The following is a 72,089-nucleotide window of genomic DNA, read 5'->3' on the forward strand; positions in this document are numbered from 1 at the left end:
AAAATAAATGTGGGAGAAAGAGGATACACAGTTAAATGGGAAAGACTGTAATTTGAATTATTAGTTGACAATAGGTGAGAGAGTTTTAATTTTCATAGAGTTTTTCAATAAGTTAACAATTAAAGAAGGGCATTGTTGTCTTTTTATCATATCAAGGAAGGTTTTTATAATTATGCAAACCTTTGGAGAGCCGAGTGAAATTGTAAAAAATCTCAAGGGCAGTTTTTGAAATTATCCCGATTTTAGTATGAAGAGTCATCGATTTAGGGTTTTTGGGAGAGTTTTTAGAATGTTAATATTTCTGACCCCTTTCACTTATTTTCTTGGATCAGGCTCCCTTCTTTTTTTTTGGTTGGGGGGGGGGTAACATTTCGATTAAGTCCAAATAAAAAATTCCAATAAGTTAAGAATTTCTAATTTATTTAATGCCTTAATTTTCTATTCCAAAAAAAAGTGCTCGATAATATTTTTTCATGTTGGAGATTTTTTATTCTAGACGCGAAATACACGTGTTGGACACAAACATTTGTGGGTCCATCCAAAAATTTTGAAGAGTTAGCCCATGATTATCTGTGAAGACTGAGCCCAAGATTTTATTTGCTTGATATGTTGAAGCCCTAGTTTTGACTTGTATTGAAAGAATTTTTATTAGGACAATTTGCATTTATTAACTACTCTTATAAAGCTATAATCCATAAGTCAGTCCAAAGTGGTGGTTCTTGCATTATTCAACTCTAGTGATTTTGTAATACTTAAAAAATTTGCTATTAAAAAAGTCAGCAATATTTTATCCAGAGCATTTTCACGTTTTCGTCAATTTATGAACATAATCCGTACGTCTTGACCAAAAAAAAAAACTAGGAATTAATCGAGAGATGCATTAAAACAAATGAAAAGGAAACGAAAGGTGAATTATGTTCAAAAGAATACAAAATTATTCTCAAGGGTAAACGGGATTGATTACACGTAGAAATAGGAAACTTGATCCTAAATTCATGCATGGCCAGTTCATATTCATGGTGGTGAAGAGTCTTATAAAGCTATGATCCGCAGGTGAGTCCGGAGTAGTTGATCTTGCTTTGCCTTATTCTGTTGAACGGGAAATGGTCTTCTTGTCCAAGTAGTTATTCAGGTTCTGTGATGATTCTGAAATACTTGAAAATTTTATTATCAGATGAGGGTTAATTCCACTTTGTCCCCCCAAACTTTGGATGATTACCCACTTTAGTGCCTAAACTTCAAAATGGGACACTTAAGTCCCTAAAACTTATAAATTGGGACACTTAAGTCCCTAAACTTATAAAATGGGACACTTAAATTCCTAAACCCTTATAAAATGGGACACTTCGACCACCACGGCATTCAGGATTCTGTTCACAATTTTTCTTAATTGGGAGGTATTTACAAGTTTAGGGATTTAAGTGTCCCATTTTGAAGTTTAGGGACTAAAGTGGGTAATCATCCAAAGTTTGGGGGGACAAAGTGGAATTAACCCATCAGATGATGCTGCAACATCTTATCCCGAATTTTTTTTTAAATTGAAACTAATTAATTCAGTGAATTTTGGACGAATCAATATTCAGATGATCCCTCCAATACACCAATTAATATACAACGACAACAACAACATGGCCAGGAAGGCCACAATAATTTGTATCCCTCTACTTAGTCAATATATATACACAAATCATGGATTTTTTTTTTTTTTTTATAAGTGGAAGGAAGGTTTTGAACTCAGAATCTCCTACTTAGTATACACAAATTATGCGTTACATTAATTCGCTTATTATATATCCTGAACTAATTACCCCATCCTGGCCATTTTGCTGCAATAATATCCAAGCATGTAATGTGTTACATTAGTTGTCCCTATAGCTGGTTAGCAGATGGTTAGGAAGGCCTTTCATAAAATTAAGAAGCAGATGTTAGGTGATATATCAAGTGTTGATACATTTAAGGCCAATAAATAATAGCTTTGTTGTGTCTTCTGGTATAATAATATCATTGGATAAAGTTTCTTTGTTGTGCATGTCATAGGAATATTATTAAGAACCTTAATTTGCATGGTGGTCTTAGGTGCTTTTCTCTCCTTTACTCCCATTACCTTAATATAGTGGAGAGAATTGGAGAAAAAAAAATCATTAAATCATGATTGTATTTAAGTGGAGAATGCGTTACATCGGAAATGGGACAAAGAAATTGACAGACAGCTAGCTTTTCCGAAGCTACATTATTTGTTCTTTGAATTATTCGGACGCTTGGGTGGAAGCTTTTATTAGACATGAAAGAGACACCTGAGCTGATGAACAGATGAACAAGATGATATTTTCCTGTTTAGTTATCCACTTTCGGCAATGAATTATACCTCTTTCTTTTTTTTTTTCTTTTCTTTTTATCCTGTTAAAGTTAATTACAAAACCAACAAGGCGATGATTGAGAACCTAAGAGGATATTTGCATTGTCTTTTTTGAAAGAGTTTTTGTAAAAAAAGATTAAAAAAAATTAAAATTATTGTAGTACTTTTTGAAATGTGATGTACGTAACATAAAAATGTAAATGAAAAATGAATTAAGGAAATATTCAAAAAAAAAAACTCAAAAAAATTCCCCCCTTAAAAATTCGTCTCTTAAAAATGAGGTGTTTTTGATGTTGTAATTAAGACGATGGAAGTCCATTATGTCCTCTACTTGCTTGTATAACAGTGGAATTATTGACAGTCTATGCTGTAGAGGCATCATTGGAGTCTGTCAATTGCATTCATTTCAAGACTGATCATCATACACAAGATCATGAACAGAAGACTAGTGTATGAATTCAATTTGTGACTTCATTAGTGTGTACCAGCCCCTAGTTCTTGATCTCTAATTATAGGTCTCAATTACACCACAAAATATGTACAATATAAAAATTAATGTATGTCATTACATGACACATCCATACTAACATACAAAATTCAAATCGGACAATCTCTTTGTCACCAACCCTATTCTGGGCTTGTTCTCGATTAATTGTTTTAACTTTTAACTGATTATAGATTTTGATTTTGTACAATCAGTTTTTTGTGATTTTTTGAATATTTTTGTATTCTGATTATAGATTTTTTTTAATGATAAAAAAAGCTGAATTTTATAATCACCTAAAAATAGCTTTCACTGATTCTGATTATTCTTTAATAATCAGTTTCTGTAATCAAATTTTGTAAAATCTAAAACAACTGAACACAAGGCCTTTGTAACTAGTTCTAATAACTCTAGAGTGCATGGGTTCTAATTTTTGTACAGTGCATTGGTCATGATGTTTGAAGTTTAGAAAAGGCTAAATGAGCACTAGCAAGTTTACAGTAATTCTTACTTACATATTATTACTAATGACAAGAGTGCTCCTAACTCAAGGCTCAAATCTTTACCAGTTGAGCAATAAGACATTGGCCACCAGCAAGATGGCTGATAGGGAATGAATATAATAGCAGAGGATGTATGACACCAGTGGACCAATGCTCAAAATAGAATAAATCAGAAAGCAAGTAGACAGATCAATCATAAGCATATTGTAAAACTGAAAATGTTCCAAGTACCTACTGCCCTGGTTGAAGCCATGCCTTTTGAGCAGATAGCCATAGCCCATATGCCATGTTTAAGGCCAGTCTGTCAAAAGTTCTACATTGCATATTCTTTTCTTGATTAAATCCCATGTTCTATCCCCTGGTGTCTGAACTAGAGTTGGTAAAGCTGTTGGGTCCAGATCATGTACAGTTTATCGCCAGCCTCAAATTTATACAACTCTGATGTGCAATCATTGACCGGGAGCTTGAGGATAATATGCAGTAGAATTATGGAACATGCGCCCCAGCTGTGGGTTTTGAGCATCATTCAACACTTAGGTGATCTGAAACTTGCGTGATGGAGGAGTGCACTGTTGTTGTAGAGAATAGAGAGTAACTTAAAATCATTATTACCTTAAATCAGACAGCTTTTACGAGAAAATATGCTTTAGTAACTTCAACGAATGCAGTCACCATCAAAAGTATTATTCAATCAACGATCCATAATTGTGCTAATTTAGACCTCTTAATAGTGCTCTGGACGTGGTTGTGCGTTGAAATTTGCATGATCACTAGTTCATGCACTGTTACAAGTGGTGTTGATCCAATCTTGAGCTGATATTTCTACCGTATTATATATATATTTTTTAGATGTCCATTTCTCTCCTTCTAACAAGGATTTGTCTTGATTCAAATCCATAGCCAGCTCATTCCAGCCAAACTTCTACATCTTATCCCATAAAACCCCATCTCCTATCAGTCCGTTTCTTGCCCATCACCACAACCACAATGGCTCGAACAGCTCTCTCTCAACTCCTGGCACTCGCTCCACTTCTCTTCCTCCTCCTCCTCCGCATCAATGCTCAATCCTCCACAGCTCCAGCCCCAGCCCCAGAAGGGCCAATCAACACAACCGGCATTCTTGACAAAGCTGGCGGATTCAGCACTTTAATTCGCCTCCTGGATGAGACACAAGCAGGCAATCAAATCGACAACCAACTCAACAATTCCCATGACGGAATGACTCTCTTGGCACCCACAGACAATGCATTCCAAAACCTCCCAGCAGGTGCACTCAACAAGCTTTCAGACCAACAAAAAGTTCAACTTATTCAGTACCACGTTATACCTAAATACTATACCTTAACGAGTCTTCAGACAGTCAGCAACCCTGTCAGAACCGAAGCTTCCGGCCAAGATGGGGGCTTTTTCGGCCTGAATTTCACCGGCCAAACCAACCAAAACCAAGTCAATGTATCATCTGGGACGGTTAATACTCCAATCTATAATGTTGTGAGGGGAAAATTTCCTTTGGCTATTTATCAATTAGATAAGGTTATGTGGCCAATGGAATTCAATGAATCCAAGGCTTCTGCTCCTGTCTCATCTCCACCGACTTTGAACTCAACCAGGAGTGGTTCTGGTGATGGAAATACTACTGCAGAAACGCCTTCTACTAAAAGTGATGCCAAAAGTATGACTGTTGGCCTGAGCCTGATTTCAGGGCTTTGGTTGCTTTGCATGGGGGTGCTCTTTTGAGGAGGAGAAATACGAAAATATATACTTCTGAGGTCTGATTTGCTACAAGGATTCGTGGTATAAGTTGCTTGAGCTGGGCATTTAGACCTTATATATCTCTGCAAATTTTCAATCTGTATTCCATTGTTTCTTTTCTTCGGTAATTACCTCTGTTTTCATTGTTTTGTACATTGTATCCATTTGATTTTGCAAAGATTTTTTTTACTTTATTGGGGTACTTACAATGATCAATATTTGTTTCAGATGCTTGCAATAAATGCAATTCCACAAATTCTTGAAGCAAATTGCGTCGTAGAAATTAGATCCACTTAATCCCAAGATCATACACTACATCTTTAAGTGGCTTTGGAAATGAGTGCACTAGTTTAGCTTTGATTGAAACACCAATTGTATGCGGATCTCTTACTTTTGTTAGCATATTATGACTCAAAACAAGCTTCGTGAAGCACCGAATTATTCAGGGGAAAAAAAAAATGGAATGAAGAAGCATCTAAATTTATTTCCACATTAGCTACTAATTTTTGCCATTAAGCTCGACTTTCACCAAGACATTTTCTCTAAATTAACCTTTGCGTCACTATCAATGATTGTGTCATTAACTTGGTTAATCACCATTATCTAATTTGTCATTGTAGGGGAAGTCTTACTGTAACTGTAGTTTGCTAGAGGCTATGGTGAATGGCTTACTCTTTTTTTTGACAATTAGGAGTGTTTGGATAGCAGATTTCTCCAACATTTTCCAACTCACATTTTCATATTTCCAACCACTTTTTTATCTCACATACATCACATCACAAAAAGTGCTACAATAATTATTCCAAATAATATTTCAAATAACACTCTGTCCAAACAATTCAAATCGGAGATTTTGAACACGTTGAAGTCCAACTTGTAGTCTTTTTGAAAGGAAATTAACTACATTAATCATAATTTTTTAAACCTTTTCACTTATAAAGATGATGATAAAAGTATAATGTACTCAAGAATAATCTACTAAAATTGGTATGCATTAGCATATGAAAGGATTTTTTTTTTTTTTTTTATAAATATTTTGTGAAGGGATTCGTTTGGGATCTTAATTCATAAAGAGGTATCATTTCAGTTATACACTAGGAAAGTTATTTGCACTTTATATTTGATTTTTTTTTTAAATAAAGGAGTGGTGGAATTTAGAAAGTACGACAGCGGGAAAAGGTGATTAGAACCTAATAAAATCTCCCATTATTTGCAGTTATTTTTGTTAAAACGTACAACTTTCTTTGCACACTTAAATAAGATATTGTATACAAGTGACTATCCATCCATGCTTGTAGTATATACTCCAAAATTGTGGCATCTCCACTAATCCACCTTTCCAATGCACCCTTTGCGGAATTATTCCTAATCACACTTCATTCTTTCCTATTTCTTATCTCTTTCAAGAGCTTTAAGAAACACACACTCGAATCTAAGGTTATTCCACCAGTTTACCCAAAAGACAATTGCTGACTTTTGGATAAACTCACGGACCTTAAATCCAAAGACACGCACACCTCTCAGACTGATGTGGGACAAGAATTTTGTAAGGAAAGGAAACGAGGAAGGTTTTCCTATTTCTTATCTCTCTTGTAATTTTTCTAGAAAAAGTAAATATGAGGCACGCAAGAAACTTTTATCCTCTTATAACTATTTATTTCTTGCTAATTTAACCAATTTTTCATTCTACACACGACAGTTCAGATATTCACTTCTACAAATTTTAGATCAGAAATCTAAACCGTGAAAGAAAATTAGCTTTAATTAGTATAAAAGAAACCTCTACCCTTTATAATTATATAAAACCCTAGATGAAATGGACAGATAATAATAGATGGCTCAAATTGCTTAATCTAAAAATTGCTAATTCTCTATACTCTTATTAGGTAAAATGAAACAGACAACCATTTTCTGAATCTTATTGCCATTTATACATGAATGTCCTATTTTTTTTTTTTTTGTAACTAAAAAAAGATGATAAACATGACGTAATTTCAGGGATGCATTTCAATTCCAAATCCTTCTTAGAATGCTTTTTTTGGGCCAAAATATCTTACTAAAATTTGGACATTATATCACTTTTTTGGGCCAAATACCTCCCAAATTTTTGGACAACATAACACAATTAATGCTAGGTTTTGTTAATCATTATGGAATGGAACTTTGCTTAAAAGTGGTTAATTAATTAGATAATCCATTTACGAACAGAACCACTTTTAACTTTAGTTAAATATTAATAATTACTATTTTTCTCAAAACCAGCTGACAATAAAACAGCAACTTACTACACGTTGTCCTAGACCTCTTACGTTACCATTTTTTCTTCTTCATTTTCTCTCCCATTGTATAACTATAACACCTCTGCACCTCCTCCATACACGGTGGCTTTAGGCGGTGGCAACGGCGGAGTTGGTGGATGGCAAGAACCAATAAATATTCCTCTATTAACTTCAATGACATCTATGAGAAAAAAGTAGGCAATAACAACTCTTCTTCATCATCGTTTCCGTCTCCTTCATCTTCTCTTTCATCATCAGCTTCATCTTTGACAAGTCCCAATAAAACCATAATCTCAAATTCAAGAATCCATGGCCATATGCTTGTTTTGAGCAAACCCGCTACACCAAAACCGAAACCCATCGTTGTTCCGCAGAACCCAGCTCCGAAAACTCCAGCTTTGACGAAACCGGATAAAGTTCCAGATCAAACCGGATCTGAACCGGATAACATCTCGCTGCGTCCGCAGGGTCGAACCGGATCCGGTTCACCCGTCACTTTGTCTCCTTTGCCGTCTCCCGGGAAACCCGCTTCTCCTTTGACTGCGCCGTTGTTGAAATCGGACCGGTTTGTGCCGCCACATCTTAGACCGGGTTTTGCGGGCCGGGAGGCGAAGCTACCTGGACCCGAGGCTGTGAAGGGTGGACTAGGCAGTGGAAGAGGAAAAGGGCAGTTTGGAGCTCCGAATCATTACGGTGAGGAAGGGAGACCGAAATCTGGAGGCGGCTATGAGAGGATGAGGAGGATTGGCGCTGAACCTGAGGCAATGAATTTCACGACCCGACCCGGTTCAAGTGGGGCTCGCCCGAGTTCCAGTGGGTGAAGGTATTGTCCAGATCATTTATCAATTTTTTTGTTCCTTTTTCTTTTGGGTGTTTGACAATGGATAAAATGGTTGTTCTTATTTATATGTGTTCCAATGATATGTTAAGAGTTTATTCTTGAATGTGTGAATCATTATATTTATTTATAGCTGCTTTTGTTTATATGTTCGAGCTGTTGGTTAGGAAGTTGGTTGTTTAAGGAAGACAATTCTTTAAAATTTATGTGATTTCTCTTTATGAGCTTTCGCTTGTATTATTTCCTGAACGCATGTAGAAGTAAATGCGAAAAAATACGTCCAGTTCTTGGTGTATATGGTGATTTGTTTTCCACCTGTTAATGTGGTACTTGTGTATAAATTTCTGAGTGGACTTTTCTTGTTTTATAGTGATTGCTACTGAATTAGCCTCTGTCCTCACAAATTTTTGTGAGGAGAGTCATTCACCAGAAAAACATTTGTGCATTCTTCTTTCCTTCAGAGATATTAGAATCGTCGTTGACATGTTTGTGTTTTTGCGGAGTGGTTGTTTGTAAATATGCAGCATTTAATTTTCTTAACAGTATATGTGCATGGATTTTTTTTTTTTTTTTTTTTTATATGTAAGACTTGCCAAAGAAGCCAGAGCACGTGCACATTTGTATTGGTACAGAGATGCCAGGGTCTAAAAAATTTTGAGTGGTTGAACTATAGCCTTGGGTGAAGATTCTTTGCTTTATGACAAGTGGTGTCCATCATATGGGCAACATATCTTTTGTTGCAAATATGGTTGCGTGTTTCATTAGGGAAGTAGGCGGCATGGTTTCATAACCGGTCTTTATATTCATGTGTCTGTCATTTGTAGTTTTCTCTCCAAATTTTGTGTTTAAAGTACAGGTAGACCATGCAAGAAGATTAAGTGTAGGTCAGCTGGGTGAATTTTTTATTGGCTCAAAAGAAAAGGAAATTTTTTGGAGATTTGCTTTTGTTTGGTGATGATTGCTTTTGTCGTTATGCGCAGTGTACGATTCAAATCTTGAAAGAGCAACTAACTCGTTTGTAATTTTTTTTCCAATTAATTAATCTCATAGTGAACAAGTTCTCCGCAATTTTGCATGCTTGAGTTGTCAAGCATTGGTGATCTTCTCTTCTCTATTTTATTCTTTGGCGTAAAAGATCTAGAGAAAATTCGTGAGGGGAGAACGGGAAGTGAACTGATTAAGATCTTTGTGTGGGTCTTTGTGTCTTTCTCTTGTTTCCTTTTAGGGCTTGGCACAAGAAGTCAAGATATTTTGATGTTGATGTTGCTATATCAAGTTGATGGTGTTCAATTGCTTTGAATATTTTCTCTTCAAAAAAGTATAACTGGAGAATTTAATGGAAGAGCAATTTTCTGGTTTAGTTTGACGACAATAATTTCTGCTTAATTGTTTATGTCTTTTGATCTGACTCTGCTTAGCATTTTCTTTCAATGTACTTCTGAGGAATCAAATGCAGACCATAATGTGCTTTTCTGTAGCCTAAGTTGGACATTTCTAAGTGATTGGTTTGTGCAGTTAGCATTCACAAAGCTTTGCATAAGGTTGGCATGAATTCTTGAACTGGCAAATGGCATCTGTAAAACTGAACATCAGTTGTAGAATTGAGAGATTTCAAAAATTTCTTGAGACAGTATTGGCTTTTATTCAACATCTCCTTGTATCTGCACTGGCAACAATTGTTGAAATGGCTGGTGTTCAAGACTATAAATTCTGGAATTTAATACTACTGTTGACTGTAGAAGTTGGAGGTTGAGCCCATAATCGTGAGAGTTTTTTGTTCAAAATAGGGGTGAAGATGCGCTTCCTTTCTTGCAATGTGCCAAGTGAACCTTGCTGTTTGTTGTTGAGCATTTTTTGCTTGAGCAGTGAATGGTTCTAGAAGCCCTTCAATCTGCTGGAGAAGTTGCCAGATGAGTAAAGGCAAAGCATGGACATGGTACCAATGGGGCTAAAAGGTTTCAATATGGGGAGAACATGAATAGAAAAGCCCTACATTTATTGGATAAAGTGAGAAACTAGGTTGACTATTTTGTTTGTAGCTTCTCCCAGAGAAAAAGGTTTTTCAAACTTCTGTACATGCTTGGATGGGCTCTTTGGTTGCCTGGACATACTTGTTTAACCTTTTCCTATACAGGGCTAGTTCTCAACAACTTATTGTACGAGCCACAAGCAGCTTCTTTTCAAAATTAGTAAAAGCTGATTCTGAAAACAGGCCTTGGCTTATGGCTTCTCACAACATTTACTCAATTTTTTAAAAATGTGATGGCAAAAACATTTACTCAATTTCATCATCAAATTTCCAAGATTAAAAGATTCAATTTCAAATAAGCTGCATGTAGCTTATCTAAAGCTGTTGAGAACGAGCCCACAGTTCGTTTGAGGGTTGAATGGCATATATTTTATGAAGCATAGGGAAGGATATAATCTCTCGCTCATCAACTGAGCAAAATTATGGTAAGGCCTTTTGTTACAAAGGGCGGAATTGCAGGATTTGCTATGTTTCTTCCTGCTGCCATGCCTGTCAGGGACAACTAATTGAGCGCTGCTAAAGAAAGATTCCATTGGGGATTGTATAGAATTACATGGTTGCTGTTGAATGCTTGAATAAAATTTTTCTTCCTCAATACCATTTATATCTAATTGTCTAAGGTATTGTGACTTTCTAAAAGCAATCCAAAAAAGTGACTTTCTAAATAAATGTAATATTGGTAAAGGTCAGTCTACGGCTATATTCTCTTTCCCTTAGAAAGCAGAGTATTTTTATAAATTAGTTGGGGTCTCTGATGCTTATGTCAGAGCAGATGGGGAGGATGATATTTTTAGCTCAAGTTATTTACAAGAGATGATAATTTGATTTAATGGTCAAACGAAGATGCAACCTGACTTTTGTGGGTTTACTACTAGATGATCAATTTGTTGCTGATTCAAGCTAGTGCCACTTCAGGCTCTTGAACTGAACTCCTGTACTGTCTTCACATAGGCTAAGGTGCATTGTAGAAGGCTAGTTTTATTATGACTTGCAGTGAGGTGTTTGGCCATAAAATGATTCTTGGTGCAAGGAATGCACCAAGGTTTCGTGAAGACTCACAGAGTTGCCATCTCAACCATTGGAACAGTTTATGTGTCATATCCTCGCAAATTTGTTTTTTCTATATAATTGAGACACAGTTATCAAAATATATGCTGCCTCAGGACGGTCACTGTTTTTACCGATGAATGTTGTGTGGGGATACGTACTCATTACCCCTATCAACCTTCACAATGGTTGATGGTTCAGCTGTAAGGGTTGTTGATAACTTTGTTTGGTCTACTAATAACTGAAGAGACTGCCACTATTATTGGTTGGTAAAAGCATTGAAAATGAGATGATGATGTGCGTGCACATATTTTCCCATCTATCCCTTTTCTTTTTCATAGCTAAGTGATGGCGTGCATCAAAATATTCTCACTCAAACTTGACTTGTACAGAATTCTGTGAAGCTGAGATCGTCTTTCCTGGGGCAAGGATGAATGAAGTCTTGAGAATTGGGTCTTTGCCAATGGATGATCTTTAAAATTGGATCTCACAGTTGTTTTAGATGCTCAGTGGATGCTTGTGTCATGGATGTTGATTTTGACCAGGTAGCTCCTCTCCGCAATAACACCGGGTGACAGGAAGGTTTCTTGAACTGGTGCCATTTCTTAGAGGCTCGAGGATCAAAGCCTTACTTTCTTACTGTTGACCTTGTTGCATTATTTTCCAGTTAAATCAGGAAAGAAAAAAACGAAGATGACAAAGGAATGTAGAATCTGTTTGTATGATTTTCTTCTTTTGTTTACTTTGTGCTCCTCCTGTCTTAGAGGAGCATGTTATGGCGGATTCCTGAATTACTTCAATTTACTTATTATGGCTGTACTGCTCTGTAGCATCTCCCTCTGCTACAATTACAACTCTTACTTTTTTTCTTCTGATATTATCCTTCGTTTTTTTAACTTCTGGGGTTGGGGGATTATCCATATCATATGTTTCTCTTGTGCCACGAGCAGGTTTCTGCAATTTTTTCCCCATCTTCACCCGTTTCCTTCGTTCATTGGCTGATACATACATCTGCTTGTGACAATTATATGAGATATGGACGTGGGGAACATGCGGAGAAACTCCAACATTCCGTTGCCAACATAGAACTGGCAAAAGTTTTGGTTTGTAGTAGTAGTAGACCAGTAGTTGATTTTAGATTTGGAGATGTTTGTCCCAAAACCAGGTGGGAATAGCCGAACAGGAGGACAGTATGACAAAAGCATCATCTATCAAGTGAAAGGTTTCCCTCTCCAACTACGTTACTCACCTGTCTTCTTTAAAGGAAACAAGAGTCAGTCAACTTGCATGTCAATACTCGGTGCCTGGATTATTGGAGGTTAGTTGGTTATTGAATCTCAATCCAATTAATTAAGTTTAACTAATACTTAAAAAAGGTAAATTCACAGTTACAGCTGTTCGAATGACATTTTTTTTCTCCTTTTCTGTCATTGTTTACAAATTTCGCCTGGTTAAACCATTTTTTCAACCAAATTTTATTGCATTGTTCGGTGCCTTCTGGATTCAATTTAGCTTAGGACCGGGAGTTAATTGACCAACCAGCTAGGGAGTTAATAGTTAACACCACGAACTCGAGTTAAAGAGTGTGTAGTTTATTTTCTACTAGTGTTTAAGGCACATTCTATGTATGCAGGGGCGAAACTAATACCCTATAGTAAGTGAGGTCAAATTTTAGTACGGTAAAACTTTTTTTTTTAACTGTACATTATAACTTTACAATGCAAAAAAAAAAAAAAGTAAAAATTACTAACATTCATTCAAATTATAGTTGTATCACCAGTGGCGGAGTTAGGAATTGCAATTACGGGGGGCGAGTCTCTGTTATTTGGACAAAGTCCAAATAACTTTCAAACATTATTATTTGGGTCCTTAGGAGGGGGCAAAGTGAAATTTTTTATCAATATTTTGGGGGGGCAAAACAATATAAGAAAAATTTTTTTTACTTAGAAATTTTTTTATAACAAGTGGAGGGGGGGCAAAGTGAAATTTTTATCAATATTTGGGGGGCAAAACAATATAAATTTTTTTTTTTTACTTAGAAATTTTTTTTTTTAACAATTGGAGGGGGGGCGGTTGCCCCCCCTGGCCCCCCCCTTCCCTCCGCCCCTGTGTATCACTCATCTTCTGAAAATGTTGCAAAATTTATTCATTGTCAATTTGGTTAAATACGTCTTTTCAATATAAGCAACTGAAGCTCTTGAATTTTTTAAAAAAATTTTGCGAATTGCCGTCAACTTGATCTTTTTCGGGTTTCTTTTAAGAAATTTGTCTATGGCTTGTCATAAATAAAAATCATAATAACTTAATTTTATATTATAAATAAAAAAAATTTAGCATCCACTTGAAAAATTCTTGGTTTTGGAAACTTTGAAAAAATTGGTTTGAAGAATTCATTTTTCCACTCCATTCAAGAAAGCTCATCCCCCATTTTTTCTTTTTTGGCAAATTTAGGAAGAATTTATTCTTGAAATAACTTCCATAAATAACTTGAAATAAATTCAAAATTCGTAATGGTATCAATTATGAATTTTCAAAGCACTATACAATTATGAAAAGTGGTTATTATTATAGAAGACTATGCAGGGGTGATCCCAATTTGTACATTGTGCTTCCACTTTAGGTATTGTACAGATGTATAGATACTAGAAATGACTCTTGTTGATTAGTCTAATCCAACTTAATTATAGACATTGATGGGCGAGTTTCTCTGATGCAGGTTTACAGATGTAAATCATCTAGTTGTATTGCATGGTTCCTGATGTTTGGCTTTAAGTTAGTCTCAACTTAGATGTAAATCATCTAGCTACACATGTCAAGCGATGAACAAAAGACAGACACAGAGCCTGAGGATAGAACTTCATCCCTCAGTAATCAATTAATCATGCTGACAATTTTGAACAATGATGATCACACTCCACAAATTGCAAGATGCACAGAAAACAGAATAGTTCTATTGCCAAAGTGGCGATTACTGGCAGAGCAAAGGAAATTCCAACCGAGGGAGACAAAGGTTGAGGGCAAAACTGAAACCTCAATTATTGTAGCAGTACAAATTCTGAACTTTTAGTCTAAGGATAAACCTCAATGAGACAGCACACACCCAACAATGGAAGTGCTTTGTAGTCACTGAAACCAGCATCTTGGAAAAGCTTTGCCCATTCTTTCTCACTCACCGTAACCCATCAACATCTGCATGTTCACACCAACTTGTGTTTCAACTGACTCGTCGTCTTTCATCTGGCTTTCCAAAATCATGTCAATAATAATGACTTTTCCCCCTTTCTCTCTCCCTGGAATAGCCTCTTTGCAGTTCTTGAGAATCTTCACACAATCTTCATCACTCCAGTCATGGAGAATCCACTGTTTTCCAGTGAAATCACAAAATTTAGAATACAGAAATTAGCTGTGTTGGCGTCCTAAATTAAGCTTATCACACTCCATCAGTGCCTCACCTACCGATTAATGGTCGCCAAGAACTCCAGTTTCTTTAGCAAACATTTTAGCCTCTCAAGCAAAAATTTTGCATATGATTATTACTGTTATTCTTCCATACAACCGGCGTCTATGTTAGCGATCTTGCAAATCAACTGTTAAAGCTGGACGTTCAATTGTTTATATTTCAGTTTATTGAAATCGTTGTAGACTTGTCTGTCAACATTGTCGCAATTGTTTCTCAATTATTCGAGTGGCTAAGGAAAAAACGGATTTCATGGAAAATATCCTTAATTACCTTGAGCAAGATTGCATCAGCAGCAGGTACCTTCTCTAGCATATCTCCTGCAACAAAGTCCAAGTTCTCAGTTCCCTCTTGGCCGGCAATCACGTGTGGGAGATCACAGACAACACACTTCAAGTTGGGGAAATTTTGGGCAATGGCCCTAGCAACTGCCCCTGTGCCACCCCCAACATCCGCTAAAGATGTCAAGCCGTCAAACACAAACTTGCATTGGGTCATCATCACCTGAACGATTAAAGTAGAATCATTGGCCATGGCTTCATTGAAGAGGTTTGCAAAATTAGGCTCTTCAACAGCATAAGCCCAGAAGTTTTTCCCATGCGCCGTATCAAATGGAAAGGGATCATCGTTCCTGAACCACTCAGTCAAGGAATTCCAGGGCTTCACTACAACAGGGTCGCTCATATAAAAGATAAATGCCCTTAAATTGAAAGGCTCCTCTTTTAAAAGAAGACGGCCTGCAGCTGTGAGCGCATAGCCTTGATCTTGTAGAACAAAGAAGCCGGCATTTGATAAGAATCGCATCAAGCGATAGATGTGGTTAGCCTTCGAAGGGTTAATTGGAAGGGCAGAAACCAGCTCAGAAAGTGTGATAGGCTCCCCATGTTGATTGATGGCATCCGGGATTCCCAGTTCAATTGCACATTTTAGAGATGCAGACTTTCTCAAGTTGAGCATCTGGTTGCCTACATGATGTTGAGCTGCAAGAAGCTCAGTAAGATTCTCCACTCTTTCCATTCCTGCAACTTTTCGAATCAATGATTTAGGCTGCTTGATTATTGCTTTACAAGTTGGACAAAAATGGTTTCCAGTTTTATAGCAGGTGAGTACAGAGACCAACGGCATTTGCCTGCACTTAATACAAGTCTTTCATTTTTTTTTTTTTTGGCTGATTAGTAACAATTAAAAACATTTGATCAAGTTTCGACTTGTCTGTTTTGGCTTGTAAACATTTGAAAACATTTGAAATCGTTTTCCTTTTAATGTTTATCATATTTTATTCTACAACTGTCTGAAAGGTTTTTGTCCCCATTATAACAGACATATCCTTCCCTTCCCATTTGATACCCATCATGTATGTTTTTATAATCCTCATCCGATATCAATTTTAATTTTCTGCAACTCTTTTTTTTTTTTTTTTTTTTGGTATGCATCTTCAACAACTATTACTTTCTCATGGCTACGATTAAGCCACTTCACATTGCCAAATTTTCTAGTAATCCAAATTAATCAACGTAAATAAGTGTTTTGGAATTCCACACTAAATGGAAAAGGAAAAAAAATCTCAACAAATTTAAAAATGTTAGATTACTAATCATCACGTCCATGTTTTCTAGACTGCGAACATACGTACGTACTATTGCACAATGATTACTACTTATTTATGACTAGGATTAAGCCTTAAAATAATTGATAAAAGTGGACACTAAAAGGGAAAAGATTTCCAAGAATTAAAAAAATGTTAATATTGAATATGTCCTTTTTACACAGTGATCATTATCTAGTCCTGTTGTCAATGATCATACGAAAATGAAATTTGTCGGTTTCGACTGTCGAAGCGAATAAGCATGCTGATCTACGGTTTGGGGCATTCAATAATCAGAGTCAATGAAATGTTATGCCGTCCATTAAGAAACGGAGGAAATAATCAAGTTAATGGTTCTCTTTCCCTCTGTTTTCAGTAAACAAAAGAACCAAAAGGAGGAGTCAATGGTACTCCCTTTCACGAAATCAGAACTCAATGCAAGCTAAATAAAACGAGGGATAATCTCAGAAACCTCCCCTGAGCGTTTTAACAATTGCAAAGAGCTTCCCTCAAGTTTTATAAATTACACCTATCTCCCTTGCTTATATTATTCATGTAATAATATAGACCCAACAAGTTAGATTTTTTTTTTTTCAAAAGTCCTAAACTACCTTTTTTGTACAACAACAAAACAAAAAGTATTTTATAAATCACCTTCATTTACATTTGCACCAAACCAATAATACTATCAAGCCAAGCAATTCCGTCAACATCACCATAAAAATTGTTTCTTGCAACCCGCATGTTAAACTAGATTCGACATTGAAAAAATCATTCACTCCTTTAGTAAAATCCTATAGAATGGTCAAAGCTTATAATTAGTTGCCTATGTTTTCATAATCGTTAGCTTAGGATGTCAAGGCTTGGTTCCACACAAATTCTTGTACATGAGCCATATTGTGGCCATCAAGGGAATCCTTAGGGGAGTTTCTTGGGTTTGGATGGAATTAATTAGGTTTAAAAGAATAAAGTCATGCTTATGACTGTTTAGATCTTCAACAAATTCATTTTGCCAAATCAAAATTTCATTTGCGACCAATCATACCTCAAACTTCAAACCAATGTTGCAGACCATATTTGTTCAAAATAATCTAGTCTACCACCAAATCCCAAAAAATATTAACATCTTAGGGTGCGTTTGATAAAATTAAAGTTTAAAATTTGAAATATAAAAATTTGAAGTTTGAATTTATTATGTTATTGAATTGTTAAATACTAAATCGGATATATTTGAGTGTATATCACATTAAGTGTTAAATAAATAGTTTATCACTTATTTTTTAGAGCAAATTTTGCCAAAAAATTCAGTGTCACTTAATTAATTCAGATATTCTATTTTTTGTTATCAAACGCATTTGAACACGTTAAAATTTGAACCTATTAAATTTAAGTACTGAATTGGGTTATCAAACAGGATTTTAAATATATAAAAAAAACTCTACTTTCACAGGAAAACCAAAACTAAATTGAAAGGGAAGACATGAAGAATTAAAAATACATTCACAATAGAGTTAGAGGGATCAATTGTGGAATGGTTGGCAATAGTGATAGGCATTATTGGAGGGAATCATGGAAGGAAAAAGGGTATATGGAGAGAGATATGAGTTCATGGATAAATGAGAATAGAATGAGATTAAGGAAGAGAGAATGGATGGTCCTTGGTTGTGAGTTGAAGAGATAGGGTTTCTACTTTCTTTTTTTTTTTTTTTTCTTGTGCATATATCTCATTGCATTATATTGTGAATCATTTATTAGGTGAAGGTCATTATAGTCATATTATTGTGCTAGGAGAGGTTAGTGTAATACTCAAAACTTGATGGGAGCTAAGTGAAATTGTCATAAACCTCAGGGGAGGTTTTTGAAATTATCTCATAAAACGAGGAAAAGAATATTCGACTGTGCTTGAAATTGGACAAAACAACTGCAGCAAGATTTTGTAGTTCTTTTACAGCGAAGCCGCGGTATTTGAAAATCCGTGAGATTTTGAACTCGCTTGGCACCCTGCACTTTAGAGTCCACCAAAAATTGCTGTCGTTCTAAAGATCCATTTACTTCAACTTTACCTCTTGTTTTTGGAAATAACAAGACCAATAACATTCAACAATCTTGGATTTTCAATTCTTTTCACTTTGATCGGAATGGTATAATTCTCAGTTTCTGAGAGAAGAATACACCTTAAGAAATCCATATTCGGCCATTGCCAAAGAAACTTAGCACTTCTATCTCCAATCACTGCTTTTCGTTCATATTTTATCCTGCCGGCTGATAGATACCCCTTTTGCGGTTGTCTCCCTCAATCCCTGATTAGTCACTCTTTGCCATAATCTATGGAAACTATCAGGAGATTATAACTTATAAGTTATGCTGTGGTTGTCATTTAAGGCATTGCTTTGACTTTCACTCACAATCAATGGTCCTCTATTTTTCTGCAACAAAGGGCTACCTTAATTCTCAACCATTGTTGTGCCATCTTTTATTCATTCCTGCCCCTTATTCATTGTTGTCTAGTGTGTCATAAGCATAATTTCGCAACTTTCAGAGTTTAGTAAATTCAGATACCCTCAAATTCTCCCTGACCAAATTTGTGATGTAATCCATGGCTAAGCTTCGAAGCAATTTAGTCATAGTTTACTAACAGAAAACACAGTTATTCTTATTTTAAAAATTAATTTTTTCTACACTGATAGCGTAGGAAAGAAGGAACATGTTGACCAATGCTCGCACAATAAGATAGCTAGGAAACCTTTTTGGATGCTCACCAACACATTTCAAGACATAACCAGATGGACATGAATGGGTGTGTTTGGATAAGAGATTGCTTGAAACTACAATGTGAAATAATAATGTAGATTTTTTGTTTAATAATATGATAAAATTGTGATGAAAAAGTAACTGGAAAATTTGTTTGTGATGCAAGTTTTTTTTTTTTTGTGAATAAAACTTGTATCTAGTATCTACCTGATAATATGAAATTTAGGCTCAATCGATGTCACGCCAAAGCGCCAGGTTTGTACCTCTTGAAGGTGCCATAAATTGTCATAGTGCGCCATTTTCCTGACCTTATCATTTGGATTTCTTGATGAAAGATGAACTTCTTTGGCAACTAAACAACCAAATTGCATATCAATACCTGATCTCTGTAAGGCTCAGGAACTCTATAGTTGTGTGGCTATGGATTTGTTTTCCGGGCCATTTCTTGATTCCTGGCAGGTGATAAACAAATGAATGCAGTGAATGATATGCATATGAGCTTTAGCCACTACACCTATGTTTCTTGATTCCTACATCTACCTTATTACTCAATATTCTCTCCAAATAGTAATAATTAATGATAGACATAGATGCTAGATAAACACATTGTATGGCTTAACCCTGACAGTTATATTCTTTCGAGTAGAAAATGCTTCAATTCTATTAATATGCATTGTGTCGGTATGTGAATTTTTAGGACCATGCAAGTCGATAATAAGGTATATTAACTAGGATTAGTGAGTACCTGGAGAATTTGCCAATTTTGGTTGAGTGCAATGACCATTACAAACCACGACAGCATCAAAAAGCTCTTCTTCATTGAGCTGATCATCACTTGTTTTCGATTCAATCATCCACTCGTTATCCTTCTGTTCAACACGAATTACTTCGGCATTCAACTGAATCAACTCATTGAGTCCAAAACCTCTAGCGAATCTGTTCAAGAACTTGAGCACCTCTTCATGATCAGGATACTGAATCCCTTTACCATTCCCTGCTATGAAGAAATAACCAGTAAACCCCATAAGCTGCGTAGGAATGTTGGTGCGAAGTGAATGGTAGATACTACTATGAACAAATTCCCTCTTAGGTTCGAGGCATAGTGGATCAGTCTCGACTTTAGGATCGTACACCCATATTCCACCAATTTGGCCTGATTTTTCATAGACCACCGCCTGCTGACCGTCTTCTTGGTGCTCGCGGGCAGTTACAAGGCAGGAAACACCAGCTCCGATCACCGCCACCTGACAGTGCCATACAGTACGTTATGTTATAAGTAATATTTGATGACTAATCTTGGTGAACTACTATGCATGCCAAGTTACATGACGCTCAAGCAGCTGGCTAGCCATATATAAGTGCCCATCTACTGGGGAATAATGCAGACAAAGATTTGTTTTCTAGAGAAAAAGGATAGCTTTGAGATATCAAAATTCATCGGATCTAGACTGTTGATTTTAAAAAGAAGAATTGAAGATTCAAATGACAAAAAAAGAAGTTCATTTCCCTAGCGCCAGAATAATTGGACTTGCAAGAGATGAATGAAACATATATAGTGCTTTCAATCCAAATAGACCCACTGTGTTTCTTTTGTGTTTGCTAGATGCATGCAATATTGTTGGCCCAGATTCACTAAAATTTAGACTATATGAGCAACAAATGAACTTTTGAGACTGATTAATGTCCTTGTGTTATATGAAATATTATACTCAAGTTAATGTAAGGGTTAATTACCAAAATTTTTTAATACTTACCACTGATGAATAATTTTCTAAAACAATCTCATTATTCTTGATATCACTGAAAATTCCACTTTTGTGCAACTTTTGATTTCTTTCCATATTTGAAGTTTATTTTAATACATATTAGCTTAATGAGTACTATTTTTTGCATACATAGTTGTACGACTGCAAAATGTATTGCAAAAAAAAAAAAAAAAAAAAAAGATTGTTAAGCACATTATACTGTTTATTGTATTAGTTCAAAAGTTCTTGCAATAAGTATAATTATCTAGAGTTCATTTTGGCTTATTTTATTAGTTCAAAAATTCGTCCAAGACTTTCTTGTGAAATTTTATGTAGTATTAGGAGGGTAATTAGTCAATTAAAGAAATTATGTATGTTATACATGATCAATTCGGGGCAGCCCGACCTAATTGGACTAAGTGGAAAAGTTGTATTAACAAAGGAGGGTGGATTGGCTCAATTAAACATTCAGTGTGTTACAAATGTACGTCATCAGTTTAAAGAAAGAAAGAAAAAATAAACCAAATCATTATCATGAACAACCCAAAACAAGGAAATCTTCAACAAGAATCTTAAAGGAAGCATATCAGCTGTTTACAATTACATTTTGGCCATTCGGATTGAGGAATTTGACGAAAATTTTAAAATTCTCTCAAATCTCTATACATTGTTTGGATTATTTGAAAGATATTTAAGTTTACAATCTACCAATTAGTAAGTACGTAATGGACAAAACATTAACTTGATCATTTCCGTTTCTTAATGGACGGCATAACATTTTATTGACTTCTATTATTGAAAGCCGCCCCAGAGTTTCAGACCAGTATATCAGCATGCTTATTCGTTTCGACAGTCGAAACAGACAAAATTTCATTTTCGTATGATCATTGACAATAGGACTAAATAGTAATCAGTGTGCAAAAGGACATATACAACATTAACAACGTCAGTAAATTTAAAATTTTTAATTCTAGACATAAACAAGTACTAATCATTGTTCAATAGTAAATTCGAGAGCCCTTTTTTTTTTGGCTCATTTTGTTCGTTGCTGCCTTAGGTTCCGTTTGATAAAACTGAATCTGAATTCTAAAGTCTGAATTTTGAAATCTGAATACTAAAATAATTAATTTGCTGAATTTTAAGCATTGAAAAAAATATATGAATGTCTGAATTTTAATACTAAACCTATTTATACTGTTTGATAAATATTTATAGTTGAATGCTTAATAAGTTTAATTTGACAATTTTGCCCTTATATCCTTTCATTCAAAAAAGAAATAGAATCTATGATTTAATTAGTTTAAAATTGTTAGGTCTGAAAATGATAATATTTATTTTTAAATCAAATTAATATAAAAGATGAAATATATTATATGAGGAGTATGAAGAAGATGTGAAAGTCATTAAAAAGGGAGAAAAGGGAAACTAAAAATTGTTAGATAGAGAATATTATGTTGTTTAATCAGATAAGAATTTTGAACATAATTAACAAACAAGGATAGATTTGGTAGATAAGATAAGGTAGTTGAAGTAATTCTATTGATTCTTATCAGAATTAAGTATTCAGTTAGGATTCTTGTGCTAAAAAAAATACACATAGATTCAGCATTGCTTAACAAGTTCAGCAAATAGATTTTCATTTATCAAACACTCAAAATATCTGAATGTCTGCAAAAATTCAGATTCAACACTTTTTTATGTTATCAAACAGACCCTTAGTATAACATCAAGGTTATTAAGTTGAAAAAGCTGAACTGGGCATCAAATCCTCAGTTACAGACATTCCGTCACAACCCAATCGCGGACGTAAAAGACCATTCCAGGTTAAATTCACTAATCTCATCATGTGATAGTTTTTTAATTTTATTTGTGAGTTGAGTTAGTGAAATTCACGTTACAGTGTGTCATTTGAGTGATCGAATTGGGATGCGTGACTAAGGGTGTAAACGAGTCGAGTCGAATCGAGTTTTGATCTAGTCAAGTCGAGTCTCAACTTAATTTTACGAAACTCGAATTCGACGAGTTCAAAATGTCGAACTCGAACTCGAGTTTAAAAAAAATAAAAAAAATATTTTATTTTTAAAAATATAAAAAATAATTATTTTATTTTAAAAAAATAAAATATAATAATTTTTCTTAATAAATAATAAAATATTATGGATATATATATATATGTAATGTTACTATTAAAAAAAAAAAAAATATATATATATATATATATATATATATATATATGTAATCGCGAGCTAACGAGTTCAGTATTTTTGAACTCCAATTAAATTCGACTTGATCAACTCGAATTTGATGTTGATCGAGCTCGAGTGACGCTTGAGCTGCTCGAAATCAATTCGTTAGCAGCCCTATACGTGACTAAGGATTTGAAGCCGGCTGAACCTAGGAAACAGTCCAACAGTACTCGTTGAAAAGACCTTTGATTTTTTAAATTTACAAGCCTAAAACAGACAATTCGGAACTTGTTCAAATGTTTTTAATTGTCACTAATCAGCCCAAAAAAAAAAAATGAAAGACTTATATTAAGTGCAGGCAAATACCGTTGGTCTCTGTGCTCACCTGCTATAAAACTGGAAACCATTTTTGCCCAACTTGTAAAGCAATAATCAAGCAGCCTAAATCATTGATTCGAAAAGTTGCAGGAATGGAAAGAGTGGAGAATCTTACTGAGCTTCTCGAAGCTCAACATCATGTAGGCAACCAAATGCTCAACTTCAGAAAGTCTGCATCTCTAAAATGTGCAATTGAACTGGGAATCCCGGATGCCATCAATCAGCATGGGAAGCCTATCACACTTTCTGAGCTGGTTTCTGCCCTTCCAATTAACCCTTCGAAGGCTAACCACATCTATCGCTTGATGCGATTCTTATCAAATGCCGGCTTCTTTGTTCTACAAGATCAAGGCTATGCCCTCACAGCTGCAGGCCGTCTTCTTTTAAAAGAGGAGCCTTTCAATTTAAGGGCATTTATCTTTTATATGAGCGATCCTGTTTTAGTGAAGCCCTGGAATTCCTTGACTGAGTGGTTCAGGAATGATGATCCCTCTCCATTTCATACGGCGCACGGGAAAAACTTCTGGGCTTATGCTGCTGAAGAGCCTAATTTTGCAAACCTCTTCAATGAAGCCATGGCCAATGATTCTACTTTAATCGTTCAGGTGATGATGACCCAATGCAAGTTTGTGTTTGACGGCTTGACATCTTTAGCGGATGTTGGGGGTGGCACAGGGGCAGTTGCTAGGGCCATTGCCCAAAATTTCCCCAACTTGAAGTGTGTTGTCTGTGATCTCCCACACGTGATTGCCGGCCAAGAGGGAACTGAGAACTTGGACTTCGTTGCAGGGGATATGCTAGAGAAGGTACCTGCTGCTGATGCAATCTTGCTCAAGGTAATTAAGGATATTTTCCATGAAGTTCGTTGTTGATAAATAAGTCTACAACGATTTCAATGAACTAAAATATAAACAATTGAACGTCCAGCTTTAATAGTTGATTTGTAAGATCGCTAACATAGACGCCAGTAGCATGAAAGAATAACAGTAATAATCATATGCAAAATTTTTGCTTGAGAGGCTAGAATATTTGCTATAGAAACTGGAGTTCTTGGCGCTCATTAATCGATGCGTGAGGCAGTGATGGAGTGTGATAATCTTAATTTAGGACGCCAACACAGCTAATTTCTGTATTCTAAATTTTGTGATTTTACTGGAAAACAGTGGATTCTCCATGACTGGAGTGACGAAGATTGTGTGAAGATTCTCAAGAACTGCAAAGAGGCTATTCCAGGGAGAGACAAAGGGGGAAAAGTCATTATTATCGACATGATTTTGGAAAGCCAGGTGAAAGACGACGATTCAGTTGAAACACAAGTTGGTGTGGATATGCAGATGTTGATGTGTTACGGTGCTAAAGAAAGATCTGAGAAAGAATGGGCAAAGCTATTCCAAGATGCTGGTTTCAGTGACTACAAAATACTTCCAGCGTTGGGTGTGTGCTGTCTCATTGTGGTTTATCCTTAGACTAAAAGTTCAGTTCAAGATTAGTACTGCTACAATAATTGAGGTTTCAGTTTTACCCTCAGCCTTTGTCTCCCTCTGTTGGAATTTGCTTTGTTCCGCTTGTAATCGCCATTTTAGCAATAGAACTATTCTGTTTTCTGTGTATCTTGCAATTTGTGGAGTGTGATCTAGATCACATCATTTTTCTCCTGTAGGGATATGTAGTGGCAATAGATTCACGCATTGAAAAAACTTTCCTGCTATAGTGCTATTTTCCTAGTAAAGGCAGCAATGATGTTATAGTACTTTCAACTAGGACAAAGAAAGATGTGATAGTAGTTACGCCTACTTTGTACACTAATTATAAAAAAGCAGTTACGCCGTTGTGATAGTACTTTATTTTTGAGGCATTTAATGTGGGATAGCCAGTAAGTACACATTTCTTACAAAAATCAGGTTGGCATGGAAACATGAGGAATTTGTTAATGCCCATTTAATTGAAGTTTGGCTCACCCGTTTAATTGAAGATTGGCTCATGCACTTGTTTGTTTGACAAAAATTATTGGGCCTTAATTTGTTTCCTTTGAGGATTTCATGTTTTTAAGGTTTATTTTATGTAAACTAATTATTCAGCATTCGATGTATGTATGTGCAACTAATAAAATTACAACATTTGTAAAAATATTTTTCTTTAAATTTGGATAATTAAGAGGCAGAAAGTTTGATTGGTTGGGGTGATTTAAAAATTGGAAGAAATGAAGAAGGTAAAGAGAAAAGAAATATGGCTAATATTTTGTTTTACATTTTAGTATCTTTATCATATAAGTTCGGACTGAAATGTTAATACTTTCAATTTAATGTGTAATTTTGAAAAGGATAAATATGGAAAAATTGTGGATAAACATTTCGTTTTATATTTAGCATTTTTCTCCTGCTTTGTGGTAGTGGGATAAGAGGATGGTAACAAAATGTGTTTAGGGAATGTCTCAAATTTTTTTTTTAAAAAAAATCAAATAACTCTTGTCCAAACAATCCTTTAGCTCCTTTGTTCCCTAAGTTACTTGAAATGAACTTGCAGAACTTCACTATCACTGGCTAATTCACCGCCAGCCTGAATGTATGATCTATGAAGAATTCGCTTTGGGCAGGCCTCAAACCTCAATAGGGAGAAAACTGAAATCCACTGTCACCCAAAAAAAAAAAAGTAAAAAAATGAATGAATCTTACTAAACCAAAGTCAAAAAATCCTTTGCCATTAAAATCCTTTGCCATTAAAATCATTTCCTACACTATCAGTGTATATATTGACGAGGTTGGATGAATGCTGCATCATATAAATTTGAATTTAAACTTTAAATTTTATATATGTAGCATGCATTTAAACCCGTTGGTGTATACACTGTTAGTGTATAAAAGATTTACTTTTTTTGATATGGTCTATAAAATTCCTTTGATTGGTTTCTTTTTTTATGATTATTATTATTTTGGTAGACATGTTTTTCATATCAGTATGCAATTCCAACTACTCAAGCAACTTGCAGGTCGAGTATTGCTATGAAAATGGCGAAATAGCTTTCAAGGATGGAGCTCTGATTGCTGCTGATGCCATTCTCCATGCTACCGGGTATCAACCTACACATGGTTTTAATCCGGTGATCACCAGTAAATTAAAGCCCACATTTCATATGCCGAATCCTAATAATAGGTGGAGATCCTTCTAAGTTTTAAGTGGCAATAGCCCAGAGCTGGACAGTGATGTACAATAATATGACAGGAAATACACAATTGTACGTACGTTTCAAGTATAATAAAACGATTTGGTTAACGGGAGCTTGATGGTGACCTAATTAAAAGAGTTTCGAGTGTTAATTTTTTGAAAAAAGTATTATCAACTAGGCAAAGTGTCAAAATACAGTGGATGCATTAATTGTGACTATGAGTATTATTATTATAGTAAGATAGATGTGATTTAGGTATGTTAATAGTACCCGATGAGTATTCGTTAAAAAAATTCATAATAAAATTGACTACAATTAAGATGATATGGTTGATATTGTTATGTGGAAAGAGGACAGGAGTGTTTATAAAGGGGATTAATATGATATGATTGCTAATTTTTTAAGGGAAGAGGATATAACTATTTATAAAAGGGATTAATGCTTACTAACTGAATTGACAGGTTCAAATATGATTTCCCTTTCTTAAACACAAAGGGGATTGATACTATTGATGACAATCGAGTTCATCCGTTTTACGAGCATGTCTCATGATGGAGCTACGAGCCAAGTGGGCAGCTGGCGTTTTATCTGGTAAGGTGACTTTGCCGTCCACAGACAGGATGCTGGCAGATGTTGAAAAGCATTATCAGTTTCTGGATGAAATCGGAATGCACAAGAGCCAAACGCAGAGCCTCCTCCTGCGCCATTGCCATGATATGGTGCGTTTACCCATATAACTTGAAAATAATGGGTTGAGCTCTTTCTGATTGGGTATCATTATTATATAAGAAAAATAGTTTAAAAATAGTTTTGCAACAGCTACGCTTGATTCATCTTGTAAATGCACACTCCACTTGTACTTAGATACTATACTAATAGTTGACATTGCAAAAAAAAAAAAAAAAAAAAAAACACTTGAAATCCCACAAAACTGAGATTCTCCATGTTGTATTATATTCTGAATTAATTTAGATGAAGACATGGTTACTCGTCTATTTTGAATTATTTACAATACTTTTGAGGATATAATAGGATATTATTTTCATTAGCAATAAAATAATTGTTTGATATAAAAGCTTAAAGTACCTTTAGAAATTTATATATCCACACAGATAAAACTTAATAATCAAATCGTACTACTAGAACTACTCGTGTCATTTTTTTGAGCAATAATAAAGATAAATTGAAACTTTGTTTAACTGTGTCTTTTAGAATAGGGGAAGGGGTGTCAAGAGGACAATATTAGGAAACACGTGCATTTAAGAAGGAACCCTCATATGTCTTGAGAACTTTGGTGTGCCCCGGGCCGGGGGTGGAGAACTCTAATATTCACATGGAATATGATCAAGTTTTTAAGGGATGTTGAAGGATCAATAAAATCTTGAAGGCCAAAATCTAATTTCTACTAGGTACCTTTGTATATCTTGAAAACTTTTGGGGGAGGTGTGGGGGGAGAACTCTAATATTCACATGGAATATAATCAAGTTTTTAAGGGATGTTGAAGGATCAATAAAATCTTGAAGGCCAAAATCTAATTTCTACTAGGTACCTTTGTATATCTTGAAAACTTTTGGGGGGGGGGGGGGTTTGAAATCTAGTATTTACATAGAATATTATCAAGTTTTTAAGGGATGTTGAGTGATGAATAAAATCTTGACGGCCAAAATCTAATTTCTACTAGGATATAGTGAGACAAATAATATATTATTTTAAAGAGTTTTAAAAGGGTTTCTGAAATCTTGGGATAATAAAGGACTAAAGTAGTATTTTTCATTATTGATTTTGTACCCCAACTGAATTTAGTAACTATGATCATCAATCATCAATTGCAACTCATGGAAATAGTTATGGTGAAACATGTGGATGGGTTCTTTGTAGTGAAAGATTAATGTTGACATTTTAGATGTGCCTGCAGTTTATATACTTTGGATCCCTTTATGTTAGGAACGGTCAACATTACATTTTAGATGTGCCTGCAGTTTATATACTTTGGACCCCTTGATGGTAGGAACGGTTTTCCTACCATAGGAAGGGAAGCAGAGGACAACACCTGTTGGAGTGGAATGGACGGTAATGGAGACGGTAAGTTTCAACTTTCGCATATTTCACTGTTTCCCACTTCTAGCGAATGGAGTCTGAGGATGGCCATCCCGGCTCGGCCATCCCACGCATCTAAACGACCGAGGTGAATTTAGCCTCTGCTGTCACCTCGAGACAGAATCATAATGCATACAAAACCCGAGGTCCTGCCTAAGGATCTGACAACCGAAAACTAGTGGATGTGACTCCTGACGCACTGTCCACTGTTATGACACACTGCCTAAAGCTGTCAAGTCAAAGGTGATATGCTGTCCTAGTCAGTTTTCTAGGGACCTGGACCCCACGGTCCTTTCCTCCAAATTGCCTCCTATAAATATCAGAACCTTCTGCTAAGAAAATGATGAATCTCTAGTAAAAGTCTAAACTCTAAAAAAACTATCCTTATACTGATATATTGTTCCGAACTAACTTAATCTTTGGAGATAAACCGGGGGACTTAGCCCCGTTTCTGATAAACCAAGCGGGTGATCCTTGATCAAGATAGTTCTTCAACTAGGAGTGTGTTCAAGTTATTCGAGGTAACTTGCCCAGTCAAAAATTACCTCTGCAATTGGCGCCATCTGTGGGAAGGCAAAGACATTGAAAAATGAAGCCTACGTGTTCTAGAAGCAGGAAGGTCCTCACCATTAGGGCTGAACCAAGTACCACGCCCCCACAGGAAAATGTTCCTGAAGGGCAGGAGTCCCACGAGGCTCAGCCACAAATGGAAAAGCCATGACTCGAATGGTTGAGTTTGTGGTTGAGAATCCCAATATTTTTGAAGAATTAGGAAGGTTCTTTAAGGGACAAGGCAAGCAAAAGGCCGAGTCCTCTAAGGAAAGATCAGAAGAGTCTCCCGAGGTCCCATCCGAAGAAGAATTCGATGGGAGACATTCTCTTAGAAGTATCTTGAAGCAAGTCTCATCCAAGACCACTTCTAGAATTGCTTTATTTCAAAAGCATTCTCACAGGGTCTACTGGGGAGACGAGCTAAAGAAGAGCCCCAGCGCTCGGAAAGGCTGGAGGTGGATTACATGAGAACTCCACCTTTCACGGATGACATCAATGAAGAGAGGCTCCCTCCAAATTTCAAACTCCCCACACTACCACCTTATGATGGCCGAGGTGACCCTGAAGATCACTTCCACACTTTCATCTCAGCCTTTCGATTATACAACGTCCCTGACCCAGTTATCTGTCGGGTCTTTTTGGTGTTCTTATAGGAGACCTCTCGAAAATGGTTTTGGGTCTAGAACCTAAGAGCATATCCTCCTTGGGAGAACTGGTGGACAAATTTATCCACTACTTTGTATCTTCTAGGCCGGCGACAAAGACCTCGGCTTATCTACTAAATATGCAGTAGAATTCGGGGGAGTCCCTCCATTCTTTTGTCCAAAGGTTCTAAGATGAGAGTGTACAGATACCTGATTCTAACAAACAAGTAACTATAGCCACCTTTACAAATGGACTCATTTCCGGGGTGTTCAATACCGGGGTGTACAAGAAATATCCCCGAACATTTCAGGAGTTTTGGCAAAAGGTTGAGAAAGGCATACAGACCGAGAACCTGAACCAAATGAAAAAAGATGCCCAAGTAGCTCGCTCAAGAACTGACTCCTGAAAGAAGAAAGAATCAAACCGAGGTGAGGCTAGCATCACTGACAGATTTTAAAGCCCCAACCGAGATCGCCGAAGTGTGTTGGACAGAATTGCCAAGGGAAAGTCGTCCGTCCACGATTCCAATCTCACTCCGTTAAACACCAATCGATCTCATATTCTCGCTGTCATGGAACAAAATCATCTCGAACGTGCTCCTCTAAGGATGGTCGGGAAAAGTGACAGGAGAAATTTTAACCTTTACTGCGCTTATTACCGAGATATCGGACATGAAACTGAGGATTGTAATGATTTGAAGAGAGACATCAATAACTTAATCAAGCGGGGGTGCCTGAAACAGTTCGTCCGTAGAAATGGAGAACGCAATGAGAGTGACACCCGTCGCGACAATCGAGGTGACCCTCGCCGAGAAAACAACCGAGGTGAGTCTCGTCGAAAAGATAAATGGGGATCTAGGAGCAGTTGCTGACCCTTTGAAGATCCTAGGGAGACGAAGAGACCTCCCCGAGATGGATCCCCCGGTTATGGACCAAACATAGCTGGAATCATCAACACTATAGCCGGAGATCCGACGGGAAGAGATAGTCAAAACTCCTGAAAGAGGACCTACAGACAGACTAATGCGGATCAAGCCGGGTCAAGTTCTCGCCTATCCGAAGTAATCACCTACGATCCCAGTGACCCTGTCCCTGCCATTTCTAGCAGTCATGAGATCCTAATAATTGAGGTACTCACCAATAACTATATTGTCAAGAAGGTGTACGTCGACTTGGGAGTTCGGTCGATGTTATGTATTACCGAACTTTCGAGAGTTTAAAGTTGATCAAGGAGCAGCTGATCCCTGTTAGAACCCCTCTTATAGGGTTCGGAGAACATATGGTACACCCTGAAGGGATGGTCATGCTGATGGTAACTGTGGGACGTCACCCCCGCTATCGCACCATCCCTATCAATTTTGTTGTGATTAAAGTCACTCTTCTTATAACTTACTCATAGGTCGACCTACGCTCAATGGTTTACGTGCGATCTATTTCACATACCATTTGAGTTTCAAATTTTCGACTTCGACGGGCATAGCCAAAGTGAGTAGTGATGTCTGTGCAGCATGAAAATGTTATCCACCACTTTGCAAGCCACGTCCACTTCGACATCTGAGCCAAGAAGGGCCGAGGAGAGGAGGTCGAACATCCTTTTAATCGATTGTATCGATCCTCAATAGACCAGAAAGCCGGAGATATTGGAGACTGAGGATGAGATGGAAGATATTTCTTTGAACCCTATAAAACCTGACTAGACAGTCCGTATCGACATCCACTTGCCCGTACCCCTCAAAAGCCAGATGGTCTGTCTCTTTAGGGAGTACGGGGATGTTTTCGCCTGGACTGCCAATGAGGTAAAAGGGGTACCGTACCATCTCATCTTGCACGAGTTGAACGTTAACCCTTAGACACGTCCAGTTAAGCAAAAGAGAAGGCATTTCGACCCAGAACGTAGCAAAACCATTGACGAATAGGTGAATAAACTCTTACTAATAAAAACGATCAAGGAAGTGCAATATCCAACCTGCTTGTCCAATCCCGTCATGGTCAAGAAGGATACGGAGGCATAGAGGATGTGTGTCGATTTCACCGACCTGAATAAGGCCTGCTTCAAAGACTACTACCTATTGCCAAGAGTCGACACCTTAATGGACTTGGCAATGAGATATGAGATCCTCTGCTTCCTTGATACTTTTAAAAACTACCATCAAATCGGGATGAGCGAGAAAGACTAGGAGAGGACGGCCTTCTTCACAGACCAAGGTGTAAATTGTTACACCGCTATGTTTTTAGGTTAAAGAATGCTGGGGCTACATATCATCGATTGATTAACTGATTTTTCCAATCACAAATAGGCCGAAATGTCCCGGCATACGTAGACGACATCTTCCTGAAAAGCAAGAAGACCTTGGCCTTCTTATCCAATGTGAGAGAGGTTCTCGAAATTTTTCGTGACACTCGAATGATGTTGAACCCCAAGAAATGCGTATTCGGGGTTATCTTGAAAAAGTTCTTGGGGTATCCGTGTCACGCCGAGATATAGAAGCGAATCTTGAAAAAGTGAACGCAATTCAAGAGACGTCCTTACAACGGTATACCCGAGATGTGCAAAGATTAATCAGACGATTGGCATCTCTAAACTGATTTTTGTCACAGTCAGTATCCAAGGCACTGTCATTCTTCAAGGTGTTGAAAAAGGCTGACAAGTTCTCCTGGATGGGAGAATGCCAGCAGGCCTTCGAGCAAATGAAGAAGTTCTTGCATCACCTTCCTACTCTCACCTTAATTCGGCCCAAGGACAAGTTGTATCTGTACTTGTCTGCTGCTGATGAAGCGGTGAGTACCGTGTTAATACGAGAGTACAGTGTCCAGATACTTATTTATTATGCTAGTCGAGTTCTTCGAGGGCCTGAGACCAGAAATACCCAGGCGGAGAAACTTGTGCTCGTAAGTTGAAATCTTATTTTCTAACTCACCTTATTTTATGCAAATCTTATCACACCTTGAGGCTTTCGGACGTCTCACTAAATGGGCTATTGAATTGAGAGAATACGATATGTCCTATGAGTCTCGGAAAGCCATTAAAGCTCAGACTCTCACTGATTTTCTGGTCGAGTTCACTTTTAATGAGAACAAGGAATCTCCCTCGGACTCCGCCGAGCCTCATCGATGGATCTTACACGTGGACGGCTCATTTAACAGTGAGGGTAGTGGAACATGTCTACTTCTCGAAGACCCGCAAAGAGAGCTGTGTTCCTACGCCCTTCGCTTTGATTTCATCGCGTCTAATAACGAGACTAAGTATGAGGCCGTCATCACCGGCCTACAGCTGGCTCGCAACCTCGGTGCCCGGCATATTCTGGTCAACAATGACTCCCAACTTGTCGTATGTCAGATACTTGATGAGTACTAAATCAGGGAGGCGGTCATGCAACGTTATCTCTCCAAAATTCATCAACTAATCACACACTTCGAGTCCTTCGAAATTCAAAGAATATCTCGGTCATAAAACAAGCGGGCCGACGCATTGTCCCGACTTGCTTCCACCTCTTTCTCCGTCCTGAACAAAACGGTTCTCGTTGAAGTTTTAGCTAAACCGAATACTTAGAAGAAATCGTGTGCCCCGTCCATCCTGGGGATACCAGGATGGGTCCGCTAGTTCGGTTCCTAGGCTAGGGAGAGCTCCCCGAAGACCTAGCCTAGGCCAGGAAACTTTAACGCAAAGCAGCTAAGTATGCTCTTCGAGGCAATTTTTTTGTACAAAAGATCATACCTCGGCCCTTGATTGCGGTATATCACTGCAGAAGATGAGGAGAGAATTCTTCAAGACATATACGAGAGGTTCTGTGGTGCCCACGTCAGCTATCAAATACTGGTGAAGAAGGTCCTGCTACTTGGGTATTTCTGGCCCACTAGGTGAGATGCCCAACTCTTAGTTCTTAACTGTCCTTTCTGTCAGCACCACGCCCCTGAACACCATCAGCCAACTAACCTCATGGTCCCCATTATTTCGCCGTGGCCATTCGAACGATAAGGATTGATATAATTGGCCCATTCTCTAGAGCCACCGGCAATCAGACCTATTTGGTGGTAGCAGTGGATTATTTCACAAAATGGGTCGAAATCGAACCTCTAAGGAGCATAACCGATTTGCCTGTTCAGAAATTCTTTTGAAAAAATGTGGTTTGCCGCTTCGGATACCCCGAGTTGTCATTTCGTGTAATGAAAAGTAATTTGTAGACAACCCCTTTAAGGAGTGGTGCAAGAATCTCGAAATCAAACAATATTTCACCTCGGTGGAACATCCCTAAACTAATGGACAAGTTGAGAATTTCAATCGTATGCTTCTCCATGGCCTAAAAATCAGACTGTATCAAACCGGGTCATCTTGGGTAGATGAGTTCCCCAGCGTGTTATGGTCCTACCGGACCACCCCGAATTTTGCAACACAGGAGACTCCGTTTTCTTTAACCTATGGGTTTGAGACGGTGATTTTCGCTGAATTCATCACCTCGAACCTGCGCATAGTAGCCCTTGCCACTAAGGCTAATGAAGAAGAGAGAAAAATGGACCTCAACCTGGCCGAGGAGAAAAATGATACTGCAGCAGTTAAAGTGGTACTATACAAAAACATTCTGACTAGTTACTATAACACCTGAATTCGACACCTTTGGTTTAACCCAGGAGACTTAGTTTTGCAGAAAAACTCAGTTAGCCGAATTGAGCTCCAAGGCAAATTGACTCTCAAATGAGGGGGGCTGTACCACGTCATTGAGTCTAACCAGAATGGTTATTATAAATTGCCTTATCGAGATGGCTCTTTAGTGCCTCGAATTTGGCATGCGAAAAATCTCAAATTGTATCATCCATGAAAAATATGTTTTTTATTCAAAATCTACTTGATGCTCGTACTCAGTTATTTATTTTTTTTCTTAGTATCACCTCTATGTGTTGGTTAAGCAAAAAATAAGGGAACAAGTGGGGTAGGAGCATAAGAGAATAAAGTGGTAAAAAAAGAAGTCATTGGCATTAAAATTAAAAGGGATTACAAAAAAGTCGAGGTCAAGGATGCTCCTAAGCACCCACTGCCACGGCGATTAACTACAAAAATACTGAGATCAGAGATGCTCCTAAGCATTCCCTACCCCGGTGCCTTGACCACCCCACTTCTCCTGTGTCGGCACCGTCGCCTTCTGCTTCTACTTCTCCTCCCACCTCGTTTTCCCCGAACTTATTGTCTTCTACATCGAATTCCGACAGCCATTGATTAAATTCCTCACGACTTCGACCAGGTCTTTTCCGGCCTAGATGCCTTCGGCCATGCGGTTGCACAGTTTCTTGGCGTCTTCATTATAGCTGGATTTGTCCTTAAGGGACTCCAGCTGCTCAGCAGAGAGGAAAGGTGCCGCATCATTAACAGTCGAGGTGAATTCAAACATGAAACTTGGCAGTGTTAGCTCGCCGAGATCACGAGTGAAAGTCTCGGATTTGCGGAAGGCCTCCATGTGGCCTCGGCTTGCTCTCGCTCAGCCGCAACCTTGTCGTATTCTTGATCAGTGGCCTTCAGCTTTTTTTTTCAGCTTGGAGACCTTCTTCTGAAGTTCGGAGAATGGCTGGTAATGCTCAATCAGTTTGGTGTAGCGTTACGTCATCTTGGATAGAAAGGTCGTGGTAGAAGCCCATGCTGCCAAGGCGCTTTGCATCAATTCGGGAGGCTTGAGTTTTTTGACATAAGTATGGTCCCTGGGTAGGACGGAGTACACCAGTAGCTCATGGGCGACCTTGGGTTCTTTGCAGCGGTCGTTTACATTAAAATCCTATACCGGAGTATCTTTTGTCCTCCTCGACTTCCTGAGGTCGCACGTACTGGAGGTTCCACAAAGATGATCCGGAGATAGGCACTTCGGGAGGAATCGTCACACCTCGGGTCGAAGGTGAATATGCAATTATCACACCTCGGGTCCCCACCCCCATCGGAATGGCCGAGATCCAGGAAGTCTCGCCTGGAATTATTATTGGAGTGGGGCGGCTACCTGCAATGGTCTTCTTTTTTGGCGGAGCAGACGTCCCGATCGTGGCCTTCCGTTTTGTTTGCCTCTTGCCACCACGGCTGATCCCAAAGTAATAAGGTCGGATACCCTTGTCACTGCAGAATAGAAATGTGAGATTATTTAGAATCAAACAAAAATAAAAACAAGACTATGAATAGAAAAGTACAAGGTTTCCGAAACCTAGTAGAAAAGAAGGAGTGCGATCCGAGCTAATTAAATCTCGGTTGATCCCGCCATCTACGAGGACTGCCTCGAGATACACCCAACTGTTAATTTTGAGACTCGACCCCATCAGCTTCTGAAAGTTTTCTTCTTCTAGGTCCCCTGGAGAGGTGTCCTTTCCCGGGGTAGGAGGCCTCTACCAGAACCCCCTCGAAAAATTCTCAGTCGGGACGAATACAAAATTACGCTTCCACTCATTTACTGAGGAGGGAGCATCCACTACTAATTTCGGGACTCTGTTCCTGAAGTAGAACCACCTGTTCTCATTGCCATTGTTTTTAATGGTATAACAGCGGCGAAAGAGATTGATGGTGGGGATGATCTTCTGACGCCGGCATAGCATCTTGAACTCGACTAGGACCCGAATTGCATTAGGGATGAGTTGAGTGATCCTCACCCCCCAATATTTGAGGCAATTATGGAAGAATCTGGTGGTGGGCGTTCTGAGCCCGGCCTCCAACTGGTTTGCATATATGGCAACTCTACTCTTCGAGGGACGTTCTGCTGATTGGTCCGGCTGGGATGGGCGAATACTGTAATCCCTTCGGAAAGGATACTTGAAGATCAGTATGTTCACCCATAACGCTGTTGAACATAGGGACTTGGCCATAGTCGATGTCAAACAGATCTGGAAGGGTAGCTGGTTCAAGCACGCCCTTGTCCCTTGGCATCTCGGTTTCGAGCTCATCGTTATAAAGCATCTTAGATTCTTCTGAGCTTTGCGCATGTGATGTCTCGGTCTCATTGGACACTTCGGTTGTCCCCTTCCCGGGGTTGGACGAGGTTCCATCCTTTTGAAATGGGTCGGGCCTCTCTGCTTTAGCGAAGTCTGGCCTCACTGTTTCCCTATGAGTATGGGCTATTCGTGACATTATCAAAGGAGAAGAAGTGATGAACTTACTGTTTTTAGAAGGGTTGATGTTTACTGCTCTAGCGTCACCTCGGGAAGTCGCTCTGATGGGCAAATGGTAAGAAGTTAAAAGGCGAAAAAGGGTGAAAAGTGAAGAAGGGACCCCCAATTTATAAGGAGGGGGAAGACCAAAAGACGGTATATTGAACCTTTAAAGAAAGACGCGCCCCTTCATTTATTTGCTGTCATCGTTTTGACCAACCGTCACCCGACCCTCCATCTTCCTAACCTATGTTAGTCCACGTCCAATCAACCGGTCAGACTGTTGTCCCATCGTCTTCCATATCCACTCGTATTCTACACGTTATCATCATAACGTACGAGGGCTTCTGTGTTGTCTCCTCAAAAGCCTCGGGAAACTACAAGCAACTAATACCCTCCCGAGGCTTGGGGGACTTAGTGAGGGTGGCCATCCCGACTCGGCCATCCTGCGCATCTAAACGACCGAGGTGAATTCGGCCTCCACTGTTACCTCAGGATGGAGGCATAATGCATACAAATCCCAAGGTCCTGCCTAAGGATCTGACAACTGAAAAGTAGTGGTTGTGACTCCTGACACACTATCCACTGTTATGACACATTACTCTGACACACTGCCTAGAGCTGTCAAGTCAAAGGTGATATGCTGTCTTAGTCAGCTTTCTAGGGACTTAGACCCTACGGGCCTTCCCTCCAAATTGCCTCCTATAAATATCAGAACATTTCGCTAAGAAAAGGACGAATCTTTGGTAAAAGCCTAAACTCTGAAAAAACTATCCTTACACTGATATATTGTTTTGAGCTAACTTAATCTTCGGAGATAAACCGGGGGACTTAGCCCCGTTTCTGATAAACCAAGCAGGTGATCCTTGATCAAGCTATCTCTTCAACCTGGAGTGTGTTCAAGCTATCCGAGATAACTTGCTCAGTCAAAAATCACCTCTTCATAGTCAGAAGTAAACTTCAACTTTCGCATACGAATATTTCACTCCGGCTTGCACAACGGACCCGATTACGAAATGTGTACAATATTCTCCTTTCGCTACCACCCTATCCAATATTTCCCTTACAATCCTACTTATTTGAAGTGCTTCACTAGTTAACCATGGCCCGTGATGTAACCATTATTTTTTGAAATACAATATTGTTTTTCCAAAAAATTCTGGTAAATAATTTTCATATATACATATGTATATGCATATATAATATCTTAATATAATTTATAATATTCAAGACTTATGAGGGGCCAATTTTATTGTGCAGATATAACCCTTCAAAACTTATGCAATTTCATGGCCCCTATCAACTCCCCGTCTCCGTATTTCGCTAGGACTATCACAAATACTTCGTTACTTATTTAAACGCTGACCATGTTACTAAATTGTAACATGATCATTCAAATGTCACTCAAGCTATGACTTATACTCATGTTCCTTAACAAATTGGATCTTAAAACAGTACTACTTCCATTCCCCATTCATGTACATCGATGCATTGTATTTTTTAGGACTACATTTAACAAAACAAAAATTCCAACACAACTTGAAATGCTAGTGTATAAGATTGGATATAGTATTTGTAAGACGAAGATTCAAATTGAAAACATAAAAGATGGTTAAGTTATGACAACATAATATTAAGTTGCAATCGAATATTATCCCATAGTTGTATTATATTTACTGTGATTACTAGTCGTAACTCAAAATATGAGTGAATGATATGTCGTACACAATAACTGCAATTACATTTATTATTCTTTCATCATTAAAACCAAATTCATGAACTTAATCCATATTCACAGTATTAAATACTGAGATCAATAATTTGGAAAAACATTTAGAATGGCATGATTACATCCATACTACTTCCAACTACATCCATTTCCAATGGACACAACATAACAATTAGTACAAAAGTTATACGACAAAATTTATACGAACGAATGGTAGTTTACAAAATTGAAATGACTACTAACACAATATTAAATGCATGTTTTTAATTTTTTTATACACTAGTCATTTGATACATGCATAAACATTTCTAATCAAAATACTTAAATTATTTTGTGTTGAAACATGATATTTGCAAACGAAAAGCCGAATGTTTAAGATGATGTCAATATTTGTGTTTTTTTTATATCAAAATGTGTTATTTTCAGTAACACACAGAGAAAAAATATTCCCAACTCATTCACTTTAGACAAACTATAACATTGCCCGAGCATCCGAATGCATGCTTTTAATCATAAATTAATTTCTGTGAATAACATTTGTTCACCTTAGAACTTATCCTCCTCATAACATTATTAAATTGCATACATTCTGAAACTATTATTTTCAGCACTTAATATACCAAAAAATTTATTCAAAAGAATAACAAAATACCAACAATATATACCTATGCCAAAAAATACTAACCAATCATAACAATAATTAGGATTGCATAGTTACTTTACAACTTCCACACAAACAACATGCAACTAAACTTTCCATTCAAACTAACAATAGTATAGCGACTTACAAAAAACTAATACGCTAAGATGAGTACCAAACATATTTATTTCACAATCACAATATGTTAATCGTGAAAAATACCAAAAGGCTGACACTATATTTTTTTCCCAAATCATATCATTCACAATGTCCTCATTTTGATGTTAAACCATTAATATGTTCATTTGTAATTGTAATATAATTAACCAATTGCAATGATATTTTCATATATTTGTTTCATAGCAGCTAAAGACGTCAAAATAAAAACTTTGTTAAGTCTAATGCAAACACTAAAGTATTTGGGGACGGTTTCATTATTGTTAGGTTGAACCATTTAATTGTTCATTCTTATTTTGGTAAGCCTACCCACTATCAAACATGATGATATTTAATTTTTCTAAATTATTCAAATTGAAATTATATTGCAAAATCATTCACAATGTTTCTTACTTCTTCCTATACTATGTTTGGAAGACTTTAACTTTACGAACTAAACTTAACTAATACAACCACATTGTTGGATTTCGACAGTTGTTATCGATTTCATTACACAACAATACATACGATTTCATGGACAACGAATATAGAATGCATGCTTAATCCAAATATATGAGGTACGTCATCGGTAAATTTTTGAAAATTAATTATAATTTAAGAAAACGAACTATTTTCTAGTACATTTTTCAAAATTAAGTATAACTGACGAAACATGGATTAGGGAAGCATGTGAAAAGGAGGGATTTTATTTTTAATCAAAAAATATAGACATAATAAAAGATTACAAATTTTAAAAACGCCGACGTGGGAGAGGATGCATATTTTACTTCACACAAGGTTGGTATCATTAAATCATTAAATGGTTCATGGTTATTTTTAGTGAAATCAACCAATAGTAAATACATTTCCTTAGTTCATAGAGTGTCGGGCTTGCTTTTGGTAAGATTAGTACAATAATAAATGAATTGACAGAGGTTTCCTCAACATCGGTTTATCAAATTTAATTGCAGATTTTATTTTCGGTAACATTAGTCACAAGGCTCAACCGGATGCTTAGGCTGAACATTTGGGTACTAAATTTATATATATATTATGCAGGTGTGAATCTTTTTGTATTTCAAGTTGTCGCAGAACTATTACATTTACCTCCACTTTTCCTTCTTCCAATTTCTTCTCCCATACACGCGTCACATTTATAATTATTATCTATTTCAATTTCGGTACTTTCTTTACGCAAAATTACAATTAAAGGGAGTTGTCGCATTTTTCCATTCCTTATGGCAACATTTGCAAATGATACGCACCTCTGGTTCAAACATGCAATTATCCTTCCTTGCCTAACCTATGCGGATACCATCGTATGGTATTCCATATGAATTTGGTTGCATCCGGAGACGTTCTGCTTTGTTTTCCTTCCATGCGCGTTGGCTACAGAATACCGTCTCCGTTACCAGTCCAATCCACTCCAACAGGTGTCATCCCCTGCATGCCTTCCAAACCATTCCCACCATAAAGGGATCCTTATATACTTGGACTGGCCAGCAGTAGGGGTGGGCAAAATTATCAACTAATTCGAAAATTCGTCGTATTCGATCCGATCCGAAAATTAGAATATCCGATTTTTATTACTTAATTGGATCAAAAGAGGGTCGGGTACTTGCTAAGATGCGGGGCGGATTGGGGTCACATAATTAAAAATTCGCGGGTACCCGATCCGCTTCACATATATATATTTTATTTTATTTTTATACACATACTATAAAATAATAATTTAGAATTAAATAAATAATTTTATTGAATAAATTACATTACAAATATGAGAGACTATAGTTCATTTACAAGATTCATTTTGTAGAGGTCATCATCTTATATTTTATAGAAAAGAGTTTAATTAATGTGGAACATATATATTAAAAATTGTGCTATTTATTTCAAACTTTTATTAATTTTGAATTCTTTTAATTTTTTCCCTTTATCTTATATTCTCTTCACATAATCGTTTCTTGGAGGGAAATTTTTTTAGAAAAAAATTATTAAATCTTAGATCAATGTGTAAAATATAAAATTAAATTGGTATAAATTATTTTTTTAAAAAAATTAAATAATAAATGGGGTGGGACGGATACCTGCTGACCCGACCTTGTCTCAGCGGGTATCCTGTAATCGGATACCCACTGATATGCGGGGCGGATAAGAGTCAGAAAATGACTGATTCGCAAGGTGCGGATCGGATTAGCTAAATGATGAATGGTGCGGGTACCCGACCCACACTCACCCTTAGCCAGTAGCTGCCCAAGCAGGGTTACCACCCACGGATGAGCAACTGAAAAAGTTGATGATTGCAAGTTTGGAATTGATGTTCATCACACGGGTTCGATTTAGAGAACGGCTCGTCCAAAGTTGGCATTCTTGAAGAACTTGATTTTGGCAAATTTATTTTGTCAATTTTTCTAAGCATTGAAACTTGCAATGTCTGTGAAAAATCCAGCACAAGGCTGTAAAAAATGGCAGTCTTGATTGAGTAACTTTGTCTGAATTCTTAAAAAAAAAAGGAAAAGAAAACAAACTTTGTTTGATTTTTTGTTCCCTGAATTTCTCGAACTAAGATTATTTTGATGTACGCTGGTCTTTACTCTTTCTGGTCGAGTAATTTCATCATCAAACTTCGGATGTGTAAGAACTTGTATGATTATTTGGTATATTGACATGATCATAGATGATCTACTACCATTCTATGCTTCTTGAGATTATTCAGAATAATCAGCTTTTTTTCCAACTTATGGACAATATTACGGTAGACATATTTTGGCATCTAGTAAAAAAAAAATAATTAAATTTGGAAGACTTTTTGCCCCTAAAGAGTAATTTAGCTATAAATGAACGTTTGCACCTTTAACTGTTGGTCCAATTTAAGAGAATAAATGAAAACTCTCAATGTATTCAATGTTTAGCCACCTATACATACAAAGTACGACTGTGCGAGTGATTTACCTATACAAACTGGTTAGGTGATACTAGTGCGAGTGATGTTTGCTTGAGCTCTAAAAGCTTTCCTTTGAAGAAAATTAAGAGGTTGTTCGAATTGCATTTTGAGGAAGAGATTTTGGAAAAGAAATTACTATTATACTTTTTGGATGTAATTTTCATGATATAAAACGCAATTTTGGGCATCAACGGTGGCAATTTTGAAATTACTCTTATACTTTTTATCACTGTCATACATTTTTAATCAGTACAATCTTGGACATCAACCTATTTGGTTGCACTAAAACTTTGGGTATTTGTCCAGCTACTCTATTGATTTTCCCCCCCTTCCAATTTCGAAATTAATTGGGTTGTGTAAAAAGTTTTGTTTATGTGCTATTTCTTTGCTTATTTGAGAAAAAAAAAGTGTAAGAAAAAGGTCAGACGTACTATAATTTTATTTTTGCTTTGTGTAAAAGCTTTTTCATTTTGGTAATTGAACATACATATAAAATTTATAATACCTTACTCCTGAAATTCTTGCCTCGTCGTGTGAAGGTGAAAAGAAATTACTGCATAGTTATATTTTGATAAGTTGTATAAAACAATCAAAAAAGAAAAAAAATAAGGTTTTGATGAGGAAAATTCAGAAATTGAAACCGCACGATTAGGGTTGAAAGATGAACTAATCTATTCGATCCTTGAACTGAGTTTAAGAGCTCGTTCGAGTTTGATTTGCCAACTGGTCAAATCAAATTTGAATAGCATTTTATATTCGATAGCATTCAAATTTGATAAAACTTGTTCAAGTTCGATTGGACAAATAAACAAATCAAAATAAAATTTTAAACTCGTTAAAATAATCAAACAAGTTTAAATATTAGAATGTTCAACTTGATTAAATTCATTAACGACCCTATGGGCTTAATGTTGGGTCACAATTTTGGGCTAAGTTTTCTGCCCTGTAGTCTGTCGATTGGGGTTAACGAATGATTCCTAAAATTCTTTCCCTGGGACGGGCCATGAAAAGAAATAAATACTCAAGATCGTCCTAGGAGCTGTTGAGAATGTAACTCACATGTCCGCCCGATAGAATTGCCCTGCAGAAAATTCTTGCATAGCTATTTTCACCTCCCAAAAAAAATATTGATTTATTGAAAATGAAAAGAAAATGCCACAAAAGACTTCAATCGTAAAAGAAGAAAAGATAAACATGTTGACTTCATACACATGTCTAACAAAAATGGTCCAAGAAAACTGTCCACTACTCCTGATAATAAACTTCGATAAGGGATCTCAAGCCCAGTACTGGAGTTATCTTATAGTCATTGAATCCTGCCTCAGAAAAGAGTTTTGCCCACTCTCTCTCATTTCTTTGTTTCCCTCTGAGAAGGACCATCATCAACATATCAAAGAAAAGTTGAGTTTCAATTGCCTCGTGATCATCAGCTCCTTTCTGTTGGTCACTCAGTACCATGTCTATGATTATCACCTTCCCTCCATTTTCCTTGCTAGGAATTGCTTCTTTGCATTTCCGAAGTATTTGTACACATTCCTCATCATTCCAATCGTGCAATATCCACTGTTTAAATTAACATTCATATCGCAAAGAATTCAAATCCGTCAGGAACACTGTTAAAGTTATTAAAGAAAATTGAAATTGATATGAGGTACAGAAGCCTCCTGCCCCTCCAAAAGATTTGCTAATGCCCTATTTGTGAATAAACTTCCATGACTGATCCAATGCTTTACTGTAATATAGACATGGTTGTAATGAATCAGAAGCATGCATAGATGTGTTCAGAATCAGTGCTAAGAATGACTTTAACAACAAAAAGGTGAATATGGATCTGTTGCATCATCTTGGAAAGGTGAACTTACCTTCATTATAACAGCATTTGCAGGAAAAATAGTGATCGACGATTTCCTGCGAGCGCACAGAGTCGATCGCAGTACTAATTAACGTAGAGTATTCCAGGGTCAGAACCCACAGGAACAAATCAAATTTCTCCACTTTAATTATTTTCACAAAAGAGTGAACGAGAAGAGGTTTTATATTATCATGAAAGAACTAACAATTAATTTGATTAAATTGATAAGAAGCGAGGGAACAATAGTTAAGCAAGCCTAGGGTTCAGGTTTTAATCCATAGATTGAATTTATTCTCCAATTACTTTTCTTGTCAAGTTATGAACGTCTCACACAATTGTATTTTAGATTATTTTTCGATACATCTAAAATGTGTTTAATGAAATTCTACGCCTCTCATGAGACCGTAAACATTCAATTAAGTCCCTTTGGAACCTTGGTAACATAAGTGCGTCATGCAAATCCTAACCTACTTTCGTGATTAAGCTAAGCGTGTTTATCTATTTAGTACACGGTTGTATATTCCTTCTCAATTCAATACAAACCCTAAGAGCATGTCTATGGTGACCAATCACAAATACGTAATTAAACCAAGATAGATAAATCATAGCAAAACGCAAGAATTTTAATTGAAAAAATTAATTAATTCTCCTTCAAAAGTTTCAAATCATGCAAAGCAATTCCAAACAAGAGAAAAAAAACCGAAAAGTTAATAAGAAAATCAGAAATTCAGTGACAAGATGGCTTTAGTTACCTTCAGCAAGATTGCATTGGCACGGGGTACACTTTGAAACATATCTCCAGCTAAAAATTCCAAGTTCTCAGCTCCTTCTTGATTCGCAACGACGTGTGGGAGATCATACACTGTACATTTTATGTTAGGAAAGTTTTGGGCAATGGCCCTAGCAACTTTACCTGTGCCACCGCCAACATCAGCCAAAGTTGTCAAGCCTTCAAACACAGACATGCATTTGGTCATCAGCACTTCAACAGACAACTGATTATCACTAGCCATGGCCTCATTAAACATTTTTCCAAATCGAACTTCTTGAGCGTTGTAATGCCAGAAATTATTCCGATACGCAGTATCAAATGGAGAGGGATCATCATTCTGGAACCACTCGGTCAAGAAATTCCAGGGCTTCACTAACAATCTGTTAATTGTATTCCTGATCTTCTTCTGTCTTTTTTTTTTTTTAATTCGTGAGTCGTCTTCTATTCTGATTGCATGATACTTAGTTTAGCTGATTGGTGAAGACCGAGCAGAGATTGTGCAAATTTTGCTACTTATCAAATCTTTGGTGCATGTAACACTGTGTTTCATTATCAACAATGAACAGAGCACAAATGCGTTCTCAGTTGCTCGTAATTTCTTGCTTAGAGTACTAAAAAAACATTTGGGAGCCCTTTTTTTGGCTTATTTTGTTCGTTGTTGACTTAGTACAACATCAAGGTTATTAAGTTGAAAAGGCATCAAATCCTCAGTTACAGACATTCGGTCACAATACAATTGCAGATGTAAAATTCATTCCATGTTAAATTCACTAATTCCGCCACGTGACAATTCTTTTAATTTTATATGTGAGTTGAGTTACAAGAATTTTCGTTGTTGCAATGTGTCTTGCAATGTGTCACTTGAGCAACGGAATTGGGATGCGTGACTTAGGATTTCAAGCAGGCTGGACCAATTAAACAGCCCAACACTAAAATTAAAAAGGCCTTTGGTTTTTTAACTTTACAAGCCCAAAGCCGACGAGTCGGAACTTGTTCGAATGTTTTTAATTCTCACTAATCAGCAAAAAAAATAAAAAAATAAAAAAAATGAAAGACTAATATTAAGTGCAGGCAGATGCCGTTGGTCTCTGTGCTCACCTGCTATAAAAACTGGAAACCATTTTTGCCCAACTTGTAAAGCAATAATCAAGCAGCCTAAATCATTGATTCGAGAAGTTGCAGGAATGGAAAGAGTGGAGAATCTTACTGAGCTTCTTGCAGCTCAAAATCATGTAGGCAACCAGATGCCCAACTTCAGAAAGTCTGCATCTCTAAAATGTGCAATTGAACTGGGAATCCCGGATGCCATCAATCAACATGGGAAGCCTATCACACTTTCTGAGCTGGTTTCTGCCCTTCCAATTAACCCTTCGAAGGCTAACCACATCTATCGCTTGATGCGATTCTTATCAAATGCCGGCTTCTTTGTTCTACAAGATCAAGGCTATGCGCTCACAGCTGCAGGCCGTCTTCTTTTAAAAGAGGAGCCTTTCAATTTAAGGGCATTTATCTTTTATACAAGCGATCCTGTTTTAGTGAAGCCCTGGAATTCCTTGACTGAGTGGTTCAGGAATGATGATCCCTCTCCATTTCATACGGCGCACGGGAAAAACTTCTGGGCTTATGCTGCTGAAGAGCCTAATTTTGCAAACCTCTTCAATGAAGCCATGGCCAATGATTCTACTTTAACCGTTCAGGTGATGATGACCCAATGCAAGTTTGTGTTTGACGGCTTGACATCTTTAGTGGATGTTGGGGGTGGCACAGGGGCAGTTGCTAGGGCCATTGCCCAAAATTTCCCCAACTTGGAGTGTGTTGTGTGTGATCTCCCACACGTGATTGCCGGCCAAGAGGGAACTGAGAACTTGGACTTCGTTGCAGGAGATATGCTAGAGAAGGTACCTGCTGCTGATGCAATCTTGCTCAAGGTAATTAAGGATATTTTCCATGAAGTTCGTTGTTGATAAATAAGTCTACAACGATTTCAATGAACTAAAATATAAACAATTGAACGTCCAGCTTTAATAGTTGATTTGTAAGATCGCTAACATAGACGCCAGTAGCATGAAAGAATAACAGTAATAATCATATGCAAAATTTTTGCTTGAGAGGCTAGAATATTTGCTATAGAAACTGGAGTTCTTGGCGCTCATTAATCGATGCGTGAGGCAGTGATGGAGTGTGATAATCTTAATTTAGGACGCCAACACAGCTAATTTCTGTATTCTAAATTTTGTGATTTTACTGGAAAACAGTGGATTCTCCATGACTGGAGTGATGATGATTGTGTGAAGATTCTCAAGAACTGCAAAGAGGCTATTCCAGGGAGAGACAAAGGGGGGAAAGTCATTATTATCGACATGATTTTGGAAAGCCACATGAAAGACGACGAGTCAGTTGAAACACAATTTGTTGTGGACATGCAGATGTTGACGTGTTACGGTGCTAAAGAAAGAACTGAGAAAGAATGGGCAAAGGTTTTCCAAGATGCTGGTTTCAGTGACTACAAAGCACTTCCAGTGTTGGGTGTGCGCTGTCTCATTGAGGTTTATCCTTAGACTAAAAGTTCAGTTCAAGATTGGTACTGCTACAATAATTGAGGTTTCAGTTTTACCCTCAGCCTTTGTCTCCCTCTGCTAGGACTTGCTTTGTTCCGCTTGTAATCGCCATTTTGGCAATAGAACTATTCTGTTTTCTGTGTATCTTGCAATTTGTGGAGTGTGATCTAGATCACATCATTTTTCTCCTGTAGGGACATGTAGTGGCAATAGATTCACGCATTGAAAAAACTTTCCTGCTATCGTGCTATTTTCCTAGTAAAGCCAGCAATAATGTTGTAGTACTTTCAACTAGTACAAAGAAAGATGTGATGGCAGTTATGCCTACTTTGTACACTAATTATAAAAAAGCAGTTATGCGGTTGTGATAGTACTTTATTTTCGAGGCATTTAATGTGGGATAGTACATGTTTTACAAAAATAAGGTTGGCATAGAAACATGGGGAATTTATTAATGCCCATTTAATTGAAGTTTGGCTCACCCATTGTTATTGAAGATTGGCTCACGCACTGGTTTGTTTGAATAAATTATTGGGCCTTAATTTGTTTCCTTCGTGGATTTCATGTTTTTGAGGCTTATTTTATATAAACTAATGATTCGCGCACACTCGATGCATGTGCAACTAATAAAATTACAACATTTGTAAAAATATTTTTCTTTAAATTTGGATAATTAAAAGGCAGAAAGTTGGATTGGGTGGGGTGATTTAAAAATTGGAAGAAATGAAGAAGGTATAGAGAAAAGAAATATGGCTAATATTTTGTTTTACATTTTAGTATCTTTATCATAGAAGTTTAGACTAAAACGTTAATACTTTTGATTTAATATGTAATTTTGAAAAGGATAAATATGGAAAAATTGTGGATAAACATTTTGTTTTACATTTTAGCATTTTCTCCTGTTTTGTGGTAGTGGGGTAAGAGGATAGTAACAAAATGTGTTTAGGGAATGTCTCAAAACTTAAAAAAAAAAAATCAAATAACTCTTGTCCAAACAATTTTTTAACTCCTTTGTTCCCTTAAGTTACTTGAAATGAACTTGCAGAGGTTCACTATCACTAGCAAATTCACCATCAGCCTGATTGTATGATCTATGAAGAATTCGCTTTGGGCAGGCCTCAAACCTCAACAGGAAGAAAACTGAAATCCACTGCCACCTAAACAAAAAAAGTTAAAAAATGTATGAATCTTACTAAACCAAAGTTAAAAAATCCTTTAAATCTTACTAAATTTGAATTTAAATATCAAATTTTGTATATATGGCATGTATCTAGACTTGCTAGTATATATACTATTAATATATAAAAGATTTACCTTTGCCATTAAAAGCCTTTCCTACATTGTTAGTATATACATTGACGGGGTTGGATGAATGCCATACCATCTAATTTTGAATTTATATATCAAATTTTGTATGTGTAGCATATATCTAGACCTGCTAGTATATACACTATCGTGTATAAAAGATTTACCCTTTTTTATATGATATATAAAATTCCTTTGACTGGATTCTTTTTTATGATTATGATTATTTTGGTAGACATGTTTTTTTATATCAGTATGCAATTCCAACTACTCAAGCAACTTGCAGGTCGAGTATTGCTATGAAAATGGCTAAATAGCTTTCAAGGATGGAGCTCTGATTGCTGTTGATGCCATTCTCCAAGCTACCGGGCACCAACCTACACATGGTTTTTCTTTTTTCCTTTTAATCTGGTGATCACAAGTAACTAAAGCCACATTTCATATGCTGAATCCTAATATTAGGTGGAGACCCTTCTAAGTTTTAAGTGGCAATAGCCCAGAGCTGGACAGTGATATACAATAATGTTTACAATCTGGTATGGACAGGAACTGTACAATTGTATGTTTCAAGAATAATAAAATGAATTCCTGGAAGGCAAATTCTTGGTAATATTATGATCTCCCATGAGTTCCTTCATTATCTTAAAAACAAAAGGCTAGAAAAAGATGGTTTTATGGCTGTGAAATTAGACATGTCAAAAGCTTGTGACAGGGTTGAATGGAGATATTTGGAAGCTGTGATGCAAAAAATGGGATTCAATGTCAACAGTCACTTACTCCTTCACAATCAATGGTAAAGTAAGAGAATATGTGGTTCCTCAGAGAGTAATTAGGCAGGGTGATCCATTATCACCATACCTATTCCTCTTATGTTCAAAAGGACTTTCTAATCTACTTCACATAGCTATTGAGGAGAAAAGAATTGTGGGTCTGAAAATCAGCAGACAGGGTCCTAGTGTGTCTCATTTATTTTTTGCTGATGACTCTCTGATATTCTGTAAGGTTGATCCCTAAAATGCAACTGAGCTGAGAAGGATTCTTCAAGTATATGAGAAATGTACAGGACACATGATTAATATAGAAAAGTCCTCAGTTTTCTTTAGCACAAATGTGGGACAGGAGATAAAACTGGATACTTGTAAAGCTCTGGGAGACATTCAACTAGTTAATAAAGGAAGATATCTGGGGCTTTCAATGGTGGTTACTTGTTCCAAGCAACAGCTATTTGGGTACATCAAAGATAACATCCAACAGAGGTTACAAAGGTGGAAAAATAAGTTGCTGAGTGCGGCTGGAAAAGAGGTTATGCTTAAAGCTGTAGCTATGGCAATGCCAACATATACTATGTCATACTTCAAGATTCCCAAAAGGCTCTGTAAGGATATTAACTCCACAATGGCAAATTATTGGTGGGGAGAGGCAAATGGAAGAAACAAAATGCACTGGAGCTCCTGGAGCAATATCTCTTTGGATAGGAAATCTGGAGGACTGGGCTTTAAAGACATAGAGGCTTTTAACACAGCTTTACTAGGCAAGCAGGTGTGGAGATTACTCACACAACCAAATCTGCTTGTTAGTAAGGTGCTTAAGGCTAGGTACTATCCAAAGGATTCGATCTTCAAGTGTAAGGTACTTACAAATGCTTCGTGGATCTGGAAAGGATTGATAGGGGCGAGGAAGCCAGTGGAAAAAGGACTTAGAAGGAGGATAAGGAATGGGAATAGCACCAATATATGGGAGGATTGTTGGATTCCAAATGATCATCAAGGTAAAGTGGCTTTAAAAAAACCCCAGGGATGCACTCTACAAAAGGTTGAGGAACTGATACATCAAAGAAGATGGAAGAGACAGCTAATATTCAGGATCTTCAACAGTAAGGAGACAGAAAGAATTTTGAGCATCCCCATCAGTTTAGCTGATGAGAGGATAGCAACTATTGGATCCATGGAACAAATGGTAGTTACTCAGTGGGTTCAGCATACAGGAAATTAACTCAAGAAAAGCTGGAACAGAAGAGGAAAGGAAAGGAAAGGAGAATGCTAGCACAAGCTGGAGCAATCAAAGTCAAAGAAACTGGAAACACTTGTGGAAGCTCAACGTCAAACATAAGGTGAAGATCTTCTTGTGGAAATGTTTGAACCAAGCCCTCCCAGTAAGACAACTAATTACTAGCAGGACAAAGCAAAGTGATCCAATATGTAGAGTGTGTGGAGAGGATAGTGAGACAATAGAACATGTATTGCTTAACTGCAGCTACGCCAAACAAGTGTGGAGGTTAGCACCAATCCAGTGGGATAGAATTTTGAACCAACAAGGATGCTTCAGGAGGTGGTGGACCGGTGTTGTAGAAGCAAAATCTAGAAGAGAAGGAAATAAACACCTGTCCTTAACTGCCAACATTCTCTGGCAAATCTGGAAAAGCAAAAATGACAGAGAATTCAATGGAAAACAACAACACTCAATGAAAACTGTTAAGAAAGCTTAGGAGGGAGTGGTTGGAATTCAAGGATGCTACTGAAAAGTCATCAAGAATGAGTACAGAAGAAACAGGAACTCAGTAGACAATCGCACAGCTACATGAACAAAGTGAGATCTCAATGAGACTAAGGCTAGCAACAAAGACGAAGAAGGACAGTCCCCACCTAGGAATAGGGATCACAGGCTCTGGGATCTGACAAGGACAAGTTCGTGGTTGGGCATTGCATGACAGAAGCTCAGGAAATTAGCTCAATGATGAACTAGCAGCTGTCAAAATCTTACTGAGTCAAGCTGCTGCACAGGAGTTGGAAAATATTGAGGTGCAGCTGGATAACAAACAAGTTTTTCATCTCATTCAGCACAGCAAAACTCAGGACATGCGATTAACAACGCTGCTGGAGGATATTTATAGTTTGAAATCCTTGTTTTGCATGTGCTCCTTTTGTTTAGTTAGTAAAGATTGTAATCATGTTAGCAATAGGATTAGCGCTTATGTGCTAAACATCATTCAAGACGAGGAATTTTGGATTCCTCAGTGCCACTGTGCATTGGTTGTATAGTGTTTATCGCGCCTTTGCTTGATCTTGTAAAGCTTAAGTTAATTTATAAAATCACTTATCGTTTCGGGAAAAAAAAAGAATAATAAAATGAATTGGTTAACGGGTGCTTGATGGTTACCTAGTTAAAAGAGTTTTAAATGTTAATTTTTTAAAAAAAGGATTATTAACTCGGCAAAGTGTTGAAATGCAGTGGATGCATTAATTGTGACTATGTGTATTATTATAGTAAGATAGATATGATTTAGGTATGTTAACAGTACTAAATGAGTATTTGTTAAAAAAAATTCATAATACAATTGACTACAATTAAGATGATATGGTTGATATTGTTCTATGGAAAGAGGGCAGGAGTGTTTACAAAGGAAATTAATATGATATGATTGCTAATTTTTTAGGGGAAGAGGATATAACTATTTGTTAAAGGGATTAATGCTTACTAACTGTTTTACATTCTTCCAAGGCTATGTTTGTAAGACCAAGTAGGGTTTGTAATGCATTTTTGTGGGATCAGAATATTGATAATAAGTGGTTTTATTGGACATCTTGGGATAATCTTCGTTTTCCTTTGGAAGAGGAAGGTCTAGGATTCCATTCTTTTGAAGATACTTGTCAGGCTTTTTCTTGGAAACTTTGGTGCCGGCTCTGTTTGAATAACTCAGTTTGGTCCGCCTTCATGCATCAAAAGTATATCAAGACGGTGCATCCGTCTCTAGTCAGAGTTTATCGTCCTTCTGCAGCTTGGAGAAGACTGGACGAGATCTATTTATTTGTTGAGGAGAATATCAGATGGTGCTTAGGTAAGGGGATTGTGGATTTTTGGCATGATAGTTGACTACTTTTGGCTCCAATAACTGAAGAGGTAGGAGTGCAGAATCCCCCTCATATGCTGGTTGCAGAATTTTATACGTTGGGTGGATGGATCATATCGAAATTGCAGCAATGGCTTCCAGCCCATTTCGTTCAATATGTCTATCAGCTTTCTCTTTATCCTGACCTAGATGACATGATGGTATGGTTGCCATCGGCTGCAGGGTGTTTCTCAATCAAGTTAGCGTAGGAAGGATTGCGTTCCAGCAGGAATACAACGTTAGTTAACAGGTTACTTTGGTGTAACATTCTGCCTTTAAAGGTCTCATTTTTTACTTGGCGTGTTTTGAGGAACTTATTGCCTCTAGATCTGACTTTGAGAAAGTGCAGCATCTCCTTAGTGTCTAGATATCATTGCTGCCTACAGGAGGGGGAGCCGGTGAGTAATTTGCCACTTCATGGGCCAAGTGCTACAATTGTCTGGGACCATTTTGCAAGATAATTTGGTATTTTTGATGTCATCAAATCCTTACTTTCGCCAATGTGGGTTTCTTGATTCTATTCATCTTTAGAAACTTCGAAGGATCATATTCGTAGCACCATGCCCTCTATTATTATTTGGTTTCTATAAAAAAAAATGCGCAATCGGGTGAGATTTGAGAAAGCTAGGTTTAATGTTCAGGTGGTGATTGTTAGTGTTAATCATTTTATTGAACAATTGGGGGCTGTCAGGATTTTCTCTGCAAGTCATTTTACATGAATGATCCACGGGTTGGCTTTGGCTCCTCTCGACGTCGTCATCTCTCAGTTATAGTGATGAAATGGTTTCGTTCCCCTTAATTTCACATTAAACTGAACACAGACGCCATTGTAGCAGTTGGAAAAGAAGCGGGGGGCAAAATTCTACGAGATTATAATGCCGAGCTCATCTTTGCTTTCTGTAAAAAATTTGGAGACGTTGATGTATTGACAGCTGAAAGTCTCTCACTGACATATGGTCTATTGCTTTGCCAGGAAAGGGATTGTGATCATCTATTGGTAGAGATGGACTCTGAAGTCCTGGTTCGCATGGTTTGTTTAGGAGCACTAGCCGAATGGCCATTATGTAATATTTTGTGAAGGATTAGAGGGCTCTTGCAAGAGTTGGCTACCTCAGTTGTTTATGTTTATTGAGAGGCAAATGCTATTGCGGATAAGCTAGCGAGCTTGCAACTCAATGAAGATGTTTTTTACAATTCCCCTCACCAGTTGCTGCTTTCAGTCAGGACATCTTTAGTTTTAGATGGGGGTGAATTCCCTTTTATTCGTCGTCAGATTGTAAGGTGACAAGTGTCGGGCCTGTGCAATAAAAAAAACCTACTCAACTAAAGTTAATTTCTGTAGATAGTGGTAAACAGGGTAGAATCCACAGGGACTAGGTGTAACTGTTTTTTTTCAAATTCACAGTAACCAGGGGGTATTTTGTGTAGAAGGTGACAATCAAATAAATGCAAATAAAATCCAAGAAACAACTAAAAATTAAATAACAATTTACTAAAGTCAAATGAATGATAACTAATGATCTAGCCAAGAAATAACTTCAACAATGGTTCACCTAATTGATCATTGAAACAAAGGCAATTCCAATTATTTACTAATAAATAGGTTATAACTGTCAAACAAGCAATGACAGTCAACCTCTTCTTACTGTGCCGGTGATTAAGGTGCGCCCGTTAATCACTGCCCTAATTGAGAAATAATCTTAGGTACGCCCGTAAGATTTAATTCCCTAATTGCCTTACGTATTAGATTAGCCCGCGTATTCTCCTGACACAAAGCTAATCATGCCAGTTGACACTATTTTGAGGCAATTAACAATTACGGATTTAATACCCCAATTGGCAATAGATTATTAAATCAACTCATTATCCGGATCCAAGACAACCAATTAATTAAATAACCATAAGCACTACAATTAGGGAATATGCGAATACCAATAAATAAAAGAAAAAGATAAAATTAAATCGATCTCACAATCTTTAAGCGAATCAAAACCTCCGTTGTTCGTTGACTAGAAAAAGAGATTTAATTCATCTTTACGAAGAAAATCCTATGCGAAAATTTAACAGTAATTGTCGAGCACATTCTTCTCTATATGATGAAGAAATCCGAATAATTAAGAATGAGAGGAAAAATACAAAGTCAAAGGGAATGCTAATGTCTTCTCCATAGCCTCTAGCCAGAGGCTTACAGTAATAACACAAAGTGAAGGCCCGGCCGCCCCAAACTAAGTCTGTTGCTTTATTTGTTTCTATCTTACGGCTCCCAAAGACGAAAAAGACGGAAGTCAAAGTGAAAAGCAATTCCAAGTAGTGCTAATTGTCTCCTATCTAGTATCTAGTTCCTACTCTAATGGCCTACTGCTATGCGGCTCCCCCAATTGGAAAAGGAAGACTCCTAGTCAGCCACGGAAAGAGCTCCGTTGTAGCACAATTGTGGGGCCATGGTTGTAGACCTTTTTGAAAGCTTCCCCCGTTGGAATATTTCTCAAGAAGGTCTCTCTTTTTAGTACTTTTCTGCTCCACCTCCTGTAATTAAGGTCAAATACCAAATATAAGTATATATTAACAATTAAAACAATATTTGGTAAGAACAAAGGGGAAAATTAACAATAAAAATACTAACAATTAACACCCTATCAGAAGAGAATAGGTCCTTTAGTTTCTTTTATGCAAGTTGTTTTGGTGACACTCTTATTTTGTTTTTTTTCTCCAATAAAATAGGGATTCACACCCCCTCCCTGGGTTTGGGCATTTTTGCCAAAAAAAAAGAACGTTCAAATGTGATTTCCCTCTCTTAACACAAAGGGGATTGTTGCTATTGATGACAACTGAGTTCATCTGTTTTACAAGCACGTCTTTCCTCCACAACTTGCTCCAACTCTTTCTTTTATTGGAATACCAAACCGGGTTAGTTTTAATATTGTTCTTGTAATTAAGAGAGAAAATGTTTTTACTTAATTAATACTCTAAAGTCAATTTTGATCAGCTAATTTCGAACCGAATATCTCATATTTGAGCTTTGCTCGTTAAACGATTCAAACAAAGCTCTTGTTCATTCGTTAACTTTCGAACTTCAAACCTGTGTTCGCGTTTGACTTATTAAGCAAAGTTCATGTTCGAGTTTGTGCTCGGCTAATTTAACATAACCGAACCGTTCGCGAACACACTTGAAAAGCTCGAATCCAGATTATTTTAAGTTTTAAATATGCCATACAAATCATTAATCATCCTAAAAAATAATTAAAGTATTAAGTGACTAAATTCTATAATTCATTAACTACATAACCAACATTAACATAAAAATAATAAATAAAACAAAGCTATTTATCCTCCAAATATAAAAGTCTAGCCATAAAATTAACCCTAAAATTTTTCAAATGACAATTATATTCGTGTTCGCGAACGTTCTCGTGTTCGCTCAACTATTAATCAAACAAAAAAATTTACTCAAACTCGATTTATTTAAAATTTGAAACGAACTTTTCACGAACATGAATAAACTGAAAGGAAATGAGCTACCGAACAGCTCGTTTTGTTTAACAGCTCTAATGACAACTGAGTTCATCTGTTTTACAAGCATGTCCTTCCTCCACAACTTGCTCCAACTCTTTCTTTTATTGGAATACCAAGCCGGGTTCGTCTTAATATTGTTGTTGTAATTAAGAGAGAAAATGTTTTTACTTAATTAATACTCTAGATTCAATTTTGATCAGCTAATTTTGACATTTTTCTTGACAAATGGACAATAAATTTTCTCATGATGGAGCTACAAGCCAATTGGGTAGCTGGCGTTTTATCTGGAAAAGTGACTTTGCCGTCCATAGACAAGATGCTGGCCGATGTTGAAAAGCATTACCAGTTTCTGGATGAAATCGGAATCCACAAGAGCCAAACGCATAGTCTCCTCCTGCGCCATGGAAAATCATGGGTTGAGCTCTTCCCGATTGGGTAGCGTTATTATATAAGAAAAATATTTTTAAAATAGTTTTGCAACAGCTACGCTTAATTTATCTTGTAAATGCACTCTCCACCTGTACTTAGATACTATACTAATATTTGACATTGCAAAAAAAAAAAAAAAACACTTGAAATTCCTCAAAACTAGGATTCTCCATGTAGTATTATATTCTGAATTAATTTAGATGAAGACATGGTTACTCGTCTATTTTGAATTATTTGCAATACTTTTGAAGATATAATAGGATGTTATTTTCATTAGCAATAAAATAATTGTTTGATATAAAAGCTTAAAGTACCTTTAGAAATTTATATGTCTACACAGATAAAATTTAATTGTCAAATCGACTATTAGAATTACTTATGTCATTCTTTTGAACAATAATAGAGATAAGTTGAAACTTTATTTAACTAAGTCTTTCATTTTTGTTACATTTCACATAGTAAAGCACTTAACGTAATCAGAGGTTAAGATTTTGAGGGGAAGGGATGTAGAGAGGATAATGTTAGGAAACTTGTGCATTTAAGAAGGTACCCTCATATATCTTGAGAGGACAGAAATCAGGTTAGAAAGTGTGATGGGCTTCCCATGATTCCTGATCACATCTGGGATTCCCAATTCAACTGCACATTTTAGACATGCAGATTTCTTGAAGTGCGAACATTGCATTCCACACATGAGTTTGAGCTTCAATAATAAGCTCACCTAAATTCTCAACTTTTTCCATCTTTTGTTCAAATTCAATGGCATTAATTCAGTTGCCTGATTAAACAACAAATGGTCAAGCATGACTGCATTTATATGCTAGTAAATTATGGGTAGCAGTGCATATCTGCTACTAAATTATGGCAGTAGATTCCTCCTGTGCCACCTATGAGGCTATATTTGATTGGTTTCCACGGTTTCAAATTATCTAAATAGGTTTGGCAAATCAAACTTCACCAAACCAAATAAATACTCCCAAGTAATTCGATTAAAAAATCTAATTGCTGATGCAATTGCAATTATTAATTAGTATCTGAGAAAATTCAATACGAATGAACCACGAGCAAGACTGAGAGTAAATTGAACCAGCCACCTTGATGGTGACATAAAAGTTGAAACAAATTAATGGTTATGGGGGCTTGACTAGCTCTTCGAGGATCGACCGGGTATCATTTGTTTTACCGCATTCTTGATGGCAGACCTCTTCCATGTTACAAGCATTTACAGAAAACGTAATCCAAAACAAATGTTACCACCTTCCTTGTTCGATACAATGGTCTAGAAATTTTTAATTAGAAAACCTCAAATTAGTGTTGGGTGGTTTTTAATTTTGTATGGGCTCACAAAAGGTCAATTCTCTAATTTTGACTCGTCAGGGAAATTTTGTTTAATGTGACCTCTCACATAAAATAGTAGAAGGCTACAGCCTAAAAGTTGCATGGAAAAGATGATACTGTATTACTACTGAAGTAATTTTTTGTTCTGATCACTAGATTATTGTAGAGGGATAACGGCAAAACAACTTCTAGAATTCTAAATAAAAAGGAAAAATCTATAATTCTAACAGGTGGTTTGAAAGATTCCACTTTATACTGCTGAATTAAGACATTCTAGTAGTTAGAGCTCAAAATGAGATAGGATTTGCCTAATGAAGTGCTAAGCTATTGACTAAGTGGTAGATAGCTTTGGACAGGTGATTGTCTTTTGAATGTTTCCAAGTTGATTTTGTTTGTATCTCGTGTATAGCATACGTTTTCTTATGTGCACTTGAGGGCTTTCTCTATTGAAAAAAAGGTTGTTGCAAATATTAACTACTCGAGCTTTAACTTGTGCCCTATTGCAGCTGAACTGTTGGGTCAATTTCAATATCAAATTGGGAAGATATTAGGCTTGACGGATAATACTGTATCAAATGGAACTATCTTTAATAGTAATAATGTATCAACTATTACCTTTCGGCTTAATTATTCTTATCTTAGAGGGAAAAAAAGTGAGTAAATGCAAGACTTTGCATATATATATTTGATGTCATTTGGCAAAAAATTAATCGTTTTGACTTTGCTGATGGCTGAAATTCTACTGTGTGTACTAATTAAATATCAATACATTTAGGAAGCAAAATTCAGGTCAAATTACAGTGGGCGGTGGCTTGGACCGGATGTCTGGTCGGTTCTCAGTTCAACTGGTCGAACTGATCGGTCCGATCCAAATTTAAAAACATAGCCTAGTCCTAGTAGCTAAAGGAAACACCTAGTTTGTACATTCAATTCCATCGAGCCGACCAGTACTGACCATCGAGTTAATTGATCAGATTCAGACCAATAGGTATGTTTGGATGCCTGTTTCTTGCGAGGTTTTAGTAGAGAGAGTCTTTTTCAACTTTGTCTAAAGTAATATCTAAAAACACCATAAAGTTTTTAAAATACATATCCTAAAACAATAAAAAATACACACTTGTTCATTTTTTCTATCACTATCCTCCCACCTCAGCCTACTATCATCACTGCCACCTTCCATCTTTTTTTTCCTCTCTCCTCCTCCTTTTACTTTTCCCATGCCATCCCTTCTCCTCTATCACGCTGCCAGATCGTGGGAGAGGGGGAGGGGGCAGGATGAGGGAGAAGGGCAAGAAGGGGTGGCAGGAAAAGTGGGAAAGGAGGAGGAGGAGGAGAGATGAGGTGGAGGAAGGGAGAGAGAGGGGGAGAAGAAAAAGAAGGGGAGAAGGAGACTGCGCTGATAGAGGTGCCCGTCAGCCTAGTGAAAGTACTGATGGAGGTGACGGCACTGTTGATTTTCAAAAATAATTTTTGAATGAATTTTATGGTGCTGCATTGGAGAGAAATACCCTCCAATTCAATAGAGAGGAGAGCTTTCTCAATTATAAAGGAGTTGATAAACATGATATTTACAAATAATTAATATTTTTATGTGAATGAATCATCAGAAGCCTCTACGCATAAGATGTAAATTTCGAACACTATCAAGTGCCCAAATAAGTAATCACTGTCCTACATTTTTCAATCCGCATAATCTTGAACATCAACCTATTTGGTTGCACCTACAACTTTGGGTATTTGTCCAGCTACTCTATTGATTTTTCCCCCTTCCAATTTCTGAATCAAATGGGTTGTATAAAAAGTTTTGTTTATGTACTATTTCTTTGCTTATTTGGAAAAAAAAAAGTGAAAGGAAAAAGGAACAAAAAGGTCCGACTTGCTGTAATTACATTATTAAGTTGTGTAAAAGCTGTTTAATTTTGACAATTGAACGTACATATAGAATTTAAAAACTTAAAGTACCTTTAGAAATTTATATATCTACACAGATAAAACTTAATTGTCAAATCGACTATTAGAACTACTTGTGTCATTCTTTTGAACAATAATAGAGATAAGTTGAAGCTTTGTTTAACTATATCTTTCATTTTTGTTACATTTCGCATAGTAAAGCACTAACGTGATCAGAGGTTAAGATTTTGGGAGAGAAGAGGGGAAGGGGTGTAGAGACGACAATATTAGGAAACTTGTGCATTTAAGAAGGTACCCTCATACCCGGGCCGGGGGGGGGGGGACTCTAACATTCACATAGAATATGATCAAGTTCTTAAGGGATGTTGAAGGATCATAAATTAAAATCTTGACGGCCAAAATCTAATTTTTATTAGGATATAGGGAGAAAAATAATATTATTTTAAAGGGTTTCTGAAATCTTGGGATAATAAAGGACTAAAGTAGTATTTTTCGTTACTGAATTTGTACCCCAGCCGAATTTAGTAACTATGATCATCAATCATCAATTGCAACTCATGGAAATAGTTATAGTGAAACATGTGGACGGGTTCTTTGTAGTGAAACATTAATGTTGACATTTTAGATGTGCCTGCAGTTTATATACTTGGACTGGCCAGCAGCTGCTCAAGCAGGGTTACCACCCACAGATGAGCAACTGAAGAAGTTGATGATTACAAGTTTGGAATTGATGCTCATCACATGGGTTCGATTTAGAGAACGGCTCGTCCAAAGTTGGCATTCTTGAGGAACTGGATTTTGGCAAATTTATTTTGTCAATTTTTCTTAGCATTGAAACTTGCAATATCTGTGAAAAATCCAGCACAAGGCTGTCAAAAATGGCAGTCTTGATTGAATAATTTTGTCTGAATTCTTTAAAAAAAAAAAAACTTTGTTTGATTTTTTGTTCCCTGAATTTCTCGAATGAAGATTATTTTGATGTACGCTGATCTTTACTCTTTATGGTAGAGTAATTTCATCATCAAACTTCGAATGTGCAAGAACTTGTACGATTATTTGGTATATTGACATGATCATAGATGGTCTACTACCATTCTATGCTTCTTGAGATTATTCAGAATAATCAGATTTTTCCAACTTATGGACAATATTACGGTAGACATATTTTGGCATCTAGTAAAAAAAAAGATTAAATTTGGAAGACTTTTTGCCCCTAAAGAATAATTTAGCTATAAATGAACGTTTGCACCTTAACTGTTGGTCCAATTTAAGAGAATAAATGAAGACTCTCAATGTATTCAGTGTTAAGCCACCTATACGTACAGAATATTACTGTCTGATTCTTTTGTCTTTTACGGGTAAAAGAAGCAAAAGAAAATATTAAAGATGTACTAAAATTTTTCTAGTTAAGCAATGAACTGGATATTTATATTGAATGCGATAACTTACATGAGAGACACACACTCTTGTTACTACGGGATAACAAGTTCAACATGATGAAAAGGAATAAAAAAAATCCAAAACCAAACACTTGGTAATTTTTATGTTACAAGAAACAAAAAATGTTCCTCAACTTAGGGATAAACCTCAATGAGACACCTCATGCCCAAGACTGGATAGACTTTATAGCTACTAAATCCAGCATCTGAAAACAATTTTGACCATTCCTTCTCAGTTCTTTCTTTGGCAGGGCCGAGCATAACCAACATCTGCATGTCCATGCTAAATTCTGTTTCAAATGATGTCTTATCTTGTATCTGGCTTCCCATTACACCGTCTATAATGATCACCTTCCCCCCATTGTCTTTCTCGGGAATGGCCTTTTTGCAGTTCTTGAGAATTTTCAAACAGTCCTCATCACTCCAGTCATGAAGGATCCGCTGTTTAATTACCGATATAATCACAAATTACTATGAGAGATTCGATATAAGTTTCAAATCGTGCAAATCGATTCCAAATAAGAGGGGAAAAAAAAAGAAAACTTAATAAGAAAATCATAAATTTTTTCTTCTATTAAAAAAAATTCAGAAATTCAGTGGCACGATGGCTTTAGTTACCTTCAGCAAGATTGCATTGGCACGGGGTACACTTTGAAACATATCGCCAGCTAAAAATTCCAAGTTCTCAGCTCCTTCTTGATTAGCAACGACGTGTGGGAGATCATACACAGTACATTTTATGTTAGGAAAGTTTTGGGCAATGGCCCTATCAACTTTGCCTGTGCCACCCCCAACATCAGCCAAAGTTGTCAAGCCTTCAAACACAAACTTGCATTTGGTCATCAGCACTTCTACAGACAGCTGATTATCACTAGCCATGGCCTCATTAAACATTTTTCCAAATCGAACTTCTTGAGCGTTGTAATGCCAGAAATTATTCCCATAGGCAGTATCAAATGGAGAGGGATCATCATTCTGGAACCACTTGGTCAAGAAATTCCAGGGCTTCAACATGGCAGGATCACAGGATAGAAAAATGTGTGCCCGTACATTGAATGGCTCATCTTTCAAAAGAAGCCGGCCTGCAGAGGTGAGTGCATAGCCTTGAGGGTTTTCAACAAAGAATCCAGAGTTAGCCAAGAATCGCATTAAGCGAAAAATGTGGGCAGATTTAGAAGGGTGGATTGGGAGGACAGAAATCAGGTCAGAAAGTGTGATGGGCTTCCCATGATTCCTGATCACATCTGGGATTCCCAATTCAACTGCACATTTTAGACATGCAGATTTCTTGAAGTGGAACATTGCATTCCACACATGAGTTTGAGCTTCAATAAGCTCACCTAAATTCTCAACTTTTTCCATCTTTTGTTCAAATTCAATGGCATTAATTCAGTTGCCTGATTAAACAACAAATGGTCAAGCAGGACAGCATTTATATGCTAGTAAATTATGGGTAGCAGTGCATATCTGCTCCTAAATTATGGCGGTAGATGCCTCCTGCGCCTCCTATGAGGCTATATTTGATTGGTTTCCACGATTTCAAAGTATCTAAATGGGTTTGGCAGATCTAGAGGTGTCAAACCTCACCAAACCAAATAAATACTCCCAAGTAATTCGATTAAAATATCTAATTGCTGACGCAATTGCAATTATTAATTAGTATCTGAGAAAATTCAATACGAATGAACCACGAGCAAGACTGAGAGTAAATTGAAGCAGCCACCATTGATGGTGACATGAAAGTTGAAACAAATGGTTATGGGGGCTTGACTAGCTTTTCGAGGATCGACCGGGTAGCATTTGGTTTGCCGTATTCTTGATGGCAGACCTCTTCCATGTTACAAGCATTTACAGAAAAGGTAATCCAACAAAATGTTATCATCTTCCTTGTTCACTACAATGGTGGTCCCGAAATTTTTTTTCAGAAAATCTCAAATTAGTGTCGGGATGCTTTTTAATTTTGAATGGGCTCGCAAAAGGTCGATTCTCTAATTTTGACTCGTCAAGGAAATTTTGTTTAATATGGCCTCTCACATAAAATAGTAGAAGTCTAAAGCCTATATGCTGTATGCAAAAGATGATATTGTATTACTCAAGTAATTTTTTGTTGTGAATAGGGTGGCAATGGGGCGGGGGTGGGGCGGGGGATCCTTCCTCCATCCCCCGCCCCATTGCCTATTAATTAATGACCCCCGTCCCCCGTCCCGTCCCGCCTCGCATCTCCTGAGAGCACCTGCGGTGTTAAAAAAATTATTATATAATTTATTATAATTAAATTTGACCAAATAATCAAGTACTAAAATATCAACACATAACCAAATTATTATTCATTGTAACTTCGCAATTGAAACATATAAAAATAATTAAACAAAAGATATTTGAATACAATCTAATATGATAAAAAAAACTAAAATAATTAAGTTTTCACTTTTGATACAAATATAATCACTAAATTATTATTGTATTTTTTTAGAAAAAAGTGTTATTGTATTAAGTGTAGTTAGGAATTTAATATAAATGTATTAATAAATTTAATATAAATAATTAATAATTTTTTTTAATAAATATATATAATTAGTAGCATAATTGATAATATCATTATATATATTATTATGTACATACATATATATATATATATATATATATATATATATATATATATATATTTGTTTCAAACGGGTGGAAAAAATTTCACCCCCCGCCCCTGCCCCCACCCCCACCCCAACCCCAATAGTCCCCCGTGGGGCGGGTGACTGGCCCATTGCCACCCCTAGTCATGATCACTAGATGATATAGGGATAACATTAAAAACAACTTCTAGAATTCTAAACAAAAAGAAAAAATTTAGAATTCTAACAGGCGGTTTGAAAGATTCAACTCTATAGGGCTGGATTAATACAATCTAGTAGTTAGAACACAAAATGAGATAGGATTTGCCTAATGAAGTGCTAAGATACTGATTTGTGGCAGATAGCTTTGGGCTGGGGATTGTATTTGGAATGCTTTCCAAGTTGATTTTATATGTATCTCTTGTGTATAGCATAGGTGTTCTTATGTGTACTTGAGGGCTTTTTCTATTGAAAAAATGTTATTGCAAATATTAGCATAAGTTTTACAGTTTGGGGTAAAAATAAATTATTGATTAATTTGGGCCCAATTGCATTATTGCATTAAATTTGAATTTTTTTAGTTGGGCAAATAGGCATGCAGATTTTGCAATCTGGGTGGAGACACTGACAAGTGCCTTTTGGCATAGTTATTAAAACCAACTCGGGCATCAACCTTCGGATTGGCGGGTCAGTGATTTAACCGACGGGTCACCCTATATAATAGAAAAATATATAATATAATTAAATAAACATATAAATTATAATATAAGTACAAAAATTCTTAAATGTTAATAAGTCATAACATATTAATATTTCATAGTTTATACACACAAGCTCTATCCATACGTGTTCTTTAGTTCATGAATTCATGTTGATATTATACACAAATATAAATGATAAATCTAAGTGTCAAAGAAAGAAATAAATCCTAATTCCCAAATCCTTTTTCAATTTTTCACATCTAATTATCAAAAAGGCGACAATGCCATTGTTTGGGTTGCTGGTCAAATTAAAAAAAATACAATTTCAGATAAATTTTCAAAACTCGCTCGATTCATCAAAAACTGCTAGATTTAATGGGTCACAGGTTCGACCATCGGGCTCAGACAGTTTAGAACGAATCATCTGCAACTCTGATCCAATTGCTAAATCGGCCCGATTCCATGACCAGTCTATCAATTTGACCGATTCAACACTGGGTCGGGTTGAATTTAATAACTATGGTTTTAGACAAGAAAGTGTGGCATGGATCTTCAGAATTAATTCATTTACAGAAAGAGCTCTCTTTTTCTTTATTTCTGTTTTTTTTTTCACAGCTGCACTGGTCACCCTTTTTGAGTGGCACCCTGTTTTATTCATCTTCAGTTTTCATGTACAATACGCGAAGTGGAACTGAGTACAGCCGAAATGTAAGCACATTTGACGGTTAGCAACAAGGAATAAATATCACGAGCAAGCCATGAGTTTCAATTTTGGTTATTTATATCTATCTATGAAATAAAAACTGAATTTAGAAATCTTCAACTTTGGCCCGTGAATTTAGAAAACTACAACATCATCAAGTCTCCAGGTGTTAAAAGCAAAATATATAAATATAGTGAGAGTAATCCAACTAGAAGCGATTGTCCATCTCTTTTTAAAGTAAATATTCACCTTGAATATATGTTAAGAGTTTGACATGAGCTCCTACACGTGATATTTTCATATTGGATGAAGGGAAGCTGCAAAACAGGTTAGGTGATACTAGTGCGAGTGATGTTTGCTTGAGCTCTAAAAGCTTTCCTTTGAAGAAAATTAAGAGGTTGTTTGAATTGCATTTTGAGGAAGAGATTTTGGGAAAGGAATTACTGTTATACTTTTTGGATGTAATTTTCATGAAATAAAACGCAATTTTGAACATCAACGGTGGCAATTTTAAAATTACTGTTATATTTTTTTTTATCACCGTCCTACATTTTCAATCAGTACAATCTTGAACATCAACATATTTGGTTGCACCTACAACTTTGGGTATTTGTCCAGCTACACTATTGATTTTTCCCCCCTTCCAATTACTGAATTGATTGGGTTGTGTAAAAAGTTTTGTTTATGTGCTATTTCTTTGCTTATTTGAAAAAAAAAAAGTGAAAGGAAAAAGTAACAAAAAGGTCAAATATGGCGTAATTTCATTATTGAGTTGTGTAAAAGCTTTTTCATTTTGACAATTGAACATACATATAGAATTTATGATACCTTACTCTTGAAATTCTGGCCTCATCGTGTGAAGGTGAAAAGAAATTACTGCATAGTTATACTTTGATAAGTTGTATAAAACAATCAAAAAAGAAAAAAGAATAAGGTTTTGATGAGGAAAATTCAGAAATTGAAGTCGTACGATTAGAGTTGAAAGATGAACTAATCTATTCGATACTTGAACTGAGTTTAAGAGCTCGTTCGAGATTAATTTGCCAACTAATCAAACCAAACTTGAATAGCAGTTTACATTCGATAGCATTCAAGTTGGGTCTCAATGCCCCAAATGTTGGGTCTCAGTTTTGGGCTAAGTTATCTGCCCTGCAGTCTGTCTCTTGATTCCTCAAATTCTTTCCCTGGGACGGGCCATGAAAAGAAATAAATACTCAAGATCGTCCTAGGAGCTGTTGTGCATGTAACTTACATGTCCGCCTGACAGAATTGCCTTGCAGAAAATTCTTGCACCGCTATTTTCACCTCCCAAAAGAAAATATTGATTTATTAAAAATGAAAAGAAAATGCCACAAAAGATTACAATCGTAAAAGAAGGAAAGATAAACATGTTGGCTTCATACACATGTCTAACAAAAATAGTCCAAAAAAACTATCCACTACTCCTAATAATAAACCTCGATAAGGGATCTCAAGCCCGGTACTGGAGTTATCTTATAATCATTGAACCCTGCCTCAGAAAAGAGTTTTGCCCACTCTCTCTCAGTTCTTTCTTTCCCTGTGACAAGGACCATCATCAGCATATCAACGAAAAGTTGAGTTTAAATTGCCTCATCATCATCAGCTCCTTTTTGCTGGTCACTCAGTACCATGTCTATGATTATCACCTTCCCTCCACTTTCCTTGCTAGGAATTGCTTCTTTGCATTTCCCAAGTATTTGTATACATTCCTCATCATTCCAATCGTGCAATATCCACTGTTTAAATTAACATTCATATCACAAAGAATTCAAATCAGTCAGGAACACATGTTAAAGTTATTAAAGAAAATTGAATTTGATAAGAGGTGTTAGGACCGGGCCAGGAAATAGACAAACTCAAGTTAGAACAAAGTAGGCGGTATAACCGACCATATAATAGATAGGCGGTAGATACCGGCCATATAATAATTAGGCAGTAAAATCGACCATATAAAGACGGATAACAAAGCAAATAAAAGACACAGAAGATTTACGTGGTTCGGTCAAATTGACCTACGTCCACGGGCAAAGGAGGAGCAATATTTCTACTATGAAAAAGAAATACAAAAGCCGTAGGAAAGTGGTTCCTAGGCCAAAAGGCACTTATAAAAGATTTAGGAAATATTCCTAAACACAATACAAGAGAGCCTAAAATATTTGACTAAATGGGCTAGATGACTCAAGAAGCTAATAGCCCATATAACTCTTTTGAGTGGTGCAAATTAAAATCTTCAGAGGACCCTTCCTTTTATAGGCCTCGAGTAGCCGACTTCTTCTTGGCTTTGTGCGATGTGGGATGAAAAACTTATGCCACAGTCAAACATTGCGGCTGTGAAAAAATCAACAAATCTCCACCTTGGCATAATTTGGAATCCCACCATTGACAATAGTAAAACTGCTCCACCTTCTCCGCATAAGCCCCAATGGGCTTAAATCACAAACGAACACCAATCAAGTCCAAACACTGTTTGAACTTGTAAACTGGAAGAGGTTTCGTAAACATATCGGCTGGATTGTCCTTAGTATTGATTTTCTGAATAAGGAATTTTCCCTCAGCAATGATATCCCGAATGAAGTGATACTTCACATCAATGTGTTTCGTCCTTTCATGATACATCTAATCTTTAGTCAAGTGTATGGCACTTTGACTATCACAGTGAATATCAGTAACACCTTGATATAGACTTAGCTCGCTAAATAAACTCTTCAACCACAAGGCTTCTTTGATTGCCTCGGTCACAGCCATATATTCTGCTTCTGTAGTAGACAAAGTTACGACAGGTTGTAGAGTAGCTTTCCAACTAACAGCACAACCGCCAATGCAAAATACATAGCCTGAAAGTGATTTTCTCCTGTCAAAATCTCCAGCGTAGTCTGAGTCTACAAAACCAACCAAAGTATTATTATTTCTTCCAAACTCCAAACATGTATTTGAAGTAACTCGCAAGTATCTGAGAATCCACTTCACAGCCTGCCAATGTGTTTTACCAGGGCAAGACATATATCTGCTAACAACACTGACTGCTTGTGCAATATTTGGACGAGTACAAACCATTGCATACATAATACTGCCGACTGCACTGGAATAAGGAACCCGTGCCATATAATCTTTCTCTTCATCTGATTTTGGTGATTGAGCAGCAGATAGCCGAAAATGGCTAGCAAGAGGAATAGATACTGATTTAGCATCTTTCATGCCAAAACGCTCCAAGACTTTCTCAAGGTAATTTTTCTGGGTCAAAAATAACTTTCCTACTCCTCGATCTCGATTGATATCCATGCCAAGAATTTTCTTAGCTGCTCCCAAATCTTTCATTTCAAATTTACTATTTAACTGCAGTTTCAAGGTGTGAATTTCTGACAAATTCTTGGCAGCAATGAGCATGTCATCAACATATAACAATAAGTAAATGAAAGAACCATCATTTAACTTCCGGAAGTAAACACAACTATCATACATGCTCCTCAAATAACCATGACCCAACATAAAGGAATCAAACCTCTTATACCACTGTCTTGGAAAACTGTTTCAATCCATATAAGGATTTCTTTAATAAGCAAACATGGTCTTCCTTACCTTCAATTTCAAAACCCTGGGGTTGTCTCATATAAATTTGTTCTTCAAGTTCGCCATGTAAGAAAGCTGTCTTAACGTCGAGCTGTTCTAACTCCAAATTATACATGGCAACTAAAGCAAGCAAAACACGAATAGAGCTATGTTTAACAACATGTGAGAATATATCATTAAAATCAACACCTTGTACCTGACTATAGCCCTTTGCAACCAATCGTGCTTTATATCTTGCATTTTCAACCCCTGGAATACCTTCCTTTTTCTTGAAGACCCACTTGCAACCAACAATTTTCTTAACTGACGGCGGCTTTACAAGAACCCAAGTTTCATTCTGATGAAGAGATTCAATTTCTTCATTCATCGCAATCAACCACTTTGCAGAATCATCACAAGAAACTGCTTCTGAATAGGTGGAAGGCTCACCAGCTGCATCAGTTTCTTCTGCAACAGACAAAGCATATGCAACTAAATTTGCATATCTTTGTGGTGGTCGAATGTCTCTCCTTTGTCTATCTCTGGTTATGGAATACTCCTCTTCTTCTGAACTATCTTCAATAGTAGATTCAAGTGCATCTACTGGCACTTGCTGAATAGAAGATTTGGATTGAGAAGAACCAGAACTGCCAATATCAAGCTCCACCTGCTTCTGTGTACTATCAGTAGTACAAGGATTAGAAGACTCCTTCTTGGAAGATAACATAGACAATTCATCAAAAGTAACATCTCTACTGATTACAAATTTTGGGGATTTGGGATCAGGACACCATAATCTGTATCCTTTCACCCCAGAAGCATACCTAAGAAAAATGCACTTTTTAGCCCTAAACTCCAATTTTCCATCATTCACGTGCATGTATGCTGGACACCCAAAAACTTTTAAATTTGAGTAATCAGCAGGAGTACCTGACCAAACTTCCTCAGGAGTTTTGAAATCAAGAGATGCAGAAGGAGAACGGTTGACAATATAACAGGCCATATTGATCGTCTCTGCCCAAAAGTCGTTTGTCAACTCTGCATTGGAGATCATATATCTTGCTCTCTCCAAAAGAGTTCTGTTCATACGTTCGGCCACACCATTTTGTTGAGGCGTCATCCTGACGGTGTGATGCCGAACAATTCCTTCATTCTTGCAAAATTCATTAAATTCACCTCCACAAAATTCCATGCCATTATCTGTTCTCAACCGCTTAACATGTTTTCCTGTTTGTTTCTCAATCAAAACTTTCCATTGCTTGAAAGTTAGGAAAACATCATTTTTATGCTTAAGAAAATAGACCCAAACTTTCCTTGAATAATCATCAATGAAAGTCAACATGTACCTGGCACCACCTTTAGAAGGAGCACGAGAAGGACCCCATAGATCTGAATGAATGTAATCAAGAGTACCTTTTGTCTTGTGAATTGCTGGTGAACTGAAGCTGACTTTTTTCTGCTTCCCAAAAATACAATGTTCACAGAATTTCAATGGCCCGGTACTTTGTCCACAAAGAAGTCCTCTTTTGCTTAGTATGCCCAAGCCTTTTTCACTCATGTGCCCCAAACGCATATGCCATAATTTGGTGATGTCTGTATCTGACAAAGATGATGTTGAAACAGCAGCAGCACCTGTCACAGTAGATCCCTACAAAATATACAAAGTACCAGATCTGTGTGCCTTCATAACAACAAGAGCTCCTCGAGTGATTTTGAGAACTCCATCTCCACCTGAATACCTGCACCCGATGGACTCAAGAGTGCCTAAAGAGATGAGATTTTTCTTCAAATCTGGAACATGTCTAACATTTGTGAGCGTCCTCACAATACCATCGTACATTTTAATCCGGATTGTGCCTTTGCCAACAACTTTACAAACAGCGTTATTGCCCATTAAGACAACTCCACCTTCAGTTGATTCATATGTTGAAAACCAGTCCTTATTTTGACACATATGATATGAACAACCCGAATCTAAAATCCACTCATTGTTAGACCTAAAATTATTTTCCGTTGCACAGAAAATAGTTCCATCATTCTCATCAACGGCAATACTAGCCTCAGTGGTTTCACTCCTTTTCTCCTTTTGCTTTTCTTTATTTTTCAATTTAAAGCAATCAGAGATAATATGGCCCTTCTTTTTACAATAGTTGCACACTACATTTTTATGTCTGGACTTGGATCTACTTCTATTTTCTGTGTTTCTCTTTTCAAATCTACCCCGAACAAACAAGCCATCGGCTTGACTCCCACTAGTTTCCCCAGTAATATCCCTATCTATCTGTTCTTTAGATTTTAATGCAGATTTAATTTCCCGATACGAAATTGTTTCCTTTCCATATATCATAGTATCACGGAAATGCTTAAAGGACTGAGGAAGGGAACATAAAAGTAATAGGGTCTGATCTTCATCATCAATTTTCGAATCTATATTCTCCAAATCCATAATAATGGAATCAAATTTATCAAGATGGGAGAGTATAGATGTACCTTCAGACATCCGAAGCATATACAAACTCTGCTTCAAATATAGCCGATTCTCGACTGTTTTCTTCATATACAAGGCTTTCAATTTATCCCACATAGCCTTGGCTGAAGTCTCCGTTGCTACCTCACACAATACCTCATCGGAGAGATTCAAAATTATGCTGGATCTAGCTTTCTTATCCATATCAGCGAAATCCGCATCTTTTACATCTTCTGGTTTGTTCTCGATTCCATGAATCGCTAGATCAACTCCGTCTTGAACAAGAATGGCCTCCATCTTGAGCAGCCACATGCCGAAGTTGACATTTCTGTCGAATTTCTGGACAACCGTCTTTGTTATCGTCATTGTTGCCACAAATTCTGTAACTTGAAATTTGTCTCAAAAAACTGGCCAAACAAATATGCAAGTCTCGTGAGCAGGCCCCACAGGGTGAGCGGGCCCCACGAGATAAGCGGGCCCCACGGGGATGAACGGACCCCACAAGGTGAGCGGGCCCCACAGATAGACGGACCCCACAGGATGAGTGGGCCCCATAGGATGGGCGGGCCCCACCAGATAAACATGTCTTGCAAAATATAACAACCAGCTCTGATAC

At 36.9% G+C, this 72,089-nt stretch overlaps 5 protein-coding genes, 1 long non-coding RNA gene and 3 pseudogenes across 6 annotated transcripts; 4 read left to right on the forward strand and 5 right to left on the reverse strand.

The window, feature by feature from the left end:
* The first annotated feature begins 4,217 nt into the window (after positions 1 to 4,217).
* LOC113690892 (fasciclin-like arabinogalactan protein 9) lies at positions 4,218 to 5,289 on the forward strand. Its single transcript, XM_027209007.2, has one exon. The coding sequence runs from the start codon at positions 4,331 to 4,333 to the stop codon at positions 5,078 to 5,080; it is 750 nt and encodes a 249-aa protein (XP_027064808.1). The 5' UTR covers positions 4,218 to 4,330; the 3' UTR covers positions 5,081 to 5,289.
* Positions 5,290 to 7,393: 2,104 nt separating this feature from the next.
* LOC113690612 (uncharacterized) lies at positions 7,394 to 12,148 on the forward strand. The gene is made up of 2 exons (XR_011815181.1): positions 7,394 to 8,197; positions 11,681 to 12,148. It is a non-coding gene; the product is annotated as an uncharacterized lncRNA (long non-coding RNA).
* A 1,984-nt stretch (positions 12,149 to 14,132) lies between these two features.
* LOC113690203 (strychnine O-methyltransferase-like) lies at positions 14,133 to 15,901 on the reverse strand (annotated as a pseudogene).
* A 3,383-nt stretch (positions 15,902 to 19,284) lies between these two features.
* LOC113689516 (flavin-containing monooxygenase FMO GS-OX5-like) lies at positions 19,285 to 20,922 on the reverse strand (annotated as a pseudogene).
* Positions 20,923 to 23,362: 2,440 nt separating this feature from the next.
* LOC113691059 (trans-resveratrol di-O-methyltransferase-like) lies at positions 23,363 to 25,000 on the forward strand. The gene is made up of 2 exons (XM_027209245.2): positions 23,363 to 24,226; positions 24,554 to 25,000. Exons 1-2 carry the CDS (start codon positions 23,483 to 23,485, stop codon positions 24,854 to 24,856), a joined length of 1,047 nt encoding a protein of 348 aa, XP_027065046.1. The 5' UTR covers positions 23,363 to 23,482; the 3' UTR covers positions 24,857 to 25,000.
* An 18,668-nt stretch (positions 25,001 to 43,668) lies between these two features.
* Positions 43,669 to 45,288, reverse strand: LOC113689517 (trans-resveratrol di-O-methyltransferase-like). The gene is made up of 4 exons (XM_072050118.1): positions 45,028 to 45,288; positions 44,286 to 44,331; positions 44,079 to 44,155; positions 43,669 to 43,986 (listed from the first exon to the last, which is right to left on the reverse strand). The coding sequence occupies exons 1-4, from the start codon at positions 45,286 to 45,288 to the stop codon at positions 43,669 to 43,671; spliced, it is 702 nt and encodes a 233-aa protein (XP_071906219.1).
* An 869-nt stretch (positions 45,289 to 46,157) lies between these two features.
* LOC113688751 (strychnine O-methyltransferase-like) lies at positions 46,158 to 47,975 on the forward strand. Its single transcript, XM_027206547.2, has 2 exons — positions 46,158 to 46,975; positions 47,303 to 47,975. The coding sequence occupies exons 1-2, from the start codon at positions 46,232 to 46,234 to the stop codon at positions 47,603 to 47,605; spliced, it is 1,047 nt and encodes a 348-aa protein (XP_027062348.1). The 5' UTR covers positions 46,158 to 46,231; the 3' UTR covers positions 47,606 to 47,975.
* Positions 47,976 to 61,393: 13,418 nt separating this feature from the next.
* On the reverse strand, positions 61,394 to 62,949 carry LOC113688928 (trans-resveratrol di-O-methyltransferase-like). The gene is made up of 2 exons (XM_027206753.2): positions 62,045 to 62,949; positions 61,394 to 61,867 (listed from the first exon to the last, which is right to left on the reverse strand). The coding sequence occupies exons 1-2, from the start codon at positions 62,786 to 62,788 to the stop codon at positions 61,562 to 61,564; spliced, it is 1,050 nt and encodes a 349-aa protein (XP_027062554.1). The 5' UTR covers positions 62,789 to 62,949; the 3' UTR covers positions 61,394 to 61,561.
* A 3,935-nt stretch (positions 62,950 to 66,884) lies between these two features.
* LOC113689519 (probable O-methyltransferase 3) overlaps positions 66,885 to 72,089 on the reverse strand; it is a 7,355-nt pseudogene continuing 2,150 nt past the window's right edge.

This window comes from Coffea arabica, chromosome 5c (genome assembly GCF_036785885.1).
Source record: "Coffea arabica cultivar ET-39 chromosome 5c, Coffea Arabica ET-39 HiFi, whole genome shotgun sequence".
In the NCBI taxonomy this organism is placed as follows: domain Eukaryota; kingdom Viridiplantae; phylum Streptophyta; class Magnoliopsida; order Gentianales; family Rubiaceae; genus Coffea; species Coffea arabica.

Coding starts and splice junctions, on each gene's coding strand:
- LOC113688751 (XM_027206547.2), top strand. CDS start 46,232: ATGGAAAGAGTGGAGAATCTTACTGAGCTTCTTGCAGCTCAAAATCAT. Junction 46,976..47,302: donor CTGATGCAATCTTGCTCAAG/GTAATTAAGGAT, acceptor ACTGGAAAACAG/TGGATTCTCCATGACTGGAG.
- LOC113691059 (XM_027209245.2), top strand. CDS start 23,483: ATGGAAAGAGTGGAGAATCTTACTGAGCTTCTCGAAGCTCAACATCAT. Junction 24,227..24,553: donor CTGATGCAATCTTGCTCAAG/GTAATTAAGGAT, acceptor ACTGGAAAACAG/TGGATTCTCCATGACTGGAG.
- LOC113689517 (XM_072050118.1), bottom strand. CDS start 45,288: ATGGCTAGTGATAATCAGTTGTCTGTTGAAGTGCTGATGACCAAATGC. Junction 44,332..45,027: donor CCAATGCAATCTTGCTGAAG/GTAACTAAAGCC, acceptor GTGCGCTCGCAG/GAAATCGTCGATCACTATTT. Junction 44,156..44,285: donor CAAATGCTGTTATAATGAAG/GTAAGTTCACCT, acceptor TCTATATTACAG/TAAAGCATTGGATCAGTCAT.
- LOC113690892 (XM_027209007.2), top strand. CDS start 4,331: ATGGCTCGAACAGCTCTCTCTCAACTCCTGGCACTCGCTCCACTTCTC.
- LOC113688928 (XM_027206753.2), bottom strand. CDS start 62,788: ATGGAAAAAGTTGAGAATTTAGGTGAGCTTATTGAAGCTCAAACTCAT. Junction 61,868..62,044: donor CCAATGCAATCTTGCTGAAG/GTAACTAAAGCC, acceptor GTAATTAAACAG/CGGATCCTTCATGACTGGAG.